The sequence below is a fragment of the Lygodium microphyllum genome, chromosome 29, assembly GCF_053477565.2.
Source record: "Lygodium microphyllum isolate KBCC chromosome 29, Lygodium_microphyllum_v1.1.10, whole genome shotgun sequence".
NCBI classification, from domain to species: Eukaryota; Viridiplantae; Streptophyta; class Polypodiopsida; order Schizaeales; family Lygodiaceae; genus Lygodium; species Lygodium microphyllum.
Window position 1 is genome coordinate 72192564 of NC_141163.1, and position 72089 is coordinate 72264652.

General features: G+C 41.8%; 1 protein-coding gene across 1 annotated transcript; it reads right to left on the minus strand.

Moving 5' to 3' along the window:
- Positions 1-9865: 9865 nt before the first annotated feature.
- Positions 9866-38773, minus strand: LOC148010784 (uncharacterized). Its single transcript, XM_087671821.1, has 3 exons — positions 38278-38773; positions 10997-11145; positions 9866-10551 (listed from the first exon to the last, which is right to left on the minus strand). The coding sequence occupies exons 1-3, from the start codon at positions 38485-38487 to the stop codon at positions 10407-10409; spliced, it is 504 nt and encodes a 167-aa protein (XP_087527947.1). The 5' UTR covers positions 38488-38773; the 3' UTR covers positions 9866-10406.
- Between the last annotated feature and the right edge of the window lie 33316 nt (positions 38774-72089).

The window sequence follows — 72089 nt, forward strand, 5'->3', positions numbered from 1 at the left end:
GATATAAATATAGTGCAACCTCAGTCAAATGATGAGTACATCTTAGAAACTTTCTCCCTTGATGCTTCTCAGCTGACAGATGCTTTGTCTACATATTCTCAATGTTGATTACTTGATTTGGGGACTTTCTTTCATTTTATGCTGCATAAGGATTGGTTTCAGTCCTATCGTAGCACAATGGATTCTATGAGGTTGGGAGGCATTGCATATTATTGGCATTGGGGATGTACTACTATAGATTCCTTCAGACGGCTCTTTTACTCTATATAATGTACGTCATGACTAAAAGCCTTTTATGTACTCGATAATTGGATGATGCACACTATTATATATCTTTTAACAATTATGCATGAAACATTACCCTTGCAAATCTTATCTTTGTTTGAGGTGCCAAGGCTGGCAGCCTCTATCCTTTGTTTGTATCTAGGTCTCTTGACCATGTTCTGGCTGTGGGTGACATATCACATGTATCTTTATGGCATTGTCACCTTGGGCACATATCCTTAAAGGGAATGAAAACACTTGCTCTTTGCAGTATCTTCAACCTCTTGATTACAAATGTTTTGATTCTTATGACCATTGTCGATGGTGGGTGGACCCGCATTCTCATAAGAAGTCTGGCATTATACACATGAGTGAGCTTCTAGCTCTTATGCATTTCATTTGTAGTGAGAGTTGTGGCATGCTATATTGTTATACATGGCCTAACATTGGGGTGCCACGAAGGGTATCATGAGGTACCTAAAGGCACTACAGATATGTGCATTTGCCATGGTGGCCAATATACTATAGTTGCGGGTTACACTGCCTCCAATTATGCAAGACATGCAGATAGTCCACCTCTGGGCATGTCTTCACCTTTATTGGAGGTGATGTTTTTAGGATTTCCATGGTGTAGAAATGCACAGCCTCGTCTACTATCAAGGCAAAGTATATTGCTGCCATTAAGGCTTATAAGGAGGCCCTATGGTTAGGCTGTCTAGTGGGGTAGATCTTGGAGTTATCGTTACTTCTACACTGCATTTCGAATTTTATTTATGCCATTCAATTGGCCAAGACTCTGGTCTTCCATGCACAAGTTCAAGGTTATCAAAGATATTCAAAGTTCAATGAAGATTGGAAGAATATAAAAGAAACTTAGATTGTCTTGATTCATTAGTACAATCTATGTTTTTGAAACTTTCACAAAACATATTTGTCCAAAACCAAACCAATGTGTTTGGGTAAGATAGTTACATCAACCTCATTGAATAATACCTTTGGACTAGACTAGAAAGTCAATGGATAAGATATACAACGAGAATGCAGTTTTCTTCAAAAATTTTAAGGACCTCATTATATCATCATGTAACATTTGAGGATCAACACTACATCTGAGTTTGTTTTATAGAAGATAGAAGAAGAATAAGGGTGCATGAGCCCCTTTAGACTCTTAGGACATCGATTCCTTTGACATTATCCATTTGGATGATGAAGGTGTGAAGTGTTTATTAGTGAACAATGAATGTACATTGGCAAATGTAATAGAAGATCTTGAAATGTACCTACAATCATATGTGTGAGATCTAGATTCTTTGTCAATGATGAATTGATTGGAAAAAGTGAATAAAAAACATATGAATATGATGAATTGGTTGGAAGAATCACATAAGAAATATATAAATATGATGAGCTACTTAAATAAGGTGATGTAAAACTTTCCACATAATAAAACTATGTATTTTATCAATTTACATATTTGAAATGTGAATTTAGCAACATGGATCTTTCCATTGCTTTGTTTAGTTTAAAAGTTAGGATTTAGTGTTGAAAACTTATATTGAACAACACAACTCAATACTCACAAAAATGAAACTCGAAAACTCTCAAAAAACATAAGCATTACAAAAAATCATTCAAAATGTAATGGTTTAGATTAGGATAATACAAAGGTTCATATAAATTTACAAACAGTAATATTTTGTCCAACAATTTTCTTGGAGATCCTTTGTTGGAGTCTTTCCAAAGGTTCTTCTAAGAGATGACTCACCCTTTGCCTCCTTGCATGGTGTTCTCCTCAAGGTCCTTGGGAATATTCAACTATGTGCCTCCGTCTAAAGAGTATTCTTTAACTTCTTCCTTAGACTCTTTTTTGTCATTACCCATCTAAGTTTATAGCTTCCTTTTTCAGTGTTTTGGTCTTTTGTACCTTCCCTTTTTTGTGTTCCATATTGGCCCTTTTTGGAGCAAATAAATCACACTTGAAGGTTTTCTCCCATTTATCTATCTTTTGATTTCTTTTGTTGTGCTCTTTGTAGTTTTCTTTTGGCTCAAGTCTTTTCCTTTTTTACCTTGTGTTCTCAACCTTTTGAAGTTACCATTCCCTCTCTAAGACCAAGGCATAGAGAATTCGGACTTTTTGGCATGTCCACATGCCTATCAAGGAATATCTTAATTGATTTAGCTCTCATAAGCCAAACATGGAAATGTGTGTGAACTCCATAGATAAGACTATGGATATTAGAAACGATGCAAAATTTATTCCAACTTATAGGGAATTACTAAGGTAGATCACTTATAGTCATCCTCTTTTACAAAAGTATATATTTTTCTTCAAGAAAGCTCTAGGAATTTGCTATTACTATACATCCACATGTAGAGCTATTTTTCTGGTGAGGGACTTGAAGAATATACACAATATCCATTTATCCCTTTTTAGTGGGAGACATTTCTCTTCCACTACATTATATACCCTTCTAAAAAAACTTGCTTAGAAAAGTACTAGGACCCACATAGCAATGCAAACATATTAATGTACCAAAATTGTACCTACAATTCAATGACTCAATGCAACCCAAGAAAGGAATTCATCTACAAAGTCTTTTTATATCATAGTTCAAGAATGGCAACATTCCAATGTAAACTACATGAGCCAACAAGTGAAATTGAGCCACCAAAAGAATTCACATCATTTGGCATGTGCTTCTTGGAAACCTTAACTTATCCATCATGGTAGGGAAGGATGACATCATAAAACTCCTTGAAAACTGTTTCTTTGAAACCTTAACTTAGCCATCATGGTGGGGAAGGATGACATCATAAAACTCCTTAAAATCCATTTCTTGGAAAAAGGAATCTATAGTTTTTACCTTTTCTTTGCTTGAGATGAGGGAGTCAAGAATAAACACCTAGTTGATTTGCCAAGTGGAAGTATGTACATTAAGCATCTTTATACAAAAGATGCAAAATCAACTTAAAGAAGAATCAACCATAATAAAACACAATTAATAGTAATGATATTGTAAGATTTATGTGTATCGAAGCATGCGGTGAATTAGTGACCCTTCCAATCAAATTGAAAAGGGAATTTGTGTGAAATAGTGTCCAACTAGAGGAAATAGCCAAACAACAATAAGATCATCGAGATATTGACTATGTAATAAAATGTGAGGACCACATACCATCAAAGGACCAAGATGGTTAGTGTCATTGATCTCTTTCTATGCAAAACTATGGCGCCTTTTAACAATATAGTTAAATAATATAGCATACTCTCTCCCAACATCCACCACTACGTCTTGGAATTCGTAGGGACCTCTAAGAGTTTTGATTTTTTCAAGTTCCATAAGCTCAATAAATGTTTCTTGATTTTTCCTAATTTTCTCCTTGCCCTTTCTCTTTTTCTTCTCTTTCTAATTTTTTTTTCATTCATCTACATTGCTATCCTACCTAGTGGCATCCTCCACTTTGATAATGCTCTCCTTTGGCTTTCTTGTAGGGGAGATGCTTAAGATGTTATATGCCTTTTTGTCTACTATAGGCCTTGGTACAACCAACTCATCAAACCTATACCTTAGACGCTTGGTTGTGTGCATGTCCTTATCCATAATGTGACCGTGTTAACACAAGTGGCACATGCATAACTATCCTGCATGAAACCTATCAATGTCTTCTACTTTTAAGGTATGCTAAAGCACTACTCTGATACCTCACAAGGATGTGATATTTGTTACAAATACCCTTCAGCAATCTCAATAATGTTCATTTGGGTATGAGCATATGGACAGCTTTCTAAGTCCTTTTCATTTGGGTATTGGAAAGTGCTAATGATATTTTATTTGGTATTGGCATTCTATCCAAAAGGGATTTTGGCTTCTAGGGCTTAGTTTTTGCATGGAAAGAACCACCTTACTTTCCTTTTCCAAAATTTCCAACCTTCTATAAACTTCTTGTGGTTTTGTCTAGCACTAAGGGCTTCTGATCTTGTTGTGATTTACTTTTGATCTACTATGTACTTGTTGTGGTTGTGCCTAACACTAGGCTCTTGTTTCCTATTGGCGTATACTTTTGGCATTGAGAAAAGCATCCCGCTTTCCTTCCCCAAAGTTCCCAGCCTATTATAAATTTTATTTAGCTAGACATGCCTCTAGAGGGATAGAACCCATTAGGAGTTTAAGAACCTTCTTGGAAGTTTGTCTCACTCTTGCCATTACATGCACCTTGGAATTATTTACAAGACTAGAAGAACCAAAAAAATATCATAAATTTGTAAATAAATATGTCAGACCTTCAATGTTTAGAGAGGGCATACAAAACTCTCACTCAGTTTGAATCCATGCAATATGGTCTAACTAGAAAACAAGCATGTATATCACTCTTCAACTATAAATTAACATGCATAAAGAATTAGTCTACAAATTAGGGCATGTCAAATGATTATTAATGGATGTGTTGGGATTATTTGATCATAAACCATGAATCCTTTGGGATGATGATTGAAGCTATGGAGAGATCACCTTATTGTATGGGCCTAATGGAGATGCCTAATGGAGGAAAATACACTAATGTAAGCTACCTCGAAGTAATAAAGTAACACTACTGTATCTAAAATTACCATAGGCTATCTCAAAATATAGAAGTAATAATATACTACAAGTAACTAAGAGGGATGCAAGGTAGAAGCTATGGAGTGCAAGAGGGTTGAGAGAGAGAAGAACATAAGAGAGCTATGTGGGTACAAAATGAATGGTACCCTTATTCTTTATTATCTTCACTTATACATGATTGTACAGTGTATACTATACAAGGAATACTCACATGGCTATAGGCCATTGACCTTTATATCTGGCCTTTATCCCAACAACCTCCCACTTATAGGCCAATGTGATTTTATGGGAGTATAAGAAGAAAGTGAAGATACTATCCAATACCCATCAACACTCTACAATGTGCAAAGTGCTCAAAAGATAAACTATTAGTGGGAAATGTATATCTCCAATGCCAACAATACTGTATATAAAGTTGTTTCCAAGGTAAACACATCCTCTCTTTCCAACGTCATAAGTAGAGAACCACTCCCTATGTGAAGTAACATAAAATTATGCTCAAGAATCCATAAGTTAGTTCTAAGACATGCCATTATCCATGGCAACCAAGAATGCATCATCAAAAGAGGATACAAATAAAACATCACAATCATCGCTGCCACATCCATTAATCTCCTCAATGTTTGCCTTGTGTTTCTCTTTGCCAATCATCATCATTTACTTTCTTGCCTTTTTTTTTTCTTTCATTTCAAGTAATCCTTCTTTATGTGCCCTTTCTTGTTATAAAAGTAGCATTTCACATCCTTTTTGCTATGTGACTTGCCTCATAGAAGTTTGCTCAATATACTATCCAACACAAAGCAAGTCATTTTGTTAAATGTGTGTTACTACACATAAGAGTTTCACACCTTCAAGGATTAGTTTGAGACTAAGAAATGGTTGTAAGAGTCCAAGACCTTTATCTAGGAGGGAAGGATTGTGCTAAAAAGGCTACATTAACTTCCAAAGGATTGTTTTAGACACTTTGGACTATCTGTCTTTTGAGTAGATGTGGAACTTGTATGAGTTTTGTTTTGGGTTTTTATGCTTCTTTCTTTACCAAGACGAGCCACTAGTCTCAACAAGACTTCATTAGTTGGGAGCCACTTGTAAGAGAATGGATGATGTTGAATGCAAATATGGCTATTGAAGACATTTTGTCCATTGCTGAGCAGAAGGCTTTGTTAGGGAATCTTAACATTACAAACTCTAAAGGTTCCAATATGATTGAAGATAAGGAGAACAAAATCATCCCAAAGGCTTTTGGGTCACTTGACAAAGCCTTTCTTTTTATTTTTTCAAGAAAAGTTTCCTTAATATTATCAACTTGAAAAAATCATTTTAAAATTAAAATCATTATTTTAAATTTGTGTAGAAGATTGTATATGAAATCCAACCAAATTTCTCTTTATAAATATTAGCATTTCAAACTATTTGGATACCTCCAATGCTTTAGGTGTTTGCCTATAACAAGAGTACTCATAACAACTTCAAGTGAAAACGACTTTATGGATAGTTAAGTAAGACTTGAACTTTAGATGATGGAAAAGGAGGTGGATAGAAGCGTTAATATAGAGAAACCTGAGCTAGGATTTATCAACCTTTGAGAGAAAGACTAGTAGAGAATGAGAATTAAAAAAATGTGAGCTCCATTGTTACATTGAGAAGTACAATTCAATGAAGCTAAAATCATCCATTGCACAATACTTACTCAAATTTTCAACTATATACAATGTATTGGTTTCCTTACCTTGTGAATCTTAGTTTCTGATCGAAAATTCCAACAATTACAATATCCAAACACACCATTGTTAAGCAACCTAATTATGTCATTTCAAGTGGCTTGTGTTAATGGAATTTGTTAGGTATAACCGTGCATCCACCCAAAAATCAATGTACTTTTTGGCTTCAACTTGTAACCTTTCAACTTGGCTAATAAGAATTGTGGTTTCTTTCTCTCAATGTGGAATACAATTCCACCACTACTATGTGAATACAACTCATTGTTTTATTGAAGCTTTATCTATGTCTTCAAGCTAAAAGAGGAAAATATGCAAACTTCAAGCACAGCTTTGCTCAACACTTCACATATCACAAGCACAAATAGAGGGAGGGAGGGAGGAAGGGATAGAGGATTTGGATGCAAGTTTGAACTTCCTTAAAAATGACGTAGTATCCCAAATAACACCTTAAAAGAGTATCTTGCTTCTTGTAATTCAAATGTGTCAGCAAGCCAATGGCACAAAGGAATACATGAAGAGTAAAAGATAAAAGGTAAGGAAAGGAGAAAAAGGTGGACAAAGGTAAACAGAAAATTAAAAAAGTGTTAAATTTTTTAAAATAATTATTTCGAAGAAATTGGATCATTAATGTAAGAAAAAAAGCTTTTCAAATATCCTCACAAGGGGAGAAAAGAGATTATGTTATTTAATGCTAATACAGTCCAAAAGTTTGAAGAAAACAAACAATTAATGAGATAGGCTTCTTTCCTCTTCCTAATCTAGTAAATATGTTAAAATTTTGATCAAGCTCCCTCTCAATTCATTTTGCCTCAACTTTAGTGGTTTAATTTAATTGCATGCATGTAGCTCTATATTTAAGATGTTCAATACATGGAGGACACCATGGAGATGCAAACTTGCCAATCTTTAAAGACTAGGAGGCTCCATCCTCCATGGTAAGAAGTCCTCCGTCCAAGGTTCTTGAGCTAGATGCGTATAAGGGCATCGTATAAGCATACAAGGCATTATGACAAATTCTACACATTGAAGCAATGCTCCTATACTTTTATCATTGGTTATATACATACATATGACTAATAATGCATTGGTGAAGGCACTTCTTACTATGCACTCCATGTGCACAAAAGCAATGGAACCATACACAATACACAACCCAAAACTATACATGATCCTCCACATAAAGGCTTCTCATGGAAATGCAGTCCCACCTAAGAGCTTCAATTGTGTGAGGTGTCATATAGGTCAAGGTACAAATAGGGCCTCTGTGTCCCAAATAGACTCACATTATCTATAGACTTTGTTTAGCATCTTAATGACAAGCTAATCCATATGTGAAAGAAGTAACTAATGTTTGAGTAATGCTCCACACTAGCAATACTAAAAACTAACCTTAAGAGTGCTTCATGTTTAACACCTATTGAATATACTTTCTTTTCTCACAAAGTCCAATTGGAAGGTGCTCCATGAGCACTATCCTTAACCATGATCAATGGCATGGAACACCTCTATGATCATACAAGATTGTGATCTTTGGTTAGTGACTACTTCTAGAGTCATTATTCTTATTGTGCCTCATTGCTCACTTCAATTGAACATCATTGCCATTATTGGCAACATGCTTTGGGGACAATCATTTTTGACATTTTGAAGAATCATTATCATAAGAAGTGGCTTTACACTTCACACTTCACACTTTACACCTTGCTCTCATTTTTGCTTTACTTGGTCTACATATGACATTGTGATGCATACAAGCCCATGCCATGTCTCCCAACCTCTTGACCCCACCATGATTTCAAAATTAAAAACTAACATCCTAAAGCTGTAAAAATTGAACTTTCAAGCTTTATCCAAGAACATGTAAGCACTTAAATCAAAGCCTACTTTTCAATCTTACAAAAAATTAGGGTCTACGCACAAGGTGTTCGAGTGATGTAGAGTGCAAGTGTGGAAAGGAATCCATGAAGCACCTTTGGAACATAAATATTGCAAGAGATACTACCTCATCCGGGCTTCAAGAAAATGAATAGCAACAAAGGGTATTTTGGTATTATTGATGAGTCTAATCCTCGATAGGATTAGGCTGTAATTGCAAACACTCAAGATATTGACCCTGCAAGAACTTTGGCAAGCTAGGAAAAAGCTTCCATTTCAAGAAGTTAGACAGGATCTTAGCTGGATAAAATTTGTATGCAAGGCAAGGCAAAGTGCTATTTTGTATGTAGATACTATGATGGGCAAAACAGGGGAGATTAATTCATGCCTAATCTTTCAAGAAATTAGGTCTAAAGATGGAAAATGGATACTAACATTTGAAGCCTAACATGGGCAAACAAGATGCAAACTATCTATTTAACACATAATTTAAATTAAGGTTTATGGATCTCAATGAACAAGCCTTACTATGCCAACCAAAACAGGGATAAAAAATCAAAAGCTTAGTGTGAAAAGATTAGACCCCAGCTTTCCAAGAGATCTTGCTCTCAGCGCAGCACATAGCTGACACTCTTTTCTTACATCTATGAAATGTAGATATGTACTTCATGTATGTTTCTAGTGCAACACACTGGCTAGGATCTCAAGTCAAGACACTGCAATTTCAACATTAATGGCACTTTTGCAGCCTCTATGAGACCTACATAACAAACAATTTAGAAAAATATACTCCCTATTGTACCAGGTGAAAATCGTTGGAGTGCTAGTGAAAAACATATGCTTACATGATCAAAGCAGCTACCAAAAGTCAAAGGCATCACTCCTAAAAGAATTACATTTTGATGCAAGTAGTCATTACAGTTTTTCAAACAGCACAGTCCACAACACATCAAGCTTGTCCATTAAAAAGCCTTGTCAAACCCCAAATCACCATAATTGCAAACATAAATCCAGAAGAAACTGATAGATTGCAGGCCTTGTATAGAAATATGATAAGTAGAAAAGAAGACTTCGTTGCACAGCATAAGTGCCCAGTACAATGAAGTGTGGCTCCTGCACTCATTATTTTAAAAGTAGTTACCATTTACCTAATTCTAGACAAAACACATAAAGGCAAGGCACTGAGAGTGAACATTCTATTAGTTAATTGCTCATGGAACTACATAATAAATGCTGTGCCAGATCCCATGGACGAAACAGTGATTTGACAATTCTATTAGTTAATTGCTCATGGAACTACGTAATAAATGCTGTGCCAGATCCCATGGACGAAACAGTGATTTGACAATTCTATTAGTTAATTGCTCATGGAACTACATAATAAATACTGTGCCAGATCCCATCGACAAAACAGTGATTTGACAATATATATAAGCAAAAGTCGAGAGGTCAGAACCTTCAAACATGCCTGTAGGAAGGTTCAGAAGGACTGATAGGATCTTCAAATAAACCTTTGTTAAGCAAACAAAGTTCTTCAGCCCCTTTGCAATGGGTAGTAACAAAATAAATTTTAAATCTAGTTCCTGCGCAATGTATATCATCTCTACAGAAACTGCTTCCTTGCTATCATCTCATTCCACAGTATAAATGAGAATTAGAAAAGTGTGCAATAGCTACCATACAGTATAACAGGATGTAATTTGAAAATTTATTCACAACTGGAGCATTAGGAAAGTGTGTGACATCTACATTGGACTCCAGTTACTTTTCATGTATAAGTGAGCTTTCACTCGCCAAACCTTCAACAATACCAGCACATGAAGTTGATCCACTGAAACTTTTTTTGCTTAAGAATTTGTTAAACCATTATCTGTGCAGAAACTCCTCGGGATGATGTTACCTAGAGTAGGCAAGCTTGGCAGAAGAAAGGCTTGCAACACACGTCTCAGGTTGGATAATCGGAGTTGATGCCAAAAATTCTCACTCTATGCATGGTTGGAAATTTAGCAATCACCAGCACAAAAACAGCCAGTGTGTTGAGAACAAGCCAAGGGTTGCTGTAATTTGTTGTGTGACAAGCAATCAGATATCTGCCATAAATTACCACACAATAATTTTCAGGCATGTACACAAATCATTCAGATTGAACTATCTTACATAATAGCAGACTATTGAACAACTCAGGGAAAACATTGCGGACAAAGGCCTACTGCATATGATCTTGGATATTTAAGAAAACCCAACACAGCACATGAATGCAGCCTTTGAAGATCTTGTAAGAGTTGTACAAGTAAAACATTAAGAAGAAAAATATACACAGAAATGCTAACTTTGCAGTAAGGAACAATCAGACTTGACAGAGAATCCTATATTAGAAAACATAAGTCCTTAGATTTGCAGGCCTGCCCAAAAATATGAACATATTGGTATGCTGAATCAGCAGAAAATTAAACCTAAGCAGCAAAATATTCTCTATCTACAGTTCAGGCACAAATGTCAAAACAGAAAATAGAAGGCACGGGATCCTCGACTCACAAGACCACTGGGACTACCATCAAAAACTTTCTGTTCCGGGTTAGTTGCCTTCCATTATCCATTTGCTCCCACCACGTCAGCTTGTTGTAAATTCCTTGGTCCTCCGCAAAAGGTGTTCCCTTCTTCCAATGAAAAGACCAATATGTAATCTGTAAATCATGACAGCACAGGACTTGGTAAAAGTGCCAATCAGCAGTCTGCTTCAGTAAATGTCTGCATAAACAACTTTAAACTTACACTGTAGCTGCATTCAGCTTAAAATATCCTCGAATCTCATTTATTAGAGACTAAAACAAAATACAATTTGCCCAGCCGCATAATAACAACTCAGTTTAGAACACTTGGGAAAGACTTCATTGCCATCACCCTCATGTAGAAAGACAAAGTATTATTAGACCACTGCATGAAAATTGGCTTGTGTGATAATACTTTTAAGTATTCAGGTCCTGGCAATCATGCTGATGGCACATTCATGGATTCAGATGGGTGCAGTGCAGCTGAGAACATCCAGGGGGAGAATGTATTAAGCCAGGCAATGGGTTTGAGGATGCATGTGCAGGTGGTCAGGCACAAGCAGGTGTAGTGGTATAACAACAGTCAGCAGACATCATGCCACATAGCAATTGACAGAAGGTTCACCGCATTGGTAGGCTGATCAGCCAGTTCCATGGGCCCCTCCTTCAAAGGGGCACTTCCCTTTTCCCACCATCATCAGCGAGATGGAGAACCCGACGAAATGAGTTCATGGCTAAAGCATTATAGCTGAGAAATAACCACCACATCCACAGTCCTCCAAAATTACTGTAGACCTAGAAAATTCTACCAAACAATTGATGGAAACAAAGATGAGGTTGAGATTGGGCAGGTTAGAGAAATGACCTTAAGCTGCAAATGTAAGAAATAAACAAAGGAACTTGAACCCATTCCCCATTTCTTCCAAAAAGAGACTTATTGTGCAAGATTTCCAAGAATGCAATCTCCAAATATGCCTGACATGGTACTTATGGTCACCTTACATGTCCAAAGTTGCTTAATGGCATTGTAGAGTCCCAACAGTTGACAATAGGTGGCTTATCTCAAGGCTACATATACTTTCTGGGTACAGTTATTGACCAACAACCCCTTGCACAACAAAGAACATTGGCAAGGTCTTTGCCTGGACATTGGAGATCACTTCTTTGATTGACAAGCTGCCACATGATTAAGTGTATCATACGATAGGGTTCAATGACATAGTGCAGGCCTTTTCTGATACACAATGATTTGAGTATGCAAGGGAATGGCATATTATGGAAGCTTGTAAAAAAGCTTGCTTTAACAATTTGATTGACAAGCTGCCACATGATTAAGTGTATCATACGATAGGGTTCAATGACATAGTGCAGGCCTTTTCTGATACACAATGATTTGAGTATGCAAGGGAATGGCATATCATAGAAGCTTGTAAAAAAGCTTGCTTTAACAATTAACTAGCTGTAGAGAATAAAGGACCACCATGCCTTTTATACATGCTCAGGAGTGAACACACCCTTACCACCTGTACTTTACATATATCTATCACAAAAACCTAAAACAGGTACAACTGTATTGTCCACACATCGTGCATCTCCTATGCACCTGTCACTTGAAACTGGTATCAGACCGTAGTATTGCAAGCCCGCTTCCCGGAGTCCATTCAAGCTGTTCAAGCTGTCACCATCAGTTCTGACCAGGTGCAGGTCACTAGGGGCAGTTTGCAGATCACGCAGGGTGCAGGCACTGGTCACGCTGACCAGGCACAGGTGGCAGGTCGAAATCAGGAGCAGGTCGCAGTCACAATCAGTCGCAGTCCAGTGCAGGTGTCACAGTGGCAGTCAGGTGAGTTCGACGCAGGTTGCGGGCAGCATCCTGACAGTCAACGGTTTTCTTTTCAAGCAAAAAATTCACCTTTTATTTTCCAAAGGCTTATCCTTGGTAACTTTTGGCGGGCTGTCACGTGCGTGTAAGCATAGTTCGAAAAATCTGAAAGATTGGGCATGCATTTACTCCCCAAAATTGGGGCTTTTGGCATATGTCCAAATATTTTACTCAGCTGAGTAAAATTTGTGGAATTTGCACACATTCGGGTCTCACAAATTGGGGCTTTTCATGTATTTGGGGAAATTGCAATGGGACATGTAAAATTTCCTGAAATTTTGACACACTAGACCCTGCATAATTTGGGGCTTTCGCAAAATTTGCAAAATTTGTGTCAAATTTGGTCTTGGTATGTACTTTTGATGTAATTTCTATGCAAATTGAAGGATATTGGACCCCAGAAAAATTTGGGGCTTTTGCAAAATTTGTGAAAATTTGGCAAATTTGGATTGTGGAATCTACTCAGGTGTCACTATTGATGCAATTTGAGCCTATGGAAATTTGGAGCAAAAATTGCAGCTAAAATTTGGGGCTTTCTCATGCAATTGATGTATTAGCTCATGGCACAACTGCAATTACTTGTGGTGCGCTGTAGTGCACATTTTGTGACACTGAAAATTGATTTGCAAATGAAATTTCTGCAATTACTTGGTTTTTCATTGCTAGTTGGTACTTGTTTTGTACCTTGGACCTTGGTCAATCGTGTGACAATTGAGCTTACATTTGTTGACTTTTGAGTCACTGCTGAGCTGTAAATTATGGCTGGCAGCAGTGATAACAGCAATCTTTTGCACATTATGGCAAAAGCAATGTTATAATGTCTTGGTGCAGAAGAAATAGGTGAAGCCCATAAAGACAAAAGGAATAAAACCAGCAACCATGGATCAAGATGAGTGGGATAAGTTACATGAGCTTGCATGCTCTACCACAAAGCTTTCAGTGTCAAACACTTTGCTCTTTAACATAGAGAAATTGAAATCTGCTTATGATATGTGGCAAAGACTTGAGGAGTTATATGCTCACAAAAGTGCAACAAGTAAGGTTTATTGGTTGAAAAATGTAATGGACCTTCATATGAAGGAAGGTACAACCATGCCTATACATTTAAATGAGTCTAACTCTATTTTCAGCTAGCTGATTGCTTTGGAATTCCACATTGATGAGGACTTCAAGGCAACATTTTTACTATGCACTTTGCCTAAAAGTTGGGACACTTTTATGATAGCAAGGAGTAACTCCAATGCCATGCTATTATATTTAGATGTGGAGAGCTCTTTACTCATGGAAGAGCTAAACATGCAAAATAATTAAGCAAACAAGTCTTTCAATGCACTGCATACTGGAGGCAAATTCCAACAAAAGGGTAATTCTGAAAACAAAGCATGTAACAAATCTCGTGGAAAAAATGTAGAGTGCCATCATTGTGGCAAGAAAGGGCATTCCAATCGAGATTGCTTTAAGTGAAAGAAAGAGAAGGGCAAGGGCAAAAGCACTGATGATAGCAAAGATGAGAAAAAGAATAGTCAACATGCATAGAAGAGCAATGTAAAGATAGTGAGGAAGTCAATGTAGTCAGTCACGAGAGTGATAGTGGCAGTGATGTACTCTTTGCTTCTTCTTTTAGCACACAATCATTGATTGCAGATTCTGATAATGACATGTACACTTGGATTCTTGATTCAAGTGCTTCATTCCATGGGGCACCACATCACGTGCAACAAGCCTTCCTCCTTGGATAGGATGGTAAATAGCTTGATTAAGCATTATTTACAGCAACTAACACATTCACAAAAATGAAATGCACACTTTACCATATAATCTTGGACATTGGACACCCTGTTGGCCCCAAAACTAGCACCCCTTTCGATATTTATTTAACTTAATTATTGAAGAAGTTGATGTACAATGGGATTCTCCCAAACTCTTTCGGTATTCCAACTCCCCTTGCTGTCCAAAATGACCAACAAGTCTTCAATCTGATTTGTCCCTTCATTCAGGCAATCAATTGGCCTTCACCCGCTTTGATGGAAATGGAAAATGCCCCAAATTCATTGATTTGGTTCCCCCCACTTGAACTTCACTAAAAACAACTTCATCCCTGTTGAATCCAAGTCTTGGAGCTTCCAATTTTTGGCATGCTTCCCGAGGTTGCTGCTAAACCCTAATTTCTACTGCAGATTAGGGTTTACACCAGAGATATCTGAAATTTCTCAGCCTTTGGTAATCTCAATGCTGTAATATTTGGAGTAAAGCTAGGAGATGAGAGAGAATGTTGAGAAGAGAGAAAATTCAGACTTTCTTCGCAAAGAATTGAAGAAAATATGTCACTTACTATTGCAACATTGTCTCAACAGCTTGTAGATGTAAAGAACTGAAGAAAATCAATCATTTACTGCTGCTACACTGTCTCAACAGCTTGTAGATGCTGTCATCTACTGTTGATTGGTCTTCTCCTACCTTTAGCTACCTCAAAAGGTCCTCCAATGGCTACAAATACGACCAACATCATCTCCTCCCTCCCTCTTGCAGGCTGAATCCACTCAAATGCCTCTCTTCAACCTTTAAAAACGTTTTTCAATCTTGTATGGGCATTTTTTACGAGAGATAGCCTTTCCAAATGGTATTTTCAACATTATCCATAATTAAATATTAATTTTTAATCTTTCAATATTGAAAATTAATCTAATAATTATTTTAGTGCCCTGAAAAATAACTTGACTGGCCAATAATTAAATTGGCTGGGCAACTTTCATTCCCGAGTGTCTCTACACCATCTTTGACCATCACATTGTGTTAGGTACTATTAAATGCCACTTCTCTAGTGTCACCACAACTGACACTTATAACCAAATGAATAACCTAGGCTAACAACTAGTCTCACTAACTGACACTTATAGCCAAATGAGTGACGTTTTTCAATCTTGTATGGGCATTTTAGACAAGTGGCAGCCTTCCCAAATGGTTTTTTCAATATTATCCATAATTAAATATTAATTTTTTGTCTTTTAATACTTAAAATTAATCTAATAATTATTTTAGTACCCTGAAAAATAACTTGACTCGCCAATAAATAAATTGGCTAGGCACTTTCATTCCCGAGTATCTCTACACCATCTTTAACCATCACATTGGTGTTAGGTACCATTAAATTCCACTTCTCTAGTGCCACCATGACACTTATAGCCAAATAAATGACCTAGGCCAACAACTAGCATTAGATACCACCAAGTACACGTGCCGCATAACTTACAACAACTTTTACGTTTAACATCCTGTAATTTCCTCAGGTCTCAAGCTCGTAAATTTATTCTAACCCTAGTTACACCTCACATGTGCAACATTTACTTAACCATGTGGTTAAAAATTAATCCACATGTTAAGTGAGGTTTCAAAACTACATGTTTTCATGACATCATGAGTAGTTTTCTGACTACCATGGTGGTAGACATAGTGTTGTCTACTTAGGAAACAACTATGCATGTGACATTGCAAGGATTGACAGTGTGCAGTTGGTATTTCAACATGGTTCAGTATTCACCTTGCATAATGTGAGACATATACCCTAGCTCAAAAAGAGCTTGATAAGCACATGACAACTAGATCATGAAGGCTATCACACCACTTTTGGGAATGACAAACGGAAGATATGTAAGGGATCTAGGATTGTTGCTAAGAGCTCTAAGAGTGATACTTTGTATCCATTATATGTATCTAGTGTGCATGATCGTGTTGTCATCAAAATAGAGCATGCAAGTGTGTCCTTGTAGCATAGCCAATTGGGACACATAAGTCAAACTAGAATAAAAGTGCTTTTTTGTTTAGGTTATTTGCCGTGTTTGAGGTATGTTGATTTTGATCATTGCATATTTGATAAGCAACTCGAACATCATATAAAAAGTCTCTTTCATTAAAATCTTCGCCCTTAGAGATGGTACATTTAAATGTATGTGAAATGCCAAGGTTGTCTTTAGAGGGAAATAAATAATTTATCACATTTGGTGATGAGGTCATACACAAAGGATAGGTTTATTTGATCCGTAGTAAAGACAAGGCATTAGATAAGTTTAAAAAATTCCGAGCACTTACTGAAAATATGATCAACAAGACATTAAAGTGTCTACACTTTGACAATGCTAGGAAATGTGTCATTAGCTTTTCAAGCCTTTTGTGACAACAAAGGGATAAACAGGGAGCTCATTGCCCCTTATTATCCACCCCAAAACGGTGTTGCAGAGCGTATGAATAGGACTATTTAGGAGAAGATTCATACCATGTTGTCTCATACTGCATTACCTCCTGGATTTTCGGCGAAGGTTGTTTTTATAGCTGAAAACTTGATAAACCGATCATTGAACAAGCCTTTGGAGAGAAGAGTTCCTCAAGGAGAAGTGTAGTCGAGCAAGCCACCTTTGTATGCACACTTTAAAGTATTTGGTTGTAAGGCTTTTCGTGCACATACGTAAGCAACAAAGCAACAAAGTGGAGCCAAAGTCATGTAAATGCATTTTTCTAGGATATGGTGACAAGGGTGAAATGGGGTATAGATTATGGGATCTTGAGAAAAGGAAAATTGTATGTAACAACAGCATTATATTTCAAGAAGATCGCATGCATAAACAACCCGAAAAGACTGAGGAAGTTGGAAGGGTTGTATTCCGAGAAGAGATACCAATAGGATAGCAAAGAGTATCTACTGTACAACAACAAATACCTGCTGTAAATGACCCTATAAATGCAGGGAATGATGCTGAAATTAAATAGCAGGAAGTTGCCCATGCTATATCACGACTTCAACAAGAAAATGTGCCAGTATAATAGTTGGAACAAGCAAGACAGCATGCTGCACAATTTGAACAACAAGCTGCTAGTGCAAATTTGCAAGCTGAACAGCCAGCAAACACTGATCATTGGGTCTGTAGGTTGACCAAAAATACCAAACCGCTAGAGAGATTTGTTCCTAGCGCAAATTATGTTGCTGATTATGTCATGTTGAGAGATTGTGGTGGACCATCATGCTTCAAGGAAGCAATGGACAGCAAGAAATGGCATAAAACTATGCTATTAGAGATGGAATCTCTAAAGAAGAATGGTACTTGGGATTTGGTGCACTTGCCAAAAGGGTAGAAAGTCCTACCATGCAAATCGGTTTACAATATGAAAGCCACTTCTATTTCCTCCCCAAAGTACAAAGCACGACTTGTTACAAAGGGGTACAAGCAAGAACATGGGATTTTTTACAAGATCTTTTCTCTTGTAGTCAAGATGACTACTTTGCGAACCATATTGGGCTTGGTTGCATGTGAGGATATGGAACTCATACACATGGATATAAAGATTGCTTTCTTAGATGGTGATTTGCATGAGAACATATATATGCAATAGCCAAAACGTTTTGTGACCAAGGGGCAAGTAAAGATAGTATTTTAACTCAATAAAAGCTTGTATGGGTTGAAATAAGCACCGCGTGAATGGTATCATAAGTTTGATACATTCGTGCAATCTCAAGGACATAAGGGCCTTACGGAGGCCCTGCCACACACGGAGCAAGCTGCGTAGAAAGGGTGATCTTGGGGGTGGGGGATCTGGGGTGACGTGAAGATCCATCTCAGGAACGGCCTCCACTCACCGCCAAGCCTCGGTCTACAGTCCTGAAGACCCTCCTGCAATAGGGCCTTCCAGATCTGCCCTCCCGGTGTGAGGCCGTAGACAACTAGCTTGCCCAGGAGGGCCATACTCTGATACTCTGGGTCTATGATCCCAAGCCCTCTCTCTGACTGATGTCGTATAATGGTCGCCCACACCACCTTGGCCCTGGAATCCCTAGAGCCATCTGAACCGGACCAAAGGAAATTCCGCGGTAGGCGGCGAAGCTGCATTACGTAGGAGGAGGAGAAGCACTAACACGAGGCGATGTACCAGGCCGTCGCTAGGAGGACTTGGTTGACTACCAGGGCTCAACCGGCTAGTGAGAGGCGAGCCGTGCTCCAATGGGTCAGCTTCCTCCGAATAGAATCGAGGACTGGAAGAAACTGCTGGGCGGGAGTGATGTCGAGTCCCACTTGGAACCCTAGGTACCGGACAGTCTGTCCTCTGCTCACCCATCTAAATCCCAGGTGGACGCCCCACTCCGTGCTAGAGTTCGGATCTGTGAGGAAACCAACCGACTTTCGCCAGTTGATTTTCGCTCCCGCTGCAGAACAGAACACCTCAAGAGCCAACCTCACTCTTTCCAGCATCAACTCGTCATCCTCTATGTAAAGCGTTGTATCATCTGCATACTCTAAGTCTAACAACTCGGTCTCCTCTCTTACTAGAAGTCGCAGGCCATGTAAACTGCTCACACGTGACCTGAGAAAGTGAGACATCGCCTCTACAAAGAGAAGGAACATGAACGGGGCCAAAGGGCAGCCCTGTAGGACCAATCTCTCCAGCCAAAACTCCTCCCCTCGCCTCCCTCCTACGAAAACCCTACTGATGGCCGATCTGTAAAGTGCGGAGACCTTGGAAATCCAAGCTTGGGGGAAACCCAACCTCACCATGGTGCCCTCTAGAAAATCCCAATCCACCCTGTCATAGGCTTTCTCAAAATCCAAGAGTAGTTCGGCCAGTCTCTGCCCACTGTACTAGGGCCACTCTGTCGCCTCAAAGAAGGTGAATACATTGTCTAGGATGCTCCTATCTTGGACAAAGCCTGTCTGTGTGTCATGGATGATGTCTGGAAGCAAGGGGCGTAGTCGCCTACCAATCATCTTTGCCAGTGTCTTATAGGCCACTGACAGTAAGGTGATCAATCTCCACTGGGAAAGCTGCAACCGGTCTCCCCCTTTGGGGAGAAGACTGATAAGGCCTGCCGATAGACTCCCTAGCATCTGTCGTGAATTGCAAATCTCCTGAAAGGCCAACAGTAGGGGGTCCTTCACCGCTTCCCAGAAGGTAGTGAAGAAAGCCTTAGAGAGGCCATCCTCTCCCAGGCATTTCTGCCCATCCTGTGTATGGAAAGCCTCCTCTAGTTCCTTCTCTCTGAAGGGGGCTAGGAGGGAGCGTCCCATCTCCTCTATGACAAGGGACGAGATATTATCCCAAACCTATTGTCTACATCGTTGTTCTTTAGAAGAGGCGACGATAGTAGTCGGTGGCAATCTCCATCACCTCGTTTGGGCTAGAACAGATCCTCCCATACTGATCTCGGAGGCTGCATATCTGCTCTCCTGAGGTGCGAGGCTGGTGTACCTGAAAAAACTCCCTGTACATCGTGTCCCCCTTCCGCGCCTAGAAAGCTGCTGAGGTGCGGAAAGAGAACTCAAAGCGCCTGTCCTCTAGGCCAGCAAGGGCTGCTTGCGCACGCACCTCCTGTGTGTGGAGAGCAGGATCTGCTGGTGCCACCTGTAATAATCTCTGCATGGCTGCAAGGTCCCGCCGGAGTGCTCTCTCCTCCTCCCAGCTCTGCTGCCTGGCCTGTATGGCTGCCTCTTGGCAAATCCTGCTCGACCCAACTAGGGCCTCTACGACCTCCTCTGCGAATTGGCCCCTCTTGCCCCACTCTCTAGTCCAAATCTGCTCTATCTGTCTCGTCACCTCCTCCCTCCTGTAGCTCAAGTCAAGGATCCGACAAGAACGTGAATCTAGGGCAGATGCTGGGGGATCTAGTGTCAGGAGAACCGGGCAATGATCAGACAACATGGTGCCCCGCCAACTGCCCAATCCGGCCTCCTTGAGAGCCTCCCCACTCTCCCACATAAAACCTATCCAACCGCTCCAGCAAGGCTCCACCTAGCCGTCTGTATCCCCAAGAGAAGTCCAGCGACCTCTCCCTCTTGTGGAAGGCAAGGTCTCTCCAAGCATCGCGTGCTCCTACTGCCAGTAGAAACACCTCCCATGCCTCCTGCTCCTCCCCGGCCATACCCTAGTAGTTTCTCCCTCTGCCCTGCTGATCCTCCAAAGCCTCTAGGTTGTTGAAGTCTCCTCCAACAATCCAGGAGTCCACCTCTGGGAGTCCTTCCGCAATCTCCACCCAGAACCTGCTGCGTGCCCTAACCTCCGTACCCAGAACCTGCTGCGTGCCCTAACCTCCGTAGGGGCATAGATATTGAGGACTCCAAGGCAGAGTCCCTAATATCCAATCTGATCCATAGCACCCTCCTTGCCACTATTGTCTCGTGGTCTCAAACACAAGCGGTAAGACTCGGACCAATAGAGGTGCACATGCCTCCACTCCTACCATGGGCACCTATGGCGTGCTCCCAGTAAGCGTGCGAGCTGCCTGGGAGTACCTTCCCTACCCGCTAGGCCTGGGCGAGGGTGAGCTTGTGCTCCTGTAGAAGTAAGATATCGATCCGTCCGGCCAGGGCAAGCTGCAACTCCTGTCAAACAATCAATTTCTTGGAACCACGTGCCCCACTGTAGTGGAGGCTATTCACATTCCAAGATGCAAGGTGTAAGCTCATAAGGAAACCTGTGACTGCCCGAACAGGCATCTGTTCGGTGTGGAGGCTGCTGATGACGAGGAGAAGCTATGAGGCATGCAGGTGCGCTTTGCCGCTGGTCTGAATGGTGAGCTCCATTCCCCCATGGTGGCCCTCGGCCGGACCATGGGGGTGATAGAAGTTCCAGGTGGTACTATCAATGCATCTATCAGCCATGCAGAGAGTTGAGACTCTATGTACTGGTAGAAACGGGCCGCCTGTGCCAGGGGCCACTTGATTGCATCCCTCGGACCCCTCCACTGTGGAGGGGCTCGAAAGATAACGCTGGGGTGAGGGACCTAAGCTCCAGCCCACCAGTTAATGTCCATCATGCAGCTAGGCCACTATTGTGCAAACAATGCTAGTCCTTCTTCTCCCATCCACTGGGAGGTGTAGTCCGCCACCTGACTCTTCAACTCTTCCTCTACCTGTGTCGTCGTCCACTCCCCTGAGTGAGAGGACTGAAGAAAAAAAGCATAGTTTGGTCCATCCAGTGGTGCTAGAAGATGGACCTTGCTCCTCCTTGACTTACGAACCACGAAGATCCCCACCTCTAGAGATAGTGGGAACTCTCCGCGCTCCGCAACTCTCAAGTGAGACCATTGGCCACTGCAGAAGAACTCCTGTGGCAACATGTGTGCCTGTCTTGGGAACATGTGACAGGCGGCAGGGGTGGATGAGCTAGTGGTTGTATGGGAAGGGGAGGACTGCTGGTGTGAACAGGATATAGGCGTGTGTGGCTCATCACCTCTTGTGGGCGAAGGGGGGGTGGGTCTGGGGGCGATCGCCTTAACCAAGTGCAAATCAGGGGGGATGCTCGGTACAGGAGGTGGTGGGGGGAGGATGATCGAGGAATGGTGGGATGAACGGAAGTACATCGAGGTGTGTGTGTGTGTGTGTGTGTGTGTGGGGGGGGGGGGGGGGGGGAAGGGGGAGGAGCCATGGGATGTGGAGGGCGGTGGGTGTGGGGACTCAGGAGAGATAGTGTGTGGCACGGGTGGTGGATGTAGGGGGATGTGGTCTTGCCAGGTGGGGCAAGTAGGGGGGGCTGTGGAGTGCTCTGCCGAGGGGGCGTCACGCACCCTTCTACTTCCTGTCGAGGCTGGGTTTGAGACACTGGCTGCGCCCCCCTGCTATTTCCCTCTCTGTCATCTTTGGACCCATGTAAAGCCATCAGCATCCACCTGCAGGCCTGTCAACAGAGCCACATTGGCTCCGAAACGCGTGTAACCTACTGCATGATACCCAAAGTCGTGGCAACGCAAGCACTGCCCTGGTTGCCCCGTCACAATGACCTGCTGCCTAAAGGAGTGTCTGCTTGCCTCAATCTCTAGGAACTATGGGATATTCTTGACTACTTTCATTGCCACCCATACCTTTGAGACTCTTGTCGCTGTCACTGCATCTGTGAAGGGCGCAGGGAGGATAGTGCCGAAGAGCCGACCAAAGTCTTTCACTAGAGCTGGCGATACTCTATCACCAAGCCGAGGAAAAGAAGGGTGACTGGGTGCCGGAGAAACCTATTGTGGAGTGCAAACGCCTCCACAGTAAAGCTGTTGTACCAAGGGACCATGTATATGACCCCCTTCATGGACGCATATGGTTAACTGGCGAGTAACTCGCGAGCTGCGTCCACCGAACTAAGCCGGACCATGAAGATCCCTTGGCACATTGAGACCACCTTCACGATCTGCGCTGTGCCGATGTGCAACGTGGAGTGAAGCCAATCCCGAAGCTAGGCCCTAGCTGGGAAATGTCCTACTACCTGACCATAAATTACTATTTCCTTTAGCTCCAACTACTTAGCTCGGACGGCTAAGAGCTGCTCCTCAGAGAGGACAACACGTAAGGTGTTTGACTGGGGGACACTTGCTGAGTGTACTGGCATCCAACCAGAGGTTTCCATTGCGCGTACCTTCTACAAGGACTACCAATCACGTCGCAGTGCTACCTGAAGGGGAGGGAAGTTGCTGCAGATCAAGGGAGCAACTTGGAGGGTGGGGAATCAATGGCGAAGGGGGGAGATCGCTTCTATTTCAACACACAGCAAACGGGTTCGGGGTTGCGGATGGAGGCAGCGCACTGAGGGGGGGAGGGGAGGGAGGAGCGAAGTATAAGGCGGCGCGATGGCGGCACGCAACGACGTGACAGGGTAACGGGCAGTGATTGAGTGAGGGTGGCGTGGCGAGACAGTCGAGGCGGGGGGTAGCACGCGACGCGATGGGAGGAGCTTGGTCAAAGTTCGAGGATGCTATATCTCCAACTTTACTTGAAGATGGAGCTCTAACATCTTTCCACAAGGCAAGACTAGTTGCCAAAGGGTATGCACAAAAGGAAGGGATTGACGTCCAAGAGGTCTTCTCACTTGTTGTGAAGATGACCACTCTACGTGTGGTTTTTGCTCTCACTGTTGTATTGGACTTAAGAGCTGTATCAAATGGATGTAAAAACACCTTTCTTGCATGGTGACATTGATAAGGAAATCTACACGAAACAACCCGAGGGCTTTGTAGTTCCTAGAAAAGAGCAGATGGTGTGTAAACTAAAACGCAACCTCTATGGACTAAAGCAAGCACCACGACAGTGGTACAAAAAGTTTGACACTTTATGCTATCTCATGAGTTTACACACAGTCATGCAGATCATTGCTTGTACATGAAAAAGGATACAGATGGCAACCCCATCGTACTTGTTTTATATGTGGATGATATGTCGCTAGCTGGGAAAATTAAGACTAGCTTGGATGCTCTCAAAAATCAGCTGAAATCAGCTTTCTCCATGAAAGATTTAGGGAATGCAGAGCATGTTTTGGGCATGAGGATTTGTAGAGATAGAATGCAAAAGTTGTTTTTATCTCAAGAAAAGTACATTGAAAAGGTACTGGACAGATTTGGAGCACACAACTTTGCAGTTTGGCAAAAACAATGCTACAATATCCTGTTGCAAAAGAAGCAGGCAAAGCCGATCAAAACCAAAGGGGAAAAGCCCACGGCCCACGGACATGAAACAAGAAGATTGGGATGAGTTAAATGAGCTTACATGCTCAACCATCGAGCTATCAATTTCTAATGCCTTGGTGTTTAACATTGAAGGTTTGGATTCTGTGTATACTATATGGACTCAACTGGAAGAATTGTATGCACAGAAAAGTGCTGCAAGCAAAGTGTATTGGCTGAAAAAGCTTATGGATTTGCGTATGAAAGAGAATACAGCAATGTCTACTCACTTGAGTGAGTTTAACTCTATTTTCAACCAGTTGGTTGCCTTGAAGTTCATGATTGATGAGGAATTTAAGGCTACTTTCTTGCTTTGTACTCTACCAAAGAGTTGGGATACATTCAGGACTGCTATGAGCAATTCAAATGCGATTCTTTTGTATGCTGATATAGAGAGTGCTCTACTCATGGAAGAAATGAATCGGTAGAATAATGCATCCAGTAAGTCTTCTAATGCTTTGTATACTAGGAATAGATCACAACAAAAAGGTAAATATGATAGCAAGGGATGCAATAAATCAAAAGGCAAAGATGTTGAATGCCATCATTGTGGCAAGAAGGGTCACTTTAAACATGACTGCTGCAAATGGAAAAAAGAGAAAGGAAAGGGTAAGACGACAGATGATAGCAAGGAAGAGAAGAAGAACAGTCAGCCTAAGAAAAGCAGTGTAAAAATCAAAGAGGTGAACGTAGTCACTTATGACAGTGATAGTGGGAGTGACGTACTCTTTGTCTCTTCACACTTTAGTGCACATGCTTTACTTGCAGATACAAATGATGACATGCATACCTGGATTCTCGATTCACGTGCTTCCTTTCATGTCACCCCTCATCGTGAGTGGTTCTCTACCTATACAGGGACTCTCCACATATTCTCCATATGATTGGTGCACACACACACACAAAGGTATCCTTAAGCACTTATCCTAGTAGTATGTGAGATTATTATGCTTGTCGCACAGTGACTCAATGGAACAAAAACTAATTTGAAACCATCACTTAATGCTAAATCTATTGGAACAAATTACACAAAAAGCCCTAAAAAAGAAAACACAAAAAAGTCCATTGTCAATTCCATCTGCCTTTGCAAAACTTAGTAGGCCCCTAGGCAACCGACGTAAATCCTTGGTCCGATACCCTAGCCTCTTTGGGGTGATCACTTGGGCTCTCTCGGTAAGATCACCATCACCTTTGTAATCTCGGTAGGCCATTGGGCAACCAACATGCACCCTTTGCCCGATGCCCTAGCTACTTTGGGATGGGACACCTTGGCGTAAAAGAAAATTCTATATCAAGGATTTATTTCTCACAGCTAAATTTTGGGCCTAAGAGGGGGTGTTGAGCTAAAAATGCATTAGCTCGACTTAAACAGTCCCAAAACATGCTTAGTTAACTTTAAAAACCTTCTTATTTTTTAAGAAAAAACACGATCCTATAGAGTTACTGTGTTCCACATGCAAAAAACTAATTTTGATATCCCAAACTTTCTATAAATAGACATGCAACCCACCACTCTCCCTCAATCTCGTTTTTGCAAGTTTCAAGAGTTGTATCTCTGTTGTCCACACCCCGTTCACGAAGGACACCACGGTCAAAGCTTCCCCCAACCATCTACTACCATCCGGTGCCTGAATTAAGTCTTTGTCTAGTACCCTAGAGCTGTCACCTATGGTCCATGTGTTGCATTTGATGCTAACATCAACACTCGGTGTTGTCGATAGCAGTCTAGAGATATCGCCCTAATCTTCTCTCCTCCACAAGTTGCGTTTAGAATTTTTGGCTGCTACCTTGATATTCTCTCCTCCACAAGCTATGTTTGCACCTAATAGCTATCACCCAATTTTTCTCTCTCCTCAAGTGCCTACGTTTTGTCTTTCTCTCTCCTACACTACCATCTACATCAAATTCGGCCTTCCTTAGCTGCATTTACTAGTGTTGGAGGCTACCTTTGCTACAATTTGAGATCTATTCGGAGTATAACACACTCTACAACTCATAAACTCTATCTTGATCTACAAGATACGAGAGTTCAAGATTCAGTATTCACTCCATAGTGTTACATAGTGTGTTTGCTACATGAGCATAGCATATTCACTATTCATTCATTTATCATTCATTCTCTTTACTATCTCTGAGTTACCCTAACCCTAACCCTAACCCTAACCCTAACTCTGTTATGCATTTATCAATCTATGCTTTATCATACAATTATTCTGCATTTTTTGCGTTTCGAGCATTTCTTCAAAAGCGGTAGCTCATAATAGAGCAACTATTTCATTGCCCTTCAATGCATTTTTCTCCTCCAATCGGAATTTTGTGTGCATTTCCTAGGCAATTTCTACATACATCAGTCTACTTTACCTACTGCACATTGTCCACATTTGTCAGGATTTTTCTATACTCCTGTAACATTCTTCCAGTATTAAATGCTGGTCAGCCCCCTCAAATGCAAGTTGGCCAATTTTTAAGATATTTGGCTATATATAGCCCCTAGTTGGCTGAGCTAGCTGGTTCTTAGCATTCCTGTGTCTTCTCTTTGGCAAGTGCATACTTTGACTTCGTGTCCATCATCTTCCTCCATTTTCAGTGCTGCCATTATTATCAACTTGATCTATGAGATATGGAGAATCGAAGCTCAGCTAAGTACACAGTTGATAGTGAAGAGAGTCAGAAAGTGAAGACACAACACGATTCCCAATACAATTATCAAAAAGTAATGAAAGTACAAAGTATAACCCTTAAACCTTAGGATTGTTAATGTGCATTCACACCTGAAAGGTGTAAAATAGGATAACTGTCCAAACTATGTAACATAAGCACATAAAATAGAAGATACTATAACTAGGAGAAAAGACCTCTCATAAGGAGAATAAAAAGTGTCCCACTGTTCTACCGCGATCATCAACAATCCTCTATGAGCATAGGCATGAGTCAAACCCAACAAACCCCCCTAGATTGAAAAGTGATTAGCATACAAGGATCATCTCACCACAGAAGATCAAACTTAAAGCATTGCGAAATGCTCCAAATTTGTCATGAGAAAGACCTTTGGTGAAGATATCTACTACATTACTGGTGGTAAGACAATAAACAAAGCTAATATCTCCTGCATGTAGCCTCTCTGTGACAAAGTGATAGCGAATCTCTATGTGTTTCGTGTGTGCATAAAACACTAGGTTTCATGCCACTGCAATGGCACTTTGACTATTAGTAAACAAAGAAGTAGGCTCAGTGACAAATACATCAAGATCAGCCAACAATTGTTTGTTGATAATGCAAGAGATGCAAGATGAGCCAAGAAAGAAACAATTTCCACTCGTAGAGTGACATAAATCAAAATCACCAACCCAATCTGAATCACTGTGAGTATGTAGTTGCAATGGTTCTCCCTTGGTATAAAGCAATCCAAGAGTGCTAGTACCCTGCAAGTAACGAAACACACGCTTCACAACTTGCCAATGTGATATGCACCGGCTGTGCATATATCTATCTGCTCAAGGCTGAAATTGCAAACTGAATATCAAGCCTCGTATTGCATAAATAAATGAGACATCCAACTGCTGGAACATATGTATGGATGTCAAACAAATCACTGTCATCATGCTAAGACAGCTTGAGTTCAATCTCCATCGATGTACTAATTTGCTTGCAATCTTGTAAGCCAAGCCTCTCAAGGATTCTACCAATATATCTGGACTATGACAATCCAATGCCTCTAGCCTCATGAATGAACTAAATGCCCAAATAGTAATGCAAAGGCCCCAAATCTGGCAATTTAAAATTTTGTTGCAAATTTTTCTTGAATGCCGAAGGCTGATTAATATGTGCCCCTATGAGCAAAAGATCATCTACATAAAGACATATGACCAGCAAGAATCCCCCCTCTTTGCATACGTAAAGAGTAGGCTCTAATGGGCTGCTAATGAACCCTTGGCTGAGTAAAAAGGCATCAATTTTTGCATATCGAGCTCGTGGAGCTTGCTTTGGACCATACAAAGCCTTTTTCAACTTGCATACCAAGTGTTCGGATCCCGTAACTGCAAAACCAATGGGCTGCTTTACATACACTTCTTCTCAAAGTTCCCCATGTATAACTGCAATCTTAATATCAAGTTGGTGCACTATCCAATCATGATGGGCAGCCAAAGCAACCATACACCTAATGGTAGTCATACAAGATGTAGGAGCAAACGTCTCCTCATAGTCAATGCCCTTCTTTTGCGTGTAGCCTTTGGCCACAAGTCTAGCTTAATACTCATCAATGGATCCATCCACTTTTCTTTTCGACTTATAGACCCACTTTGTGCCAATGGCTTTCTTTCCAACAAGCAATGTCACTAAATCCCATGTTTGATTCTTTATGATAGAATAAAATTCAGCTTGCATTGCTGCCATCCAATGCACACTTTGTTGTGCATCCTCAAAAACATTCAAGCTCCTCACCTTAAGTGTGTGTGTTGCCATAATAAACTCCATTGTATTAGCATGACCATGCAGACGAGCTTGTCTTCTAGTATGACCAGCAATAGGAGCATCCAAATGACTATTTTTCATAGTCTACAAGTACCATCTGGGCATCTGCCTAGCTTCCTAACTATGTACAAGCTCTTGCTGAACCTCAAATTCAACATCTTGCTGAATATTCAGATCAGCCACAAGCTGAATTTCTACATTGCTCAATGGAGCACCTAGTTGAACATTGTGTTCATTTACTGAAAGTCTAGTTGTATCACCAATAGAAATGGGCATCAGCCCTTCAAACACTTCATTTGCAGCTTGATATGTATCAAAACCAGCAAGGGATAATTCTAATTTTTCATCAAAAACCACATCCCTACTGACAAAGTTCTTGGAAACAAGATCATATAGTCTATACCCTTTGCTCTCACTATTGTACCCTACAAAAATGCATTTGACAGCCTTGTTGTCCAACTTCTTTCTTACTACTTTGGAAATATGAGCATACACTAGACACCCAAAAGTATGAAAGTGGCCAACTTAAGGTTTTTGGCTGTTCCAAGCCTCAAAAGGCATGACATTTTTTAATGCCTTGGTAGGGCACCTGCTCAAAACATGACAAGCACACATAATTGCTTCCATCCAAATGCCATGTGGCAAACTCTTAGCTTTCACCATACATTTGGCCATCTCCATGAGTGATCTATTCTTCCTTTCCGCAACCCCATTCTATTGTGGAGTATGTGCAATAGTGTACTAATGAACAATGCCTTTCTGCTTCAAAAAATTATTCAGCAATGAAGACATGTATTCCACCCCTCAGTCCGAACAGAGAGTCTTAATCCTGCAACTAGATTGATTTTCAGCAAGTGCAACAAAAGCCAAAACTGCACCATACACCTCTGACTTTTTCACCAATAAGTAGACCCAACAAAAACGAGTAAAGTCATCAATGAAGGTGACAAAATAATAAAATCCACCCAATGACTTTGTCTGCATAGATCCACATACATCTGAATGCACACTCTATAATCTGGCGGTTGCCTTAAAAGCAACATCACGAGGAAACGAGAATCAATGCATCTTCCCCAAAATGTCTCTCTCATAAATATGCTCACAAGGTCTCCCCAAGAGAGGTAAGCCATTTAGCATTTGAGTACGCTGCATAAGCATCAAATTAGCATAGTTGTCATACCCCATGCGAGCATGCCATAACTCTGTGTGTGACATAGCAGGAGTAAGAGTAGATACTAAAAAGACTGCCTGATCAATCGAATAGGCATCTAACTCATAGAACCCATGACATAATGTGATAGTCAAAACCAAAGTCAAGAATTCTTTATCCTTGACGATGCATTTGCTATCATCAAATGTGACTTGCATACCACACTTTGCTAAAGAAGAAATGGACAACAAATTATTCTTTATGCTTGGCACAAATAACGCATCCTGTAAACGAAGAGTAGAGCCATCAATGGCTTTCAAAGCAATCTCCCCAACACCTCTAACAAGGTAAGATGCATTGTTGGCATACTGCACAAACTTACTAATAGGAGTTGCAATAACACAAGAAAACATATCCCTAAGAGATGTAATGTGCATAGAAGTACCACTATCAAAGAACCAAGTGCTACCATCCTTAGTAGAGCTAAGTGCTCTATCAACCCAAGAAGAGCCATAATTGCAAGATCGAGGTCTACAACAAAAGATGCGGACTCTATAGCAATAGAAGGTGCATCAGAAACAAACATCCCTAACTTCTTCTTCTTCTCCTTGGCAATGTGCTTCTTACATTCCATGATGTAATGACCTGGCTTCTTACAATAGTGGCACTTGCCCTTCTTGGCTTGTGTGCCCCTTGTTTCTTGTTGCTTTGTGAAGTACCTGAACTTCCAGAACTCCAAAGAACCAAGTGCTACCATCCTTAGTAGAGCTAAGTGCTCTATCAACCCAAGAAGAGCCATAATTGCAAGATCGAGGTCTACAACAAAAGATGCGGACTCTATAGCAATAGAAGGTGCATCAGAAACAAACATCCCTAACTTCTTCTTCTTCTCCTTGGCAATGTGCTTCTTACATTCCATGATGTAATGACCTGGCTTCTTACAATAGTGGCACTTGCCCTTCTTGGCTTGTGTGCCCCTTGTTTCTTGTTGCTTTGTGAAGTACCTGAACTTCCAGAACTCTGCAGAGCATATTTCGACTAGCTGCCCTTTCCCTTCTATATCACCATAAAAGCTTGTTCAAAGGCTATTACATCCACCTCACTGTTCTTTTTTGTTTGCTCTTCTTTTAGAAACAAATTAACAAACTGAAGAAAAGTAAGTGATTGCAGAGTAATTCTCATGGTGAAATCTAGGGCCATATGAAAGACCAAAGAAGAGGGCGACAAAGAATTCATAGTAGTAGAGATCAATTGTGCATACAAATAATACTCATCTACATTCATTAACTACATACACAAGTCCTGAATTTTGTTAAGATAATCATGCATGGAATCACCTTCATCCATCTTCACATGCTCAAGCTCTTTCTTCAAGAAAGAGATGCGTACTCATTTTTTCCAGCAACCATCTGCTTAAGTGCAAGCCATGCTTCGCATGAAGAAGCTACAAACCGTATATGCAGGATTATAGACCGCTAACCTATAATGCAATCAATGTCAATGCTTGAGCATCCTGTGTGTCCCAAGTCTTTTGTGATGCTCATCTTTGGGGAAGTGGTTGAGCGGGCATTTGACCACCTCCTCTTAGAGGAGATATTATAGGAGCCACAACTCTAGGATAAACTTCTTCACCACTAACATAATCCCAAAGATTTTTTGCAATCAGTACATTCTTCATCATGAAAGACCATAGAGAATAATTATTGCCGTCCAATCTATCCTCCTTAGATACATATGTGAATACATCACTCTGTCCCTGATCGGCCATAGTAAATGTCACTATTTCAAAGAGCACAAGAGCAAGAGCTAAAGCTGGAACAACCAAGAAATCTGAAAATTTCCAAAAATTGCAGCATGCACCACGTTGTAATTGACAAATTTGTGTCACACTCTGTCAAAACTATCCAATGTACATGCTATCCAATGCACAAACAATGCTTAGTAACACAACCAATACAAAAGCCCCAAATTTTTCTTGTCCAAAATGCACAACTTCAGTCTATTTCAGATTGAAGCTTTAGTACATATGTTAATGTCTACACTAAACCCAAAAGCCCCAAATTTTTTGGCCCAAATCCCAAGAAATTGCTGCAATGTGTGTGCCCAAAAGCACTTCCAAGAGCACAAATGCACTCCTCGGGCAAAATCCCCATGCTATAGCTTGGATTTTGCAAATAAAAAACTAATAAAGTATAATTGTCACCTAAGACAAGAGCTGGATCGCGCTGAAGGACCTGGCAGAGGTGGCAGTTGCTTGGTGGTTGACAAGCAAAGCTCACAAGCAAGGTGGTAGGAGGTGGAAGGAGCACCAGCGACCTAGAGGAGCGAGAAGATGCTGGCCAAAAGGCATGCATAGCTGCAAGAGCAAGCGGTGGCAACGCTACAAACCTGGGGGGCGCTTTGACCAAGTGGAGCTAATAAAGAAAATACCCTGACACAAAAGCATAAACAGAAACCGTACGACAAAGCATAGACTGATAAAAGAACACAGTTAGGGTTAGGGTAACTCAGAGACAATGAACACAATGAATAAATGAAATGATATGACTACTAATAATACGATGCTCATGCAGCAAATACACTATGCAGCAAATGAATACTGAACCTCGAACTCCTGTATCTCAAGGATCAGGGGAGGGGTAATGAGCTGTAGAGTGTGTCGTACTCCGAACGGATCCTGAATCGCAGCAAGGCAACCTCCGGATGTCGAACACCAGCAAACGCAGCAATGTGAGTTGGATCTGATGCAAGCTGCAGTCTAGAAAGTGTGTGCTGAAAACGCAGGCTGTAGAGGGAGATAGACAATAAACACAAGCAATATGGAGGCTGGTGACAACTGAGGAGAGAGAAAAACTGTCAAACGCAGTAGGTAGAGAGAGAGAACTACCAAATGCAGCTGTGAGGAAAGAGAAAACTGCTGACGACAACTGACAGCTGAGAGAAAAACTGCAACGACTGCAACAGGAGAGAAAACTGTCAGGGCAGCAACTGGGGCCTGCAAATGCAGCAATTTGTTGATGTGGCAGGCTGTACGACAACAGTGCGGATGACCAACAGTCAGTCGCCAGGTAGAAACAGCAGCAATCAGCGTGTGGAGGGCTGGAAACAGGCGCCTGAACGGATCCCGAATCGCAGCAAGGCAGCCTCCGGATGTCGAACACCAGCAAATGCAGCAATGTGAGCTGGATCTGATGCAAACTGCAGTCTAGAGAGAGAGTGTGCTGAAAACGCAGGCTATAAAGGGAGGCTGGCGACAGAACGCAAGCAGTGTGGAGGCTGGCGACAACTGAGGAGAGAAAAATTGTCAGGCACAGCAGGTAGAGAGAGAAAACTGCCAAACGCAGCTGTGAGGAGAAAGAAAACTGCAGACGACAGCTGGTGACAGGTGAGAGAAAAATTGCAGCGACTCCAACAGGAGAGAGAAAACTATCAGGGTGGCAGCTGGGGTCTGCAAATGCAGCAGTTTGCTAACGTGGCAGACTGTACAACAGCAGTGCAGATGACCAGCAGTCAGTCGCCAGGCAGAAACAGCAGCAATCAGCGTGTGAAGGACTGGAATCAAGCACCTGACTGTAGGAAACAGTGATGGACAGCAAGGGCTGAGATGTCCTCCGCGAACGGGGTGTGGGCAACAAACTAATAACACCTGAAACCTGCAAAAACGAGATTAAGGAAAGAGTGGAGGGCTGGCTGCCAATTTATAGAAAATTAGGGTTCTAGATCCTCTCCCACTTAACTCTCTTGACCCGCTCCCCATTTTAGGGTTTTGGCTAAAATAAGCCTAAAATAAGCATGTTTTGGGGATGTTTAAGTGGCTAAGTGCATTTCTTAGCACAATAGAGCTTGCGCTCGTGGCGGGGGCATTGGAGCTAACAACATTGGTGGCAGCTGGCGCATGCGACATCCAAGCTACGGGAGCTATAGCAAGCAATTGTGGCACTATGACAAGTGCAGTTGGGGCTAGGGGCAGACTTGCATGTGGTGTAGGTGATTGCACTAGTGGTGGAAGCTGCGAGTCCGAACGACCAATAGCTAACTAGCAAGATGATACCGGCCTAGTGGTGACGCAGTGAAGCTGGAGCTAACCCACAGCTCTAATACTAGATGTGAGATATGGAGGATCGAAGCTCAGTTGAAAGTACACAATTGGCGCTGAAGAGAGTATAAGAGTGAAGACACAACGACTCCCAATACGATAACCCAAAAAGTAATGAAAGTACAAAGTACAGCCCTTAAACATTAGGGTTGTTAATGTGCGTCCACACCCAAAAGGTGTAAAGCAAGACAAGTGCCCAAATTGTGTAACATAAGCACATAAAATAGAAGATAATATAATTGGGGGAAAAAACCTCTCACAAGGAGAGTAAAAAATTGCCCTAATGTCCCATCGTGGATCACTGGCACTCCTTTGTGAGAGTAGGCGTGAATCAAACCCAACATGATTTGGTGCCCTCACTAATGCTCTAGGCTGCATACAAGGACTGATCAATCCTCCTCCTGTATTTAGCATTTGTTCCTTGTTCAATGCAAATTTACTTCTTCTTCTCTTGTAGTCTCTCTCTATCCTTTTGTCTCTATGTTTATGTTTCCTTTCCGCAACAAACTTACATGGCATTAGAGTCCAAGAGAGAGAGAAAGCTAATTTCTTGGGGAGGAGACCACCCTAGATTGCGAAGCAGCCTTGCCACATCAGCGTCTGCTGAAAACGCAATCTTGTGCTTCGATGCTGCAGCTTCTTTGTGCAAGGCAACAATATTTCTCCCCCAAGTGGCCTCTACATCAACTTCCTTGTGATCTTGTAGCTGTTTCGCTCCTATTTTGGGGCTGTCTCCAGCCAAAATGCAAATCCTTGTGATCTTGTAGCTGTTTCCCTCCTATTTTGGGGCTATTGTGGGTGTCTTGCAAGATATCAAAGATGTCTTACAACCAATTTCGTGGCTTTGATGATACAAATGAGGAGCATTCTCAACACTCCTCGAATGGTAGCGAGATTATCACACAAAGACTATCATGCGGATCATGAAGAACGGAGGTCACCTAGCATGTTTGTATAGGATCCCTCTCATATAGAATCCCTCTCCTCCCCATTCTCTCTATGTTTCATAGAAGACCCATTTTGTTGGCCTCAAAATGCCATCTATGGCACCCTCTATACAAGTGCCCGTACTCTCTTCTTTGGCCAAAGAAGGCCGACTGGATGGTAAACTACTCACTATGGTCATGTAAGATGGAGCGTACCCTTGATACCTTCAATCTTTGGGAGTTTGTTATCCTGTCGACGTGTCCTCTGCGACTATTGACATGGCACTCTGGTCGTACTGCTCCACCCACGGTTGTCCAAGGAATGACTCTAACATTAGACACTAGGCATTGATTTAAAATTTTAATGCCAACTCAAGGACCAATAAATGTGTAAGACTACTTGGGGGTTAAAATCACCTAGCCAAGTTATTGTCGATGGACACTAATAATTTTATGGGCAAGGACAAAGGGCTAATTTATTTTTCAGAAAGAATTAAAAATGGCCGAAATCCATCTCAAAGCTACCAAGTGGCAAAACTTTCCCATGCAAGTGACAAGAAGTTGGTTGGGATCTGAAGGAGCTATTCAGTGAGAGGGAGGACAGGCTATAGATGCTGTTAGCACCTGCTGCCAAGAGGTTTTCCAGCAACCAAGAGGTCCACCAGCAGATAGTGACTACATCAAGAGGTCACTGAGTTGTAGACAACTATCATTTCAACCTTTGGGGCTGCAGGTGACAAGCTTTTGGAGGTGAACACCAGCAAGCGACAGCATTTTTGCTGTCATAAATCAGGCAACAACTGATTGTGACATTGTTCTCACAATAGAAGTTGGAAATTTTTCTTCTCTCAACACTCTCTTCCATTCTCTAGCCAATTCTCAGAAATTCTCAAAAGTTCTCAGCCATTCTCAAGTCCTAGTAAAGAGCAGCTATGTCAATCCTGCTGTGAACCCTAATTCACAGCAGAATTTGGGGTTTACCAGCCACCTTGAGTGCCATGCCAAAGAATTGAAGGCTTAGCGCTTGGAATCAACTGCTGAAAACTAGGCATTTTCAGAGATTCTAAGAGGTCACTCCATCCCAATTGAATTTGGGTCTAGATTTCATCGGTCAAGGATCAATTGAAGACCAATCCCTTGTTAAATCAAGGAGCAAATTGATGTGAAGGTTTGCTAGTCATTTATGACAAGCAGAAGCATTGGATTTTGAAGGAGATTGGATCAATCTCATTGCACTTCTAAAAAGATTGGAGTACTTTCATTGCACTTCTTCCAATTGCAAAAGAAATTCTACAAGGGACGCCACTTTTTGGGGCCGATCAGGTGTCAATTGTCCAGGATTAATCCAATAACATTTGTATCAGTTTATGTGAATTTATTGCTTGTTGTGATTAGTGTATGATCAGATCATTCACCACCCTTTTGGACAATGAAGGCTGGTTTCAACTTGACCCACCAAGATGCCTTGTCGAAAATGAAAACTCACAACAACTTTCATTTAATACAAGACACATAGGTTGTTTGGCTCACCCCAACTTTTGGTAAGCCACAAACCATCTTGTCACAAGCTACCTTTTCAAGGCACTCATGTTTGAAGTGATCGGACTGAGCATATACTATAATTTGAACCGAGACTGAGGAGAAAGAAGATAATGAGAGAAAGTCATCATGTTCTTCAACTTGTAGAATGAAAGCCAAGGCTGGGCCATGTCCATCCAAAATTATCTAAATCTTTCCAATGCTACGAATAGGAATTGGAAAACTACCATCGATAAAGGCATTACCTTGCATGGAGCGCAAGTGCTCAATACCTTTGTTTGATGAAGCTGTGTGGCAAGAAACACCACCATCCACAAATCCAATCTTGAAAAAGGAAACCATCACCTTGTCCTTATCCAACCAATTCCTCTTGAAGTGGCCTATTTTGCCACACTTGCAACAAGTGGAGTTCTTGGATTTATCGTCCTCCTTCTATTAGTAGATTTGTCAATTCATGAGTGAGTTTGTGCATGTCCCAATGGGCTGCATACTTCCAATTGTGATGTGGTTTTCGGATGCCAATTTATTTTGCACACTTAAAGCATCCCTGGTCTTGCAGGTTTCAGCCATTAGCTCTCCCTCTAGTGGCTGTCCAGCCCATCACCACTACTACCACCTCATTTCTTTGAGTTTATCACAGGTTCTTTGTGTTTACAGCAGATCCATCAACACCATCTCTTTGCTTCTATTGCTCCATACTTTCCTAAGATAACCAGCCGTCCCCACAGAAGACGCAAAAGTAGAAAATGCAAGGTACAGCCATCCAAAGTAGGAGCTTTTATAAAGTAGCAAAGTGAGTGTCGTGATCATCATGTTGCTATTATGAGACTAAAACACAAAGTCGGGTTACTATGACAACAGCATCCATACAATGATCCACACAAATGTGAGGGAGCAAGAAATATAAGTAACCGAAGAACATGAATAAGCAATTGGACCAGTAAAACAAAGTAGAATAACATCACACAATTCACCTTAAGACAAATAATAATCAAGGCCAATAGCTCTATGGTGCAAATATTATTAATCCCATGTTCAATTAGCACACAAGCATTACAAAACATATGCAAACATGAATGGGGTTTTGCATGTATTACAGCCCATCCAAGTTTTCTTTGGCCCACAATAAGCAAGAAGCAAATGTAAAGTTTGATAGTGCATAATTTGTGAGAGTAGAGTCTACATCTCTACACTAATGTCACCACATGGTACATCAATAGCAATGACGCATTGATACTTGAACTTGCATAGATTAAGACTCCACCAAATGGTGGTAATTTTCTTACCGATACCTTCTTGTATTCATAGCACGTTTTTAAAACCATATTCATAGCACGTTATTAAAACCAGCTAGCAACTGCTGTTCAAGCAACAGATAAAGGCAATAAATGCATACTCAAACACATAAATATAAAGTGTATCGAAGTAGAGGAAAGAATCGCATATTTCCCAATTCAACCACACATACTACACCAAATGATTTAGTGCAAATAGGAAAATCTGCAACCTGCTGACCTTGTCGCACCTCATCAACTGAATTATATTCCAGAGAACACTAAATCAATGCTCAACTTCAAACACCATGGCCACAAACGTGAAATGAGGCTGCTGTGAGAATTTCGTGCTAATCGATTTAAGGGGAATGCCTGCAACATGATAATCTTCACTGACAGCGTAGGCATCCATTCTTGCAGTCTTGATTATCCGTTTCTTTTAAAGAAGGAGACAGAATGAGGTACTTACTGCAAAATGCACCAAGTGAACGATCGACCAAGCGCTACCAGCACTGCAGCCAAATACGGAGAGAACCACAAGCCAGCCAAAGAATATAAGGAGGATATACGTAGTCCATACTCCGGGGTACTGGAACCAAGATGTGTTCTTATTGAGGTCCGGGGGAGGCACGGCCTGCACGTACAAACTGCGCAAGGTGGGAGAACCAAGATCAGCCATGGGTATCGATGGAGACGACGTTCCGATGCTAGGGTTAGCAGAACCAAAAAAAGTATGCCGCGAATGGGAATGGCTGGGTGGCGATACGAGGGGTTAATATTGCTCCAGGGTCACCGGAGGCGAACTGCCGATTCGGCTTCTTCTTCCTGTAGTCTTAGGGTCAGCACGGAGGAGAAGAGCTCTTCTTCTTCTTATGAGACGAGGAGACGCTGTGTCTGATCGCGGTAGAAAGTTTCTGTTCATGTCTGTTCTTGTTGTTGTATGTTTTGTAGTACAATTGGAACCTCTATGGGGGTGTAAAAAAACATAACGGACTTTTAGGTGAATATTCGTGTAGTGCAATCATGGACCTGTTAGTACTCAACATTAGAGGCTTGGCCTTACCTATTAAATGACCTCTCGTCATTCCTTTGTGGAGACTTGACTCGAGAGTTGAAAGGCCACGCACATGATGTACCCATCATCTATGGGGACCTAAAACTCATGGACAAGTGAAGTTGTAATGCATGAAGGCATGTGCACATGAGCTAAAGTTAGTCTGCTTGCCTACGAGAAATGAATGTGCTCGATGATTTACATCACAAAGCTTGTAGCCACCTCATTAATCCTTTCAAGAAGGCACAATACCCCTGGCAATGGAGATCGAAAGGCTTTTAATCGATATTTGTCAAAATAGAGTGCACATTGAGCATGTGTTTGGCATATTGAAGAATAGATGGCAAATTTTGTGTGACCTTACATTGATTTGTCATGTTATTACTAGGCGCTCCGCTCCTAGACTCGCCCCGGCGCCAGGGCGGGCGCAATTTTTGCGGGCGGGAGCAGGTGCGGACGCATGGCACCCGCCCCCACGTTCTCTTTTTTTTCTTGTAGGGAGGTGGGGGGCTGCCACGTGGCACCCACCCCTACCTCTCGTTAACTAATAGTATAGATGTACATAGTAGCTTGTTGTGTACTACACAATTTTCTCCTAGATACTTGTGACAATCGCTCCCAAGGTTAACCTCCCTCTCTCCTATTGATTGCTACCCCACCTCCCTCTCTCCCACTGATTGCTACCCCCATCCATGCTCTCTCCCTATCAACATTCCTCTAGATAAGTAATTTGCCTTTAAGTTTAACAATAAACATGTATTAACTAGTAAGTATTAATTTTAACTATTCATCAAGTATTAGCTACTAACTATTATAACCAGCATGCATTAACTAGTCAATTTATTAAGTATTCAATTAAATTTTATCAAGTATATTTTTAAAATTTTATTGAGCATTAAGAACTATATAGGTTTATTATTCATTGTATATAAAATAAAAATGTTTAGTATGTATTATGGTTTAGCAAGTTTAGGATTTTAAAGTACGAAATGCTAATGTTATTTGAATAAAGTTTGAATTTGTTTTAAACATGTATTACTTTTTCTTTTTTGTTTATTTTAGGCTCATGAGGCAATATTTTTTTTGGTTTGCAATTGTGATTAGGTATTGAATATATCATGGACAACACCAAGCTACTTCATCCTCTTGTGAGTGCCTTCACTACATTTCAACCCCATCAATATGGCCCACTAGCCCGCTTTCTTCTCACTCCTCGACTACATAAATGGACAAACAACATCATTTTGTGAGACAACACTTACATATTGTTATATTCATAAATCCTCTAATGAGTTTCCATCCAACAACGCTACCAGCCAAAACTTCATTAGACACCAATTCCAATCCTAATTGGAATACCACTTGCATGTGGAAGCATCAATTTTGGACTCTTAGTATAATGACATTAACACTTTTGACCTCAGGGAATGCATGACTATAATGTTGGAATCCCAACCTTTTTCTCAACCTCAAACTTGTAATATTTCAAACATGATGTTGCCTTCTAATGTGTCAAGTTGATTGCAGCCTTCTTATGTGTCAAACCCATGACCATCTTCTAATGTGTCAAATTCATTGCAGCCTTCTAATGTGTCAAACCCATTACCACCTTCCAATGTGTCAATTTGACTCTAGCCTTCTAATGTGTCAAACCCATGGCCACCTTTTAATGTGTCAAACTCATTGCAGCCTTCTAATGTGTCAAATTCGTTGTAGCCTTCTAATGTATCAAACCCATTACCACCTTCCAATGTGTCAAAACCTAATGGTGCCAATGTGTCAAACTGTTTGTCTCAAAACTAGTTGGAATATCCCATCCTCTCTATCCAATATCATAATCCTACGCAACATATAGATCGTGGGCCAGTACAACATCATCATCAACAGTTGTAGGCTATCTAATTGGGGTTGATTGTATGGTAACATGAGGCTCCTCCTAAAAGATCACCCTTTGCACCTCGATCATTGGCTTAGATTGCTCATGCATCTTTGTCCTCATAAAAGGCAACATCATGGTTGTGTGGATAACCTTCCAAGCCTACAGATCCCAAAGGTGATAACCCATCTTACCTACATTACCATATCCAAAAAATATACATTTGATGGACTTTGGATCCAGTTTGTTGTGTTTATTTTTTGAAATATGGCATAATGCCTCACATTCAAAGACTCACAAATTGATATATGAGGGAGGTTCTCTAGACTATACCTCCTATGCAACTCTACCACCAAGAGCAATGCATGGGGATCTATAAATCAAGCGAATGATAGTACTAATTACCTCAACTAGTATGTGGTAAGCCTATCTGACTAAGCATACTATAGAATCTTTATTGAATAGTCTTATTCATGCACTCTGCAACACCATTCTAGGGTGAGGTGTAAGGCACAATCAAGTGATACTTAATACCCCTCTCATCACAAAATTACTCAAAAGCCTTGGAGACATATTCACCTTCATTATTAGACCGTAGGCATTTCAACCTATACCTAGGTTGGTTCTCAAGAAAGCACTGAAAAGTAGGCAAAATGTTTGGCTTTTGCTTTATGGAATAAGCCTAGAACCAATGCAAATAATCATGAATAAATATAGCAAAATACTTTGCACTATCCAAGGGCTGACAGGGCATGGAATCACAAATATCCAAATGAAATAGAGCCAAAGGATCATCACTGTGCATAGAGCCAGACTTTTTGTGCATGTTACGAGTCTGCTAGCCATATAAACAATGATCACATGAATCAAAACATGAAAAGTCTAGGGGCGGGAGATACTACAAATGAGTCAAGACTTTTATTCCTTTTAGCAACATGTGCCCAAGACAATAATGCCCATGTTGGGGGTAAAGGCACCTTCACCTAGCCACCCATGTATTACTACACTGACAGTACCCGCCACTGCACACTGCAGGTGGCGGGCGCCCATCACAATCACTTATTCTTTATTCTTTTAGTGACAATTTGAATAAAGGAAGGCCCGGCCACACATTGTGGTTGTTGGAGTTCCCATTTGTGTCTCTCTCTCTCTTATTGCTCTTGCTCTCTGCCATAGCTCACTTCTAAGCAAGCTTCGATCCTTCTCACCTTTCAACTGGTATTAGAGTGAGGCTTTCCAATTTCTTGAGCTTGGTTCGTGGCATTCTTAGCTTCCATTCAAATACCTACAGCATTGGGTCTCCTTCCCGGCAGCCATAGCTGACCTTCCCAAGCTCCCGTCACTCCCCAGCTTCCCAAGCACCTTCCCGACCTATCAAGGCACTCTCAAGGCATTGCTACAGAGGTATTGAAGTGTTATTTTAGTGTTGTTCTTCAGTTCTCAAGTTGCAATCGATATAGGCAACCATAGCTCAAACCCTTGGAGCTTGCATCTTGCTCCCTCTTGCATTTGGGCACTTGAGGCTTATTGTGGGCCTCCCTGGGCACCCCCGGGAGCCTCCAACCACTACCATTGAGGCCACATGGATACATAGGAGCAAAAGAAGGGATCGGCAAATTTGCGTCTTTTTTTTTAATGTTCTGGACAGCACACTATAGCAACTCACCTACTCCTCATTGATGGCTATGTCATGCTTCTTCGGGCTTGGCAGTGCACTTGGCAATGGTCTCTAACTTCAGTTGAAGCCTCCTTGATCATTGGCATCAGTTTTGGGTCTAATCTGTACATTCGCAGGGCTGTTTACAGTATTCTCACAGCCATGTTATGCAGAAGTAACATTGGCATCTAATGTTATGCTTGTTTGGCCACTCCCACTTAACTGGTTTAGTACCTATTGATGCCCAATTGTTTGGGGGATGCAAGGCACATGTTATGCCATCATTTTGGACTGATTTTATTGCTGAAAATACTCAGTTTTGAACAGTAAATCACTGTTTGTACCACTGTGGGTTGAAGCCTATTATCTCATGTTTGGTTATGCCTATTGGTTTCGGGCTATGTCTTTGGGATATGCAATGAAGTATTGACATTCGAGGTACGACATCGAGCTTATCTTTGGTTCCGAAATGCTTTTGAGCTTGTATTAAGCTCCAACTTGGTTGTTCTTCACTAGCATTTGGCTTCAGTTGGCATGCTTTGGACCGGTCTATGCCTATTGTCATTGCTTGACATTTAAGCCTCTTGCATTTATGCTTTGGTCAGATATGGATGCCACTTGGTTTGCCTATGCTTGACAATTACTTGGAGCTTCATCTTCAGATGTATTTGAGCATGTTGGATCTACTAAGCATTACATTTGGTTGTCAGTTACATGCTCTTTGAATGCTTTCAGGCTTATGCTTTACGGATCTAAGATAGCTTGGGATTTATGCTCCAGATATACCCTATTGGGATTTGGCATGTCTGATGCTATGTATTTGATGTATTAGAGCATTGCTTGCTCTCTTTGCATCTGACTTCACTTCTAGTGGGAGCTTCTTGGTATATTCGGATGTACACAAAGTTTTATTTATAGATGAGCTTGAGCTTGTGGGACAGTTGCATGCATTTACTTTCCTGAGAGCTTTATGTCTACAGTTTGTCTGTAGTGGGCTGATTTGATACAACTATTGAGGCAGGCACCTATCTCAGTTTTGTATGCATCGTGGATGGTTATGCATTGAGCTTCTTGCTCTATCAGTTGTGCTTGTGCTTGATCTCTTCTCTTACCCCGAGACCCATTACATGCATGACTTCTGGACCTATGAGATGTCTCTTGCCTGACATGTTTACATAATGCTGTCATTTATTACAGAAAGTTGAAATCTGCGGATTTTGAGCACTTTTATGAGGGTAATGCTTACTATTTGATGTTATCTTGGTCATATTTGGTGGACATGTGCTTTTCTTGGTGAAATCCACCCTTTCAACCATTTTTAGCAGTGGTTTTAGTGCATTTTTTGCTAATTACAACAATCTGCAATTTTACTTTTTTGCTTTGATTTGGGACAGTATGCCTGGTCATTTTAACATTGCCAAGTTGGATGGTACCAACTATGGGTATTGGAAGTCCCAAATATGACAGGTTTTGGTGTAGTGTAACAAAACTCCAAAACTCCCCAAAACATGCCTTGGCTCCAAAACACACCTCAACTCGGCATATCGCGTCCCTTGGGACTCAACACGGCACCATAACATGACATATCGCGTCACAACACGGTTTTCCCACTCAACATGGCACCACGGCACGGCATAGCCAAACACGCCACGGAGGGCGACACGGAAGGTAACACGCCACGGAAGGTAACACGACGCGGCACCGCGACACGGCCCAGCGCCGACACGACTCAACTGTCCACCTTGTTATCTCCCCCCATCGGGCAGGGAATTCCTCATGGCACTTGATATTTCTTGGTGCTTACGCAAGGACGCACCCCCGAAACCCTTTGTGGTAGCACAACACCCCACTCACCTCTCGCCCCATAAAATGACTACCCTTCCCCCTCACTCTCACTGTTTGCACTCACCATCCCCGCTCACCTATGCCTGGGGGAAGCCCCGAGCCACTTAACCATGCCCAAGCGACACGCACTACGGCCCCATGCCGCGACGCGCCCAAGGAGAGCCAAGCCTCGAGTAGGGGCTTACGACGCCGACACAACATCTTAGCATTGGGGGAAGATCTAACAAAGTGAAGGCGTCACAAGACAACCTTGTAAGTATATATGAGCGCATAACTATGTAGGGGCATTCATATAGTTACCTTCACTTTTTTGAAGTTAGGTATGAGTGTTGGGATTACTCTTGTAAATAACAAATTGTTAATACCTACTCAACTCGAAGTGGGCTTCGAGTTTTTTGTAGGGGGGGTGTGTATAGGGGAGGTACCCTACTCGAGGCTTGGCTCTCCTTGGGCGCGTCGCGGCATGGGGCCGTAGTGCGTGTCGCTTGGGCATGGTTAAGTGGCTCGGGGCTTCCCCCAGGCATAGGTGAGCGGGGATGGTGAGTGCAAACAGTGAGAGTGAGGGGGAAGGGTAGTCATTTTATGGGGCGAGAGGTGAGTGGGGTGTTGTGCTACCACAAAGGGTTTCGGGGGTGCGTCCTTGCGTAAGCACCAAGAAATATCAAGTGCCATGAGGAATTCCCTGCCCGATGGGGGGAGATAACAAGGTGGACAGTTGAGTCGTGTCGGCGCTGGGCCGTGTCGCGGTGCCGCGTCGTGTTACCTTCCGTGGCGTGTTACCTTCCGTGTCGCCCTCCGTGGCGTGTTTGGCTATGCCGTGCCGTGGTGCCATGTTGAGTGGGAAAACCGTGTTGTGACGCGATATGTCATGTTATGGTGCCGTGTTGAGTCCCAAGGGACGCGATATGCCGAGTTGAGGTGTGTTTTGGAGCCAAGGCATGTTTTGGGGAGTTTTGGAGTTTTGTTACATGTAGAAGTTGCATATTAAACCCTTGCATTTCAAAGGTGTCAAACCTCAGGATATGGATGGTGATGTTTGGATGGAAGTTGATGAGCTATTCAAGTCTACCATTATTTTGTCACTCTTAGAAGAGGTCCATCATAATGTTGTTGAAGATGATAATCAAAGTGGAGAAGATTCAAGAGCTTTATGCACAGTAGAGTCCTGCATCACAGATGTATTGCCTAAAGCATTTAATGGACCTTCGCATGAAGGAGGGGACCTCCCTTTCATCTCATTTCAGTCAGTTTCATGCTATCATGAAGAGTCTGTTGTCACAAGGTATTGAGTTCAAAGACAACTTGCACTCGTTGTTTCTGCTTGGCACCTTGCCTGAATCGTGGGATGTATTCCGTACTGCCATATGCACGAACAAGCTTGGTGGGCTGAAAATCAAAGATGTTGAGAGTGCTTTATTGACTGAGGAAATCAACAGGAGAAACAATGATGCTTCCCGCTCTTCATATGCATTGACCGTTAGAGGTGGCAGAAATGGAAGGCATGATAATGATCATAAGGGCAGGGACTCTCAAAAGTCCAGGTCCAAGTCGCGTGGTCGCAGTAAGTCTTGTGGACAGAAGTCTGATCTTATCTGTCATTATTGTGGAAAAGCAAGACATATTAGGCAGTAGTGCCATAAAATGTGTGATGATAAGCGCAAGGAAAAGGGAAAAGAAAAAGTGCAAGAAAAGTCTACTGAGCGCAGTATTTACCTGCAAAGTCCAGTGTGAAGATAAAATGTCATGCAGACCACTGATTTCCATGATGATTACATACTTGTAGCTTCTTCATGCGATGCCTTACAGGCTTCTGAGATACATTCTATGTATGTGCAATGCTGGCTCTTGGATTCGGGTGCATCCTTTCATGTGACACCCTATCAAGATTGGTTTCATACCTATTGTACCATGTCTGGTTCTGTGTGTCTTGGTGATGACAGGTCTCTTGACATTGTGGGCATTGGAGATGTTAGGCTGCAGTTTCCTTTTGGCAGTTCTTTTGTTTTGCATGATGTATGCCATGTACCTGCGTTGACTCGTAGCCTTATGTCAACTGGATAGCTTGATGATGCAGGGTATTTTGTGTCTTTTGGAGACTCTGCATGGAAGATTACTCATGCAGGCTTGTACTTGCAAGAGGTGCCAAGTTTGGCAGCCTCTATCCCTTACTTGTATCAAGAGCTACATTGGATCATGTTTTGTCTGTGGGTTCTATTCCCCATGTATCCCTTTGGCATGTTTGTTTGGGGCATATGTCTCTTAAAGGAATGAAAATGCTCCGTGCTTTGCAATATCTTCCACCTTTTGACTCTTCGCATTTTGATTCTTGTGATCATTGTTTGTATGGCATGCAGACTAGAAATATGCCTAAAAAGTCTAGTAAGAAATGCATGGGTGAGCCCTTGGCTCTTGCGCACTCAGATGTATGTGGGCCCATGCCATGTCAGTCACTTGGTGGGGCAAAGTACTTTGTTACTTTCATAGATGATTACTTACGTAAGGTTTGGGCTTATCCCATAAAGAGAAAATCCGATGTCAGACACATTTCAGCGTTGGCTTGCATTGGCAGAGAACCAGTCTGGGAAAAGGCTCAAATGCCTAAGGTCAGATAATGGGGGTAAGTATGTATCACGTGCTTTTGAGCAATTTTGTGACAAGTAAGGTAGCAAGCGTCAGTTGACCGCCCCTTACACCCCACCCTAGAATGGCATGGCTGAACGCATGAATATGACCATTTAGGAAAGGGTCCATAGCATGCTTAGTCAGGCTGGCTTACTATTACCGTGTTTCCCGCAGCACAGAGGAGCGAAAAATGAAAAAAATGAAAATAGCAAAAAAGGCGCAGGATAAAAGAAGAAAAAGGCACCTTGACCGGTAACCAGTCCCTGAAAAATTTAAATATTCGGGCACGACCCTCAGAAAGCCTCGGTGTTGGCCCGAGACAACAAAAGAGAAAAAGGATGCACCATTAAAATGTGGGAACGCCCCCGAATCTTTGTAAAAGAGTACCAGGCTCACTCTTATGCAAAGTGTATGCATTAGTTGGGAATATGATAAATTAGAATGGTGGGGAATGGGAAAAATGGCCTAGGCTACGGCCGGCCATGTAAAAGAGGGAAAAGGGGATGACTGCCCAAAAAGGATTCAGGGCTTTGTATATAAAGTTGAAAAGTGAATGAGAAGGTCATTCTTTTGGTGTGTGGCAAAAAGAGTCTTCTTCTTCTATCCTTCTTGCTTGTGTGTGCACTTGAGAGAGAGAGTGTGAGAGTGTGAGGGAGTGAGTGTGTGAGAGTGAGGGATCAAGACGGTGAAGCTCTTCACCATCTCCTCTTCTCTTCTTCTCTTCTCTTCTCTTGCGGGCGTGGCTATGGAGGATGGAGCTTGGATATGAAGGAGGCTTGAGGATGCTTGAGCTAGCATCAAGAATCGTGGAGCTACTGGAGTGCAAGGGAGAGGAGGGTACTCGATCAAGCATCAAGGTAAGCTCACTACACTCGTAGGATTGACGTCGCATCGGCTAGGTGAGAGATAGCCATTAGAGCTCACTTGGAACGCTTGAAACAATAAGTGGTCCGTGGGTCTTGGCGGTCGAGCGAAAGCTCCCACATTTTGGTTCCGTTGCCGGGACCAACGGATTCAAGCTTGAGCACTTGCGTGCCTCACATCGAGCATCGAAGTAGGGTATTCATCCCCGAAATGGAGCTTGAGATAGGTAGGAAGTTGGGTGTTTTTTATATTCAAAACAGGTAAGTATTTTGGGATATTCTGGTTGTTTGATGATTGGAAAACATGGAGAAATTAGTTCAGTATTTTGCTTTCGATTTGTGTTGTGTTTAGAGTAGGTTAACAGTAGGAAATCACACCCGAGAGGCATAGGGTTTGCTGCTGTAAAACAGGGAGGAAAATCAGGGAAAACATGGGAAAAATGGAGGAAATGCGCATTTGAATGTGTAGGAATCGCTAGGAGAGTGATTTGTAGTATCCGGGGAATGACCAGCAGGGTTATAAGTTCTGGAAGGGCAAGGGAATCCTCATTTGCAACCAGCTGAGAGAGAGAGAGAGAGAGAGAGAGAGAGAGAGAGAGAGAGAGAGAGAGAGAGAGAGAGAGCTTGGGCGATCGTTCGATCGATCAGGGCACAGAGTGATGTTGCTATCGGCGATCCCCAGGTATATAGATCTCTTTCCCCATCACTCCAACATCACTCCTGGTGAATTTGGTAGTCTATAATCATCAATGTCTTGAGATTTTGGACGAATTTGTGCTTGAAGTGCGTCGGGCTGGCGAAATCGGACACCCGACTCAGTGTCCGATTTTGGGAATCGAACGCTCGGACAACCATCCGATCGGACCAACCCGTCCAACTCGGACACTCGAACGCTCAGACTCGGACACTCGGATGCTCGCACTCGGACCAACCCCATCCGATCGGACGAATTAGGACATGTCAGCAACAATCGGACCACCCTGTCCGGTCCGATTCCCAGAATCGGACCACTTCGAAAATCGAAGTGCACGGCTCAAACTTAATGTACAATTGGGCCTTAGCCATTGACGAGAAGGAAAAACCCTATCAAGACCTAGGAGATGACGAGTAGTCAGAGGAGGATGACTCTAGCAAAGAATATGATGATTGTTGTTCCTTCAATGATGGAAGCAAAGGAGAGTTGGACATGGTAGAGCATGATACCGACAGAAAGGTGATAGAGCAAATTCAAGCTGACTCCAAACTATGTAGGAAGAATGCCTTTAGAATCAAGAGAGGAGTTATGCACATGGATTGTGATTGAGCCTGGCTAGATTACGTGAGGGCAATCAACTGCACACCCTAAAATCTTATAAAAGAATGCCGGGCTCTCACCCGTGCGATTTGTAAATATAGAAGGGTAGTGAAAAGGAAACAAGGAAGATAAAAGGACAATGGAAAACAGGGCCTGGGCTATGACCGGCCATGTAAAAAAGGGAAAAAGGGGATGACCGCCCAAAAGGGAAGTAGGGTTTTGTATATAAAGTTGAAAAGTGAATGAAGAGCTCATTCTTTGGTGTGGCAAAACTAGTCTTCTTCTTCCTCTCTTCTTCTCTCCTTCTTGCTTATGTATGCTCTTGAGAGAGGGAGTGTGAGAGTGTGAGGGAGTGAGTGTGTGAGAGAGTGAGGAATCAAGAGGGTGAAGCTCTCCACCATCTCCTCTCCCCTTCTCCTCTTCTCTTCTCTTCTCTTCTCTTGCGCGCGTGGCTATGGAGGATGGAGCTTGGAGATGGAGGAGGCTTGAGGATGCTTGAGCTAGCATCAAGAATCGTGGAGCTACCGGAGTGTGAGAGAGAGGAGGGTACTCGATCAAGCATCAAGGTAAGTTCACTGCATTTGTAAGATCGACAGCGCGTCGGCTAGGTGAGAGATAGCCATGAGAGCTTGCTTGGAACGCTTGGAACAATAAGCGGTCCGTGGGTCTTGGCGGTCGAGCGAAAGCTCCCACAACATCCCCTAAATGAAGTGGGAATTTATCAGCATGGACTTTGTTGTTGGGTTACCTTTAGCGCAAGGAGGCTACAATTCAATTATGGTTATAGTAGACATACTCACCAACGTTGAACACCTCATTCTAGTTAAGACAAACTATAAAGCTTCAGATATTTCCAGATTATTCACCAAGGAGATATTCAGTCTCCATGGGTTGCCTAGAAGGATCGTTAGTGACCGCGACTCCCTCTTCACATCTCACTTTTGGAGAGGGATATTTGGGGCCAGTGGAACTCAACTCTGTTTTAGTACAGCATATCACCCTCAAACTGATGGCCAAAAGGGGAGGGTCAACCAAGTCATTGAAGATATCCTTAGAGCTTATTGCTGTTACAAACCAGGAAATGGATCCAATATCTACCATTGGTAGAGTTCACCTATAATGCTTCGTACCAACAAAGCATTCAAATGGCACATTTTCAAGCTTTGTATGGGCATGATTGATGTACTCCATTGAACTTTTCAAATCCTACTTTAAGGGTAGAAGCTTCCAAGGAAATGCTCGAGGAAATGGATGAGCAGGTCAAGGCCATTAGACAAGACATTAGAGCTGTCAAGGATAAGTAGAAAGCCTATGCAGATCTAAATAGACAAGAGCGACTCTTCAATGAGGGAGATATGGTTTTTATTTGTGTATGACCCAAGAAGAGTTCCTTATCATTGAGAGAATTTAAAAAAATGAGTCCAAGGTATTACGAACCCTACAGGATCCTCAAATGCCTAGGGCCCAATGCCTACAAACTCCAACTCCCTGAGAACGTAAAGGCTCACAATGTATTTCATGTTAGCCTACTAAAGAAATATGTATCCAATCCTAGCCATGTACTCAATGATCAACAAGTTGTAGGGCCAAACCAAGGAGTCCTTGAGCTCAGGCTAGATAGAATTCTAGACATTTGAGAAATTGCATCATCGTCTTAAGAAAGACTCACATCTAGATTGTGTGGTATCATGGACAGTTTCGGTTACATTGCTAGGGATTCATCTCAAAGATAGTTATAAGACGTGCATATGAAGTGTTAAACTTAATTGCTCGAGGCAGTTCGATAAGATAAATCCTATATACGTAAGGATAGGGCTTAACTTGACTTATTTAGGGTTTAAAAGTAAATGAGACAAACTATTGTTATATTCATAGGAGGACCTTGAGACAAGTAAATTGTTGATTGGTCTTTATCCTACATCTCGCCTCGATAAAGAAAAAACAACCTTGAAGATATCACCTTTAACCATGACACAACTCGATGTTAATACAAGAAGGCGCACCAAACCACCCCCAGTTGGCCGTCAACCCTAGCCAAGGGGGTTTTAAATAGCCATGGCGAGAACCTGGACCAAACCTGCCATGAGAGGTCTCTCCGTGGGTTGGTTTGAACATAGGAGGATGCTTGGATGCCAGGGGGGCTTTGGCCATAAATTCCTTGCCTTCGGGTCATACTCAAACAATTTGCGTGACTTGAGATAGATTCTTGAGGCCCTTGTTACTAGTGCAAGGGCGGAATCTTGGAGGAAATAAGATGCATCTTCATAGATTGCGAAAATCATCCCTTTTTTAATAAGAATTGTATCTTAGCTAAAATGCTAACATTAAGTTTACTTCCAAGGAACCTGTCTGAAATTGTTCTTGTGTCAGTGCCATAAGATTACGTGAACGAACCTTTCTCGCTAAAAGGCTTGATTAAGAAAGCTGATTTTAAATGTCGCACATAAATGTGATAGGGGCTAATTAGATAACTAAAGTACGCCTATGGAGGGAAGTTGGTGGGAAATGGGTTCATCCTATGACAAGGTGGTCCTAGAGAATTGGGAGGCTTCTCACAAGGTTCGACCTTTAGAAAACCCGATTCATACCGTCTTAGGGGATCAAAATGGGACTATGCCCTACGTGCATAGAGGTTGAATGGCACATCCCTCTCAATTCTCATTCTCTTTAAACCAAGTGTATTATGGATCTGCTTTAGATTGGGTAGCTGTGTGTAAAGTAGGATATCCAAGATCCGACGTTAGAATGCTATCAGGAGACCTTGATCACTAGGGACCCAAGTTTTAGGTCAATCCTAGTGGGTTCGGCCGTGAATGTTCTGTTGCTAGGTGGGCTTGAGAATCCCTAGGTGACAAAGTGCATGACATTCCATAGGAGTGCCGAGCGATGACACTTAGATTCATTTCTCAATGGACTACTAAAACGTGCTTGGACAGTCAATAGGCGGCCACGTTATATTAGGTGATAGGTCTAACCATAGGTGGCAGCTATGTTCTGCCCTTAATGTTCCCTAATCAAATGTGGGAAAAATCGGAAGGGGGGATAGGGGATTAGGGATGAAGATGGCCGACCAAGGCCACTTGATATTCTTAACTTCGAGACCCCTACATACAATGTTGTGATCATGAAGGTATGCTTTTTTCTTTTATTTTCTCTTTTTTTAAAAGAATTAATAAGCTGCCATACATCGAGGCTTTCAAACTTACAAAAGAGACTAGAAATGCTTAGAATTTGGAATATATTGAGCAAATAATTTGTAGATATGATTGATCCATGAGCCTCGATGTTGGAGAACTTGTTGCCAATGGAAAATTATTGTTTGAGAGATTATTGAACTCTCTATAGACCTATTGCACTTCCCTACCAGGGTTATAGAGGACTTGACATAGCAAGCAAAGTATATCCTACTTGAGCTGAGGTGTTTGATAGTGACTACCTCTCTTTATTTCGTTGAGGTCAGTTAAGGATCATGTACATATTGTGCCTTTAGCCTTCTCGTGCTTTTCAAAAGATGTTGACTAGTTTCCTAAATTTTCTTGCCTTTAGATTCAAGTGTACCACTTGTCACATATTTTGCCTATATTCATTTAATAAAATGGAGGCCACATGCAGTGAGTTCAAGAGGATTTAAATTTGAAATTTTTAACAACTTGCCACTTACTAATTCTACTATAGAGATTTTTTATTTCACTTATCAATTGCTCCCCTACATGAAAAATGTTGCAATGCTTCCAAGCATTGCAAGGGAATCATTTTTTATGGTGTGTATGGTTTAGATTTTGGTTTTTGAAGAAATATAATTGATCCTATTATCTACAATGATTACACTGAATTAATTGTTCATACAAGTTAATAAGATATGTACAATGTTATTGCTCCTAGAGGGATAAGCTGATTATAGAAGTTAGGATTGTATTCCAAGTATAGCATAAGCATCAAGGAGTTGTGAAGCTTTTCAAAAGAACAATATATATGCAATGGTATTGAGTACTATATTTTCATTGACCCAATTAGCTATAGCATTGTGCAATTCTACCTCTATGAGAAGCTTATTCAACAAAGTGTGATCTATATCAATAGTGTTGTCTTGTTATCAATCTCCTTATAGCACTCCATCACTAGTTGATAGCCTCCAATTTTGTCATCAAAAAGGCTAAAAGATTTGGGATCTACATCGACAAGTTATTCACTTTATCAAAAATATTTGTGTTATTGTATCTAAGTTGTATTTCATTGATACACATTTATGCATTGTAAATGCTTGGCTTGGAGCTATAAAAGCCATTGCATATGTTCCTTGATTTTAAAAAACCTTAGGAATCTTGCCTAGAATACATGTAACACATAAGGGCTTCAACCTTAGTCTTTTTGTATGGTCAAAAATATTTGATTTAATAAAGGTTCAAAAGGGTGCAATTGGGGTTCTTGGGAAAAAGTGGTTGAGGAGGTTGGAGCACGGCAGATTGTGGTGCCTCTTTAACTTCTCTCTTCCCTCTTTTCCAAAACTCTCTTTGTCCATCCTTCTTCTTGCTCTTCCTGTGTGCTGCAACTATGGATCTTGAGTGTGTAGAGGAAGAGGAGGAACCTCCTGATCTTGTTTTTTGATTGGTGAGGGTGTGTCTTGAGTCTTTTGTGTGTGTGTATTCATGGCAAGAGAGGCTTGTTTGCAGGTTTCATGGTGAGGAGCAAAGCTCCAAGCATATACTTTGCTGCTTGGTACCCTGGTTTTGTGCTTGTTTGAGTGCTGGGTGAGAGCCAGTCATTTTTGGTTCCGTTGCCGGGACCGGGCTAGCCATGGATCCTGCAAAGTAAAGAGCAGGTTTTCAAGATCTTTGAAGAGCAGGGAGTTGTATGCAGATTTGTTCTCAGCAGATGGCGTGCCCTTTCTTCCCTTCAGATATCGAACAGAAGAATAAGATGAAGAAGTAGGAGAAGAGGAAGCAAGAAAAAGATTCAAATTGGCGATCTGTTCTGCTTCCATCTCCTCTCACAAATCCAAGGCGACCTGTTCATCTTACCTTCCACAACAAAGAAGAAGACGATTAATCTGTTCACGAAAACGAAGGCGCAAAAATGAAGGAAAAGGAGGAAGCAGCAAAAGGACGAATAAGAGGATGGATGCAAGAAGAAGAATAAGTGGCGACAATGTCCGGCACTGCAGCTGCCCTCCTCATCCCTGATGGGCCTCACCATCTCGTAATGGAACGTCTCCCACCACATCAACGTCTTCGTCTTCATCTTCTCCAAATCCTTCGCTCACCTGCACGACCACCACCGTCCTCCTGGCTCCCCTCCATCATATCCATCAACTTGCGGCTATATTGGTAATCTGCTTGTATTCCCACAGATTTTCCCGCCTGTCCTTCTCCATGAAGTAAACCCCCTTAACCAGCGACACCATTATTTCCCTCCTGTGCGTTGGCTCTATCCTGCAAAGGAGAGTGCTCATGGATACTGAAAGCTCCACAGAGAGAGAGGGAGAGAAGCATCGAGATAGGGAAGTGGCCCGTGAGAAAAATAAAGACGAGGAGGAGGAAAGAGACCCCGACAGGAAGCGGCGAAGAAAGGAGGAAGAATCAGGGAAGGCTGAAGTGAAAGGCAAGAAAGATAGGCAAGAAAGATGCTGAGGAAGGTGATCCTGAGGAGGAACAGAGGAAGCTTGATGAAGAGATGGAGAAGCGTAGGAGGAGAGTTCAAGAATGGCAAGAACTACGGAGAAGGAAAGAGGAGGAGGATAGGAAGCAAGGCAAAACGTTCGTCTTTTTTCACGACCTCATCCACAGGCGGCGTCTGCACGAGACGGCAAACCGAAAAGAAGATCAGATGGTTTTTTTTTTTGCTTTTATCAAAACCTTAAAACCCTAAGGTTAACCACTCTATGGCAGGGAGTTCATATGCAACAGATTAAAGAAAATCAAGCATCCAATGTTCTATTTCTGTCTTTTCTTTGAATAAGCCAAGCATTGAATCAACCGGGTGGGAGAACATTAAAGATAAATCTGATGAAGTGGGAGTGCTACTTTGAAGATCTTTTGTGGGTTTTTCACCTTTTTGGTGTCAAATTGGTGGATTTTCAATGTTTCTTCTTCATGGAGATAGTGTCTCTCCCAAAATCAAAGCATTGTGGTATTCATCCTTATCAGTGTATTAGTCAGTGATGGGTGTTTGGAATCAAGACAAAAAAAAATATTGATGTGAAGAGATAATGGTTGTTGAAGAAGTGGACAAATGATCCATGGAAGTGTGAAGAAATGAGAAGAAGGATATGACGTTTTTCTTGAAGCTTACAATGGAAGTTTACCATGGTTCTTTGGTTCGCGGGAGCTCACCAATTTAAGTGTGGGAGGAATGATAGCCTCCAATTTTGTCATCAAAAAGGCTAAAAGATTTGGGATCTACATCGACAAGTTATTCACTTTATCAAAAATATTTGTGTTATTGTATCTAAGTTGTATTTCATTGATACACATTTATGCATTGTAAATGCTTGGCTTGGAGCTATAAAAGCCATTGCATATGTTCCTTGATTTTAAAAAACCTTAGGAATCTTGCCTAGAATACATGTAACACATAAGGGCTTCAACCTTAGTCTTTTTGTATGGTCAAAAATATTTGATTTAATAAAGGTTCAAAAGGGTGCAATTGGGGTTCTTGGGAAAAAGTGGTTGAGGAGGTTGGAGCACGGCAGATTGTGGTGCCTCTTTAACTTCTCTCTTCCCTCTTTTCCAAAACTCTCTTTGTCCATCCTTCTTCTTGCTCTTCCTGTGTGCTGCAACTATGGATCTTGAGTGTGTAGAGGAAGAGGAGGAACCTCCTGATCTTGTTTTTTGATTGGTGAGGGTGTGTCTTGAGTCTTTTGTGTGTGTGTATTCATGGCAAGAGAGGCTTGTTTGCAGGTTTCATGGTGAGGAGCAAAGCTCCAAGCATATACTTTGCTGCTTGGTACCCTGGTTTTGTGCTTGTTTGAGTGCTGGGTGAGAGCCAGTCATTTTTGGTTCCGTTGCCGGGACCGGGCTAGCCATGGATCCTGCAAAGTAAAGAGCAGGTTTTCAAGATCTTTGAAGAGCAGGGAGTTGTATGCAGATTTGTTCTCAGCAGATGGCGTGCCCTTTCTTCCCTTCAGATATCGAACAGAAGAATAAGATGAAGAAGTAGGAGAAGAGGAAGCAAGAAAAAGATTCAAATTGGCGATCTGTTCTGCTTCCATCTCCTCTCACAAATCCAAGGCGACCTATTCATCTTGCCTTCCACAACAAAGAAGAAGACGATTAATCTGTTCACGAAAACGAAGGCGCAAAAATGAAGGAAAAGGAGGAAGCAGCAAAAGGACGAATAAGAGGATGGATGCAAGAAGAAGAATAAGTGGCGACAATGTCCGGCACTGCAGCTGCCCTCCTCATCCCTGATGGGCCTCACCATCTCGTAATGGAACGTCTCCCACCACATCAACGTCTTCGTCTTCATCTTCTCCAAATCCTTCGCTCACCTGCACGACCACCACCGTCCTCCTGGCTCCCCTCCATCATATCCATCAACTTGCGGCTATATTGGTAATCTGCTTGTATTCCCACAGATTTTCCCACCTGTCCTTCTCCATGAAGTAAACCCCCTTAACCAGCGACACCATTATTTCCCTCCTGTGCGTTGGCTCTATCCTGCAAAGGAGAGTGCTCATGGATACTGAAAGCTCCACAGAGAGAGAGGGAGAGAAGCATCGAGATAGGGAAGTGGCCCGTGAGAAAAATAAAGACGAGGAGGAGGAAAGAGACCCCGACAGGAAGCGGCGAAGAAAGGAGGAAGAATCAGGGAAGGCTGAAGTGAAAGGCAAGAAAGATAGGCAAGAAAGATGCTGAGGAAGGTGATCCTGAGGAGGAACAGAGGAAGCTTGATGAAGAGATGGAGAAGCGTAGGAGGAGAGTTCAAGAATGGCAAGAACTACGGAGAAGGAAAGAGGAGGAGGATAGGAAGCAAGGCAAAACGTTCGTCTTTTTTCACGACCTCATCCACAGGCGGCGTCTGCACGAGACGGCAAACCGAAAAGAAGATCAGATGGTTTTTTTTTTGCTTTTATCAAAACCTTAAAACCCTAAGGTTAACCACTCTATGGCAGGGAGTTCATATGCAACAGATTAAAGAAAATCAAGCATCCAATGTTCTATTTCTGTCTTTTCTTTGAATAAGCCAAGCATTGAATCAACCGGGTGGGAGAACATTAAAGATAAATCTGATGAAGTGGGAGTGCTACTTTGAAGATCTTTTGTGGGTTTTTCACCTTTTTGGTGTCAAATTGGTGGATTTTCAATGTTTCTTCTTCATGGAGATAGTGTCTCTCCCAAAATCAAAGCATTGTGGTATTCATCCTTATCAGTGTATTAGTCAGTGATGGGTGTTTGGAATCAAGACAAAAAAAAATATTGATGTGAAGAGATAATGGTTGTTGAAGAAGTGGACAAATGATCCATGGAAGTGTGAAGAAATGAGAAGAAGGATATGACGTTTTTCTTGAAGCTTACAATGGAAGTTTACCATGGTTCTTTGGTTCGCGGGAGCTCACCAATTTAAGTGTGGGAGGAATGATAGCCTCCAATTTTGTCATCAAAAAGGCTAAAAGATTTGGGATCTACATCGACAAGTTATTCACTTTATCAAAAATATTTGTGTTATTGTATCTAAGTTGTATTTCATTGATACACATTTATGCATTGTAAATGCTTGGCTTGGAGCTATAAAAGCCATTGCATATGTTCCTTGATTTTAAAAAACCTTAGGAATCTTGCCTAGAATACATGTAACACATAAGGGCTTCAACCTTAGTCTTTTCGTATGGTCAAAAATATTTGATTTAATAAAGGTTCAAAAGGGTGCAATTGGGGTTCTTGGGAAAAAGTGGTTGAGGAGGTTGGAGCACGGCAGATTGTGGTGCCTCTTTAACTTCTCTCTTCCCTCTTTTCCAAAACTCTCTTTGTCCATCCTTCTTCTTGCTCTTCCTGTGTGCTGCAACTATGGATCTTGAGTGTGTAGAGGAAGAGGAGGAACCTCCTGATCTTGTTTTTTGATTGGTGAGGGTGTGTCTTGAGTCTTTTGTGTGTGTGTATTCATGGCAAGAGAGGCTTGTTTGCAGGTTTCATGGTGAGGAGCAAAGCTCCAAGCATATACTTTGCTGCTTGGTACCCTGGTTTTGTGCTTGTTTGAGTGCTGGGTGAGAGCCAGTCATTTTTGGTTCCGTTGCCGGGACCGGGCTAGCCATGGGTCCTGCAAAGTAAAGAGCAGGTTTTCAAGATCTTTGAAGAGCAGGGAGTTGTATGCAGATTTGTTCTCAGCAGATGGCATGCCCTTTCTTCCCTTCAGATATCGAACAGAAGAATAAGATGAAGAAGTAGGAGAAGAGGAAGCAAGAAAAAGATTCAAATTGGCGATCTGTTCTGCTTCCATCTCCTCTCACAAATCCAAGGCGACCTGTTCATCTTGCCTTCCACAACAAAGAAGAAGACGATTAATCTGTTCACGAAAACGAAGGCGCAAAAATGAAGGAAAAGGAGGAAGCAGCAAAAGGACGAATAAGAGGATGGATGCAAGAAGAAGAATAAGTGGCGACAATGTCCGGCACTGCAGCTGCCCTCCTCATCCCTGATGGGCCTCACCATCTCGTAATGGAACGTCTCCCACCACATCAACGTCTTCGTCTTCATCTTCTCCAAATCCTTCGCTCACCTGCACGACCACCACCGTCCTCCTGGCTCCCCTCCATCATATCCATCAGCTTGCGGCTATATTGGTAATCTGCTTGTATTCCCACAGATTTTCCCGCCTGTCCTTCTCCATGAAGTAAACCCCCTTAACCAGCGACACCATTATTTCCCTCCTGTGCGTTGGCTCTATCCTGCAAAGGAGAGTGCTCATGGATACTGAAAGCTCCACAGAGAGAGAGAGAGAGAAGCATCGAGATAGGGAAGTGGCCCGTGAGAAAAATAAAGACGAGGAGGAGGAAAGAGACCCCGACAGGAAGCGGCGAAGAAAGGAGGAAGAATCAGGGAAGGCTGAAGTGAAAGGCAAGAAAGATAGGCAAGAAAGATGCTGAGGAAGGTGATCCTGAGGAGGAACAGAGGAAGCTTGATGAAGAGATGGAGAAGCGTAGGAGGAGAGTTCAAGAATGGCAAGAACTACGGAGAAGGAAAGAGGAGGAGGATAGGAAGCAAGGCAAAACGTTCGTCTTTTTTCACGACCTCATCCACAGGCGGCGTCTGCACGAGACGGCAAACCGAAAAGAAGATCAGATGGTTTTTTTTTTTGCTTTTATCAAAACCTTAAAACCCTAAGGTTAACCACTCTATGGCAGGGAGTTCATATGCAACAGATTAAAGAAAATCAAGCATCCAATGTTCTATTTCTGTCTTTTCTTTGAATAAGCCAAGCATTGAATCAACCGGGTGGGAGAACATTAAAGATAAATCTGATGAAGTGGGAGTGCTACTTTGAAGATCTTTTGTGGGTTTTTCACCTTTTTGGTGTCAAATTGGTGGATTTTCAATGTTTCTTCTTCATGGAGATAGTGTCTCTCCCAAAATCAAAGCATTGTGGTATTCATCCTTATCAGTGTATTAGTCAGTGATGGGTGTTTGGAATCAAGACAAAAAAAAATATTGATGTGAAGAGATAATGGTTGTTGAAGAAGTGGACAAATGATCCATGGAAGTGTGAAGAAATGAGAAGAAGGATATGACGTTTTTCTTGAAGCTTACAATGGAAGTTTACCATGGTTCTTTGGTTCGCGGGAGCTCACCAATTTAAGTGTGGGAGGAATGATAGCCTCCAATTTTGTCATCAAAAAGGCTAAAAGATTTGGGATCTACATCGACAAGTTATTCACTTTATCAAAAATATTTGTGTTATTGTATCTAAGTTGTATTTCATTGATACACATTTATGCATTGTAAATGCTTGGCTTGGAGCTATAAAAGCCATTGCATATGTTCCTTGATTTTAAAAAACCTTAGGAATCTTGCCTAGAATACATGTAACACATAAGGGCTTCAACCTTAGTCTTTTCGTATGGTCAAAAATATTTGATTTAATAAAGGTTCAAAAGGGTGCAATTGGGGTTCTTGGGAAAAAGTGGTTGAGGAGGTTGGAGCACGGCAGATTGTGGTGCCTCTTTAACTTCTCTCTTCCCTCTTTTCCAAAACTCTCTTTGTCCATCCTTCTTCTTGCTCTTCCTGTGTGCTGCAACTATGGATCTTGAGTGTGTAGAGGAAGAGGAGGAACCTCCTGATCTTGTTTTTTGATTGGTGAGGGTGTGTCTTGAGTCTTTTGTGTGTGTGTATTCATGGCAAGAGAGGCTTGTTTGCAGGTTTCATGGTGAGGAGCAAAGCTCCAAGCATATACTTTGCTGCTTGGTACCCTGGTTTTGTGCTTGTTTGAGTGCTGGGTGAGAGCCAGTCATTTTTGGTTCCGTTGCCGGGACCGGGCTAGCCATGGGTCCTGCAAAGTAAAGAGCAGGTTTTCAAGATCTTTGAAGAGCAGGGAGTTGTATGCAGATTTGTTCTCAGCAGATGGCATGCCCTTTCTTCCCTTCAGATATCGAACAGAAGAATAAGATGAAGAAGTAGGAGAAGAGGAAGCAAGAAAAAGATTCAAATTGGCGATCTGTTCTGCTTCCATCTCCTCTCACAAATCCAAGGCGACCTGTTCATCTTGCCTTCCACAACAAAGAAGAAGACGATTAATCTGTTCACGAAAACGAAGGCGCAAAAATGAAGGAAAAGGAGGAAGCAGCAAAAGGACGAATAAGAGGATGGATGCAAGAAGAAGAATAAGTGGCGACAATGTCCGGCACTGCAGCTGCCCTCCTCATCCCTGATGGGCCTCACCATCTCGTAATGGAACGTCTCCCACCACATCAACGTCTTCGTCTTCATCTTCTCCAAATCCTTCGCTCACCTGCACGACCACCACCGTCCTCCTGGCTCCCCTCCATCATATCCATCAGCTTGCGGCTATATTGGTAATCTGCTTGTATTCCCACAGATTTTCCCGCCTGTCCTTCTCCATGAAGTAAACCCCCTTAACCAGCGACACCATTATTTCCCTCCTGTGCGTTGGCTCTATCCTGCAAAGGAGAGTGCTCATGGATACTGAAAGCTCCACAGAGAGAGAGAGAGAGAAGCATCGAGATAGGGAAGTGGCCCGTGAGAAAAATAAAGACGAGGAGGAGGAAAGAGACCCCGACAGGAAGCGGCGAAGAAAGGAGGAAGAATCAGGGAAGGCTGAAGTGAAAGGCAAGAAAGATAGGCAAGAAAGATGCTGAGGAAGGTGATCCTGAGGAGGAACAGAGGAAGCTTGATGAAGAGATGGAGAAGCGTAGGAGGAGAGTTCAAGAATGGCAAGAACTACGGAGAAGGAAAGAGGAGGAGGATAGGAAGCAAGGCAAAACGTTCGTCTTTTTTCACGACCTCATCCACAGGCGGCGTCTGCACGAGACGGCAAACCGAAAAGAAGATCAGATGGTTTTTTTTTTTGCTTTTATCAAAACCTTAAAACCCTAAGGTTAACCACTCTATGGCAGGGAGTTCATATGCAACAGATTAAAGAAAATCAAGCATCCAATGTTCTATTTCTGTCTTTTCTTTGAATAAGCCAAGCATTGAATCAACCGGGTGGGAGAACATTAAAGATAAATCTGATGAAGTGGGAGTGCTACTTTGAAGATCTTTTGTGGGTTTTTCACCTTTTTGGTGTCAAATTGGTGGATTTTCAATGTTTCTTCTTCATGGAGATAGTGTCTCTCCCAAAATCAAAGCATTGTGGTATTCATCCTTATCAGTGTATTAGTCAGTGATGGGTGTTTGGAATCAAGACAAAAAAAAATATTGATGTGAAGAGATAATGGTTGTTGAAGAAGTGGACAAATGATCCATGGAAGTGTGAAGAAATGAGAAGAAGGATATGACGTTTTTCTTGAAGCTTACAATGGAAGTTTACCATGGTTCTTTGGTTCGCGGGAGCTCACCAATTTAAGTGTGGGAGGAATGATAGCCTCCAATTTTGTCATCAAAAAGGCTAAAAGATTTGGGATCTACATCGACAAGTTATTCACTTTATCAAAAATATTTGTGTTATTGTATCTAAGTTGTATTTCATTGATACACATTTATGCATTGTAAATGCTTGGCTTGGAGCTATAAAAGCCATTGCATATGTTCCTTGATTTTAAAAAACCTTAGGAATCTTGCCTAGAATACATGTAACACATAAGGGCTTCAACCTTAGTCTTTTCGTATGGTCAAAAATATTTGATTTAATAAAGGTTCAAAAGGGTGCAATTGGGGTTCTTGGGAAAAAGTGGTTGAGGAGGTTGGAGCACGGCAGATTGTGGTGCCTCTTTAACTTCTCTCTTCCCTCTTTTCCAAAACTCTCTTTGTCCATCCTTCTTCTTGCTCTTCCTGTGTGCTGCAACTATGGATCTTGAGTGTGTAGAGGAAGAGGAGGAACCTCCTGATCTTGTTTTTTGATTGGTGAGGGTGTGTCTTGAGTCTTTTGTGTGTGTGTATTCATGGCAAGAGAGGCTTGTTTGCAGGTTTCATGGTGAGGAGCAAAGCTCCAAGCATATACTTTGCTGCTTGGTACCCTGGTTTTGTGCTTGTTTGAGTGCTGGGTGAGAGCCAGTCATTTTTGGTTCCGTTGCCGGGACCGGGCTAGCCATGGGTCCTGCAAAGTAAAGAGCAGGTTTTCAAGATCTTTGAAGAGCAGGGAGTTGTATGCAGATTTGTTCTCAGCAGATGGCATGCCCTTTCTTCCCTTCAGATATCGAACAGAAGAATAAGATGAAGAAGTAGGAGAAGAGGAAGCAAGAAAAAGATTCAAATTGGCGATCTGTTCTGCTTCCATCTCCTCTCACAAATCCAAGGCGACCTGTTCATCTTGCCTTCCACAACAAAGAAGAAGACGATTAATCTGTTCACGAAAACGAAGGCGCAAAAATGAAGGAAAAGGAGGAAGCAGCAAAAGGACGAATAAGAGGATGGATGCAAGAAGAAGAATAAGTGGCGACAATGTCCGGCACTGCAGCTGCCCTCCTCATCCCTGATGGGCCTCACCATCTCGTAATGGAACGTCTCCCACCACATCAACGTCTTCGTCTTCATCTTCTCCAAATCCTTCGCTCACCTGCACGACCACCACCGTCCTCCTGGCTCCCCTCCATCATATCCATCAGCTTGCGGCTATATTGGTAATCTGCTTGTATTCCCACAGATTTTCCCGCCTGTCCTTCTCCATGAAGTAAACCCCCTTAACCAGCGACACCATTATTTCCCTCCTGTGCGTTGGCTCTATCCTGCAAAGGAGAGTGCTCATGGATACTGAAAGCTCCACAGAGAGAGAGAGAGAGAAGCATCGAGATAGGGAAGTGGCCCGTGAGAAAAATAAAGACGAGGAGGAGGAAAGAGACCCCGACAGGAAGCGGCGAAGAAAGGAGGAAGAATCAGGGAAGGCTGAAGTGAAAGGCAAGAAAGATAGGCAAGAAAGATGCTGAGGAAGGTGATCCTGAGGAGGAACAGAGGAAGCTTGATGAAGAGATGGAGAAGCGTAGGAGGAGAGTTCAAGAATGGCAAGAACTACGGAGAAGGAAAGAGGAGGAGGATAGGAAGCAAGGCAAAACGTTCGTCTTTTTTCACGACCTCATCCACAGGCGGCGTCTGCACGAGACGGCAAACCGAAAAGAAGATCAGATGGTTTTTTTTTTTGCTTTTATCAAAACCTTAAAACCCTAAGGTTAACCACTCTATGGCAGGGAGTTCATATGCAACAGATTAAAGAAAATCAAGCATCCAATGTTCTATTTCTGTCTTTTCTTTGAATAAGCCAAGCATTGAATCAACCGGGTGGGAGAACATTAAAGATAAATCTGATGAAGTGGGAGTGCTACTTTGAAGATCTTTTGTGGGTTTTTCACCTTTTTGGTGTCAAATTGGTGGATTTTCAATGTTTCTTCTTCATGGAGATAGTGTCTCTCCCAAAATCAAAGCATTGTGGTATTCATCCTTATCAGTGTATTAGTCAGTGATGGGTGTTTGGAATCAAGACAAAAAAAAATATTGATGTGAAGAGATAATGGTTGTTGAAGAAGTGGACAAATGATCCATGGAAGTGTGAAGAAATGAGAAGAAGGATATGACGTTTTTCTTGAAGCTTACAATGGAAGTTTACCATGGTTCTTTGGTTCGCGGGAGCTCACCAATTTAAGTGTGGGAGGAATGATAGCCTCCAATTTTGTCATCAAAAAGGCTAAAAGATTTGGGATCTACATCGACAAGTTATTCACTTTATCAAAAATATTTGTGTTATTGTATCTAAGTTGTATTTCATTGATACACATTTATGCATTGTAAATGCTTGGCTTGGAGCTATAAAAGCCATTGCATATGTTCCTTGATTTTAAAAAACCTTAGGAATCTTGCCTAGAATACATGTAACACATAAGGGCTTCAACCTTAGTCTTTTCGTATGGTCAAAAATATTTGATTTAATAAAGGTTCAAAAGGGTGCAATTGGGGTTCTTGGGAAAAAGTGGTTGAGGAGGTTGGAGCACGGCAGATTGTGGTGCCTCTTTAACTTCTCTCTTCCCTCTTTTCCAAAACTCTCTTTGTCCATCCTTCTTCTTGCTCTTCCTGTGTGCTGCAACTATGGATCTTGAGTGTGTAGAGGAAGAGGAGGAACCTCCTGATCTTGTTTTTTGATTGGTGAGGGTGTGTCTTGAGTCTTTTGTGTGTGTGTATTCATGGCAAGAGAGGCTTGTTTGCAGGTTTCATGGTGAGGAGCAAAGCTCCAAGCATATACTTTGCTGCTTGGTACCCTGGTTTTGTGCTTGTTTGAGTGCTGGGTGAGAGCCAGTCATTTTTGGTTCCGTTGCCGGGACCGGGCTAGCCATGGATCCTGCAAAGTAAAGAGCAGGTTTTCAAGATCTTTGAAGAGCAGGGAGTTGTATGCAGATTTGTTCTCAGCAGATGGCGTGCCCTTTCTTCCCTTCAGATATCGAACAGAAGAATAAGATGAAGAAGTAGGAGAAGAGGAAGCAAGAAAAAGATTCAAATTGGCGATCTGTTCTGCTTCCATCTCCTCTCACAAATCCAAGGCGACCTGTTCATCTTGCCTTCCACAACAAAGAAGAAGACGATTAATCTGTTCACGAAAACGAAGGCGCAAAAATGAAGGAAAAGGAGGAAGCAGCAAAAGGACGAATAAGAGGATGGATGCAAGAAGAAGAATAAGTGGCGACAATGTCCGGCACTGCAGCTGCCCTCCTCATCCCTGATGGGCCTCACCATCTCGTAATGGAACGTCTCCCACCACATCAACGTCTTCGTCTTCATCTTCTCCAAATCCTTCGCTCACCTGCACGACCACCACCGTCCTCCTGGCTCCCCTCCATCATATCCATCAGCTTGCGGCTATATTGGTAATCTGCTTGTATTCCCACAGATTTTCCCGCCTGTCCTTCTCCATGAAGTAAACCCCCTTAACCAGCGACACCATTATTTCCCTCCTGTGCGTTGGCTCTATCCTGCAAAGGAGAGTGCTCATGGATACTGAAAGCTCCACAGAGAGAGAGAGAGAGAAGCATCGAGATAGGGAAGTGGCCCGTGAGAAAAATAAAGACGAGGAGGAGGAAAGAGACCCCGACAGGAAGCGGCGAAGAAAGGAGGAAGAATCAGGGAAGGCTGAAGTGAAAGGCAAGAAAGATAGGCAAGAAAGATGCTGAGGAAGGTGATCCTGAGGAGGAACAGAGGAAGCTTGATGAAGAGATGGAGAAGCGTAGGAGGAGAGTTCAAGAATGGCAAGAACTACGGAGAAGGAAAGAGGAGGAGGATAGGAAGCAAGGCAAAACGTTCGTCTTTTTTCACGACCTCATCCACAGGCGGCGTCTGCACGAGACGGCAAACCGAAAAGAAGATCAGATGGTTTTTTTTTTTGCTTTTATCAAAACCTTAAAACCCTAAGGTTAACCACTCTATGGCAGGGAGTTCATATGCAACAGATTAAAGAAAATCAAGCATCCAATGTTCTATTTCTGTCTTTTCTTTGAATAAGCCAAGCATTGAATCAACCGGGTGGGAGAACATTAAAGATAAATCTGATGAAGTGGGAGTGCTACTTTGAAGATCTTTTGTGGGTTTTTCACCTTTTTGGTGTCAAATTGGTGGATTTTCAATGTTTCTTCTTCATGGAGATAGTGTCTCTCCCAAAATCAAAGCATTGTGGTATTCATCCTTATCAGTGTATTAGTCAGTGATGGGTGTTTGGAATCAAGACAAAAAAAAATATTGATGTGAAGAGATAATGGTTGTTGAAGAAGTGGACAAATGATCCATGGAAGTGTGAAGAAATGAGAAGAAGGATATGACGTTTTTCTTGAAGCTTACAATGGAAGTTTACCATGGTTCTTTGGTTCGCGGGAGCTCACCAATTTAAGTGTGGGAGGAATGATAGCCTCCAATTTTGTCATCAAAAAGGCTAAAAGATTTGGGATCTACATCGACAAGTTATTCACTTTATCAAAAATATTTGTGTTATTGTATCTAAGTTGTATTTCATTGATACACATTTATGCATTGTAAATGCTTGGCTTGGAGCTATAAAAGCCATTGCATATGTTCCTTGATTTTAAAAAACCTTAGGAATCTTGCCTAGAATACATGTAACACATAAGGGCTTCAACCTTAGTCTTTTTGTATGGTCAAAAATATTTGATTTAATAAAGGTTCAAAAGGGTGCAATTGGGGTTCTTGGGAAAAAGTGGTTGAGGAGGTTGGAGCACGGCAGATTGTGGTGCCTCTTTAACTTCTCTCTTCCCTCTTTTCCAAAACTCTCTTTGTCCATCCTTCTTCTTGCTCTTCCTGTGTGCTGCAACTATGGATCTTGAGTGTGTAGAGGAAGAGGAGGAACCTCCTGATCTTGTTTTTTGATTGGTGAGGGTGTGTCTTGAGTCTTTTGTGTGTGTGTATTCATGGCAAGAGAGGCTTGTTTGCAGGTTTCATGGTGAGGAGCAAAGCTCCAAGCATATACTTTGCTGCTTGGTACCCTGGTTTTGTGCTTGTTTGAGTGCTGGGTGAGAGCCAGTCACTAGTTGAGTCTCATCTTGTACATTTTCTTTTGCTACATCCATAAGATATTTTTTTGTTTACTTAGGTTTCAAGTTTGTGGGAGATTCTAGTCGAGTGGAATATGTCTTACCCCCAAATGTTTGGTTGATGGTACCTCCAAATTCAGTATTTGTATCTTGCTTTGTTGAAGTAGTATGGATTTGTTCTAGGACAAAGTTTTCCATTCTAATCACAACAATGAAGGGGTGTGACTATGGGTTTTCATGTTGGATTTAGAAGTAGTAGCTACAGGATCGGTGGATTTGATTGTGGCAACAATTGAGGAAAATTGCACATGTGGATTCTTAGATAGTTTGGAAGTGCTTTTAGATGTGCTTTAATGGTTGAGGTGGGGCTATCGCTTCTATGTCGTGCATTTGTATTCTGATGATAACGGCTTCAATTTAGGAGACTTTGATGACTTGGTTGCACTAGTGCAGTTGTGCTACTTGTCTACCTTTGATGTTTCTATCGTCTCCTTATTCCTTGATTAGAGTGTGTGGTCTTGCTAGGACCTAGAAGTTATGTCTCTTCATCTTGAGAAGATGATCTCTTGGAGGTTTTTTATATCACCTCATTGTTTCTCTCAAAGAGTGTTTTTTGGCTCTTAAGAGTGTGCTTTGTTTTCTTTTGTGTGCCCTTGTTGGTAAATTGAGCAGCTGGTGTTTTTGAAAACCAACTAGGCTTGGTAGGGTATGGAGAATATCAATGGGCTTAAAACCTTAAAAATCCACTATATATAGAGGACCTTGATCACATTTTTCACTTTTTCTTTCATCTTTGGGTTGAGTCTCTTGGGGAGTGCATCCTTAGTGGGTGAAGAACTCTCTTATTTCCATCTTCGAGTTGAGTCTCTTGGGGAGTGCATCCATAATGGGTGAAGAAACTCTTATGGAAAAACCCCAAGAGTATTTGTGCATCAATGGATGGTTCTACGAATCTTCAGATAAGCCAAGTTCAATTCTTTGCATAGAGATACTTAAAAACAATTGGGTTAGACAATATCAACTGAACTTTTTTTAATGGGCTAACATACTAGATTTGGAAATGTTCATGGTATGGTTGTTGTTTGATGCTATTTGGACTATGTTGTCCCTAATTGGGTAAAATTAATAGCATTTGTTTGTCTTTAGTTTAAACATGTGCTTTAATGTTATGTTTATTTCTTGTAAGTTGTATACATAAATTGCTTATTAATTACTTATGTAAATTACAGCATGAGTGAACTACAATGTAAATATATTGTGTAAATTACACTATATGTATACAACTTTGTGTGAATTTAAAGAAGCCTTAGGGATGCACCAAATGGACATATGTATAAATTACAATGTAAAAAAGTTACAATACATGTAAAATACTTATCTAAATTACAATATAAGTATGCGTACACAATAGATACGCATGTTCTATGCATGTTCATGTGATAAAAAAGTTGTCAATGTTCAAAGTATTATTAATATTAATGTTTAGATCATTATTGCATGTTTACTTATTTTTTTTATAATTCTTTCATGTAAGATGCAGTATGTGTTCATTAAAGGTAGACAAAGGTTTTTTACAAATTTTTATTTTTACAAATGAGTAATATGTATTGAAGGGATATAGTAATAGCATTCACATGTGGATTCTTGTATATTAACTTGTTTATCTACTTGTTTCTCAAGATTTAGTACCTTCGTGGAGGCACTTGCACATTTTTCATTGCATCTTCTTCATCTCTATATCTGAGCAATTGTGGATTGTTGATATCCAATGAGAAGAGTTTCAAAATAAAGAAGATAGCATAAAGAACATTCAAGAAGCTAAAGAAAGAGCAAGAAGAACTTTCTAGGAAAAGATATGGTTTAGATTGTTGAAAATTTAATTCTTAGATGATCATGAATTCAAGTGCAGTCTAAAAACTTTCATAGACATTACTAGGACCATCTATTCATAACTATTTTGATGATGCATTGAATATGCTTTCAAGAATAACTAAATTTACGAACAATAGTTTTTCTCTCTTTAAATTTTTTTTTGAAAGAGAGTTGATGGTATATGTAGAGTTTGCCAAGGTAGAAGGCCAAGCCCATTTTCATACATACACCTCTTATATTTGTAAAATGGCAATAACTGCCTACTTTGAGGATTAGACAAGCTTGTAGCAAAGTGAGCTTAACCTTCTACCCCAACAAACTCTATGCATATCATCATTTGTCTTTCATAAAATTCTTTGAAAATGAGAAAAATATCATTTGTGAAACCATTTATTCCTTAGAGTGCTTTCAAGGCATCACCAAAATAATAATGAATGAATAAGCTCATCATGTCTCTAAAGATTTCCAAACTACTTTTGAATGTGCATTGATTAACTTAGTATAAATCTTTTGTTAATACAAACCTATATTTACCAAGAAGGTTCTTCTTGTTCTTGCTCCACTTTCTTAAGCACTCTTTATGCTCTCATGTTTATTTTGGAACTCTCCTCATAGTTTAGCTACTGATGTATGCAAGGTGTTGGAGTGGAATCTAGTATTCCATGTCAACAAAGACAAGTATCAAGTCTTTCCATGTGCCATAACACAAATACATATACACACAAAAACTTGAAAGTCCAACTTATGCACATGCATGTGCAATGTGCCTGCATACACACAATAAGTGATGGAAAAGGACTACCTCACAATTTATACCAGTTGGATGGTGCTATCATCACGCACATTTGTATATGCATACATACATACACATACACACTCATGCATGCGTATTAAGTGGTAGGAGAATATTGCCACTCATGACATGCATACATCGAATTCATCACACATGCTAATTGAAAGGCTTCTCCTACCACAGACACCACACAATGTGTGTGTGTGTGTGTGTGTGTGTGAGGAGAAATTACCCAAATGAGAAAGAATGAGATCTCAACTATCCCCCATTGACAAAGACAAGTATCAAGTCTTTTCATGTGCAACACAAACACATATACACACAAAAACTTGATCATACAAACAATGTGTAACAAAGGAGACTCCTCTCATGACATGTATAACACATATCAATTAGCAAGCTTTCTCTTATCATGCACATGCATATGGAGTGTGCAAGCATATGCACAATGTGTGATAGAAAAGGATTATCTCATTAGTCTTCATGACATGTCGAGTTTGCAAAGCATGCCAGTTGGATGGCCCTTTCATCATGCATGTGTACATATACATATACATATACATATACACCCTCATATATGTATATGAAAGGGAGCGACGGATCAAAGGTTGGACTCGAGAGTTATGGCGGGAGAGCAAGAACAAGAAAGGGAGAGACTAGAAATGGGAACTCCAACCATCACAATGTGTGATTGGGCCTTCCTTTATTCAAACTGTCACTAAAAGAATAAAGAATAAAGTGACGGTGACGGGCACCCGCCACCTGCAGTGTGCAGTGGTGATGACTGTCAGTGTAGTAATACACGGGCGGCTAGGCAGAGGCGCCTTTACCCTCAACAACCTCCCACTTAAAGGTGAATCTGCCCCAGTGAGGAGTGAAAAGAAAAAGAAAAAAAGACAGTACAACATGTACACATGTGCAACAGGATGAGGAAAGACGTCATCTCATCCCACGCCCATCAACCTCTTGAGGAAGGCAAAGCGCTCTGTAGAGAGGCTTTTCGTGAGTAGATCTGCAGGGTTCTGGTCAGTCGAGATCTTGACAAGATCAACATACTTGTCCTCAACGACCCCACGTATGAAGTGATACCTCACCTCAATGTGTTTTGTCTTCGCATGGAAGACCCGATTCTTGGCTAACTGAATAGCACTCATAGAATCTGAATGCAGTGTAGGGATAGCATCAATAACAAGGTCAGCAACTAAACAACCCAACCAAATGGCCTCCTTGCAAGCCTCAGTGTCTGCAACATACTCGGCCTCTGTAGTAGAAAGGGTCGTGCATTTCTGCACCCTGGACATCCAAGAAACAACACCTCCAGCATATCTGAATACATAGCCGGAAGTGGACTTCCTACTATCTGCATGTCCTGCATAATCAGAGTCAGTGTACCCCACGACTCCTATATCCTGGCTGCCATAGCATATGCACATATCTACAGTGCCCTTCAGGTACCTCATGATACCCTTTACGGCATCCCAATGCTTCTTGCCAGGTGTAGCCATATAGCGTGCCACAACACCAACTGCAAAGGCAATATCTGGACGAGTGGCTATCATGGCATACATAAGACTGCACACTGCGGATGCATAGGGAATCCTGGCCATCTCGGCACTCTGCTCATCTATCTGCAAACAATCAGCCTGTGATATCTTCACATAAGAAAGCAATGGACAGCCAATAGGCTTTACGTCCTGTATACGGAAACGCTCAAGGACTTTATGAATGTACTCCCTCTGTGACAAGTAGAGGAGTCCCTAATGCCTATTGCGTCTAATACGCATACCAAGTATGTGAGCGGCCTATCCCAGATCTTTCATCTCAAAGCTCTTCTTGAGCTGAGCCTTAAGAGCATCTAGCTCATCATGAGCTTTCCCTGCTATCAGCATATCATCCACATAGAGTACCAAAATCAATAAAAAACCATCACGGGCTTTCTTCATGTAAAGACATGAATCCATAGCACTCCGGCTGTAGCCCTGTGATTGCATAAAGGCATCAAACTTATGATACCACTCCCTAGGTGCCTATTTCAAGCCATAAAGACTTTTCTTCAGTTTGCACACTAGGTGCTGCCTGCCAGGTTCTGCAAAGTCCTTAGGCTGCTCCATATAAATCTCATCATACAAGTCCCCATGTAAGAAAGCCATCTTGACATCCATCTGGTATAAATCCAAGTCAAGGTGAGCAACCAAAGCCAAGACTAAGCGCAGGGTGGTCATCTTAACCACAGGAGAAAAGACCTCGTCAAAGTCCACACCATGCTCCTGCTTAAAACCCT

What these genes read in the sequence shown, in the direction of transcription:
- LOC148010784 (XM_087671821.1), bottom strand. Translation starts at nt 38,487, where the DNA reads ATGGCTGATCTTGGTTCTCCCACCTTGCGCAGTTTGTACGTGCAGGCC. An exon ending in TTCACTTGGTGCATTTTGCA is followed by an intron (nt 11,146 to 38,277) that starts GTAAGTACCTCA and finishes CATGATTTACAG; the next exon opens with ATTACATATTGGTCTTTTCA. An exon ending in ATGGTAGTCCCAGTGGTCTT is followed by an intron (nt 10,552 to 10,996) that starts GTGAGTCGAGGA and finishes AATTTATGGCAG; the next exon opens with ATATCTGATTGCTTGTCACA.